The 72,089-nt window shown below is 37.8% G+C and overlaps 2 protein-coding genes across 2 annotated transcripts; both read right to left on the reverse strand.

Annotated features, from left to right (window-relative positions):
* Window positions 1-1,808: 1,808 nt before the first annotated feature.
* LOC131229521 (cytochrome P450 85A-like) lies at window positions 1,809-26,727 on the reverse strand. The gene is made up of 8 exons (XM_058225508.1): window positions 26,546-26,727; window positions 24,375-24,696; window positions 23,339-23,728; window positions 23,076-23,162; window positions 19,942-20,020; window positions 19,436-19,542; window positions 17,300-17,424; window positions 1,809-1,896 (listed from the first exon to the last, which is right to left on the reverse strand). Exons 1-8 carry the CDS (start codon window positions 26,719-26,721, stop codon window positions 1,809-1,811), a joined length of 1,374 nt encoding a protein of 457 aa, XP_058081491.1. The 5' UTR covers window positions 26,722-26,727.
* A 14,785-nt stretch (window positions 26,728-41,512) lies between these two features.
* LOC131229530 (PI-PLC X domain-containing protein At5g67130) lies at window positions 41,513-55,776 on the reverse strand. The gene is made up of 8 exons (XM_058225519.1): window positions 55,558-55,776; window positions 55,232-55,354; window positions 51,641-51,778; window positions 51,085-51,183; window positions 46,480-46,783; window positions 43,588-43,811; window positions 43,179-43,265; window positions 41,513-41,586 (listed from the first exon to the last, which is right to left on the reverse strand). The coding sequence occupies exons 1-8, from the start codon at window positions 55,654-55,656 to the stop codon at window positions 41,551-41,553; spliced, it is 1,110 nt and encodes a 369-aa protein (XP_058081502.1). The 5' UTR covers window positions 55,657-55,776; the 3' UTR covers window positions 41,513-41,550.
* Between the last annotated feature and the right edge of the window lie 16,313 nt (window positions 55,777-72,089).

The following is a 72,089-nucleotide window of genomic DNA, read 5'->3' on the forward strand; positions in this document are numbered from 1 at the left end:
ATTGCATAGTCGAAGGAAGACTCATAATAAGTGTTCTTAACTCTCTGCATGGCTGTAAGATCATACCACCAAATCATCAATGTAGAATTCAACATGTTTATGCATCATATCGTGAAAGATATTTTGCATTGATCTCTGGTATGTTACCCCAACATTCTTGAGTTTGAATGGCATGACCTTATAACAGTATATTCCTAAAGTAGTTTTGAATGTTGTAGCCTCCTCATCTTCTGGCACCATACTATTTGATTGAATCCAGGATAACCATTCATAAAGGACATGTCTGTATTTTTTATCATATTGTCGATCAATAATTCTGTTATAGGTAGTGGGAAGTCATATTTTGGACATGCTTCATTCAAATCTCTGAAGTTAACACACACTTATTTTCTCAGTCTTTTTCTTGACATGCACTATATTAGATATCCACTTGGGATACTTCTTTAATAAAGTCGATTTTGATTAGCTTATTTACTTCTTCCTCTATTAGAGGGGCCAAATCTGGGTGAATGCACTGTTGTGCTTCCTTAATTGACTTTTTCTCCTTTGAGATGTTAAGTCGGTGTATTGCCATCGTCGACTCTAGACTAGGAATTTCTGTGTATGTCTAGGTGAACACATCTTTTTTCTTTCAATAATTTGACGTGTTGATTTATTTCTTTGTTTGGCAGGCTGGCACTTATGCACGTGTTCTGAGGCTCATCACTTGTCCTTAGATTTATTTCTTATAATTCATCAACAGTGGGTTGCCCCCCATCTTCTATCTGCATCAACGCTATTTTGGGTTGATTCATCTCTTTTTCAAAGTTTTCATTTATCTCCGAATCAGACTCCTTCGTACTAATCACTTGGAACGTGTTAATCATATTCACTTGCACACACACAAGGGATGACCACAGCTTGTAAAAAAATTTCCATTACTTTTCATAAATACCAACTGGGACCTGTATGCCGCTGTCATTATTTAACTCAATTGGTTCATCACATTCAAATTCCATAGCCTTCATGATCTTTCAGATCACTAGGTTGTATCTTTTCAGATCATCTGGTTAGAGCTTTTCATTGTTCATTACCTCATTGATATACATGCAAAACATGCTTAATGGCTAGAATTCGAGCATGACCCATTGAGTTCATATCGAGGTTGGGTGCAAGCCTTTGCGTATGGTAGTTCCACCATATCGTACTGCCATACGGGAATGGGTTACCATAGTCAAATTGCACTTAGGACCCCTCGGGCACACCCTTAAAATGGCTTTAGATACCTAAACACCATTCTAAGCCAAACTAAAGTTCATGGTGTGCATTTAGGTGTGCTTTTCCAAACTCCTTTTGATTTTGCACTCAACAAAATAGGTACTTAAAAACACACTCATTAAGTACTAATAGGATTAGTTTTTGGTGAGTCAATCGACAAATGAAAAGTCCCTTTTTACAAAACCCCTTTCTCAGAGGTCGCATCGAAACATTTGGTCAAGATAGATATGATGTAGCGACCCAAAGTGGTAATCAAAAGAAATGATCACACACCATTGTTTTGTCTATAGAGAAGAGTTCATTCTCAGGATATCTAGCATTATGGCCGCTTGCACCCACCTGAATGCAAAGACAGTCCAATGATAGGGATTGTCCATCTTATCAATGTTATCATAAATGAGGAACGATGCAAAGTCATGTTTCAAAAATTATTTTGATTTATAAGTTATTGAGTTGGCTATGAGACGTTTATTGTTGTGACCTGTCCAACTTAAGTTTCTTATTGTGGTCCCTACAGAGTAGGACCAATAGCATAAATGGTGCTCATAGTTCTAGTAATTCCAAACCCTAATGTGAAATCCATTTGGTGCTTCAACTCTAGGGAATTTGACTATCTCCTCTCCCCCAACTTCTTCCCATCTGCAAAATAAATAATAAATTAATCAATTACACGGAAAGTAATATAAGCCTATGCATATGCATGTGCACACATGTAATATAAGGGAATGTGTGAAAATGCTCAACGTGGATCCATGTCTTTTTTCATTTGATGGGCCTCATTCCGGTCATACTTTAAAAGTCCCCTCAATCATATAACCTAGCCATACAATCAATGGACTTCTTGTTCCATTCATGATAAATCATTAATTAAGCTATACATTTGCAAATCATGGATTCGATGCTTAAGATCATCTAGTGAAGAAGGATTTCATGGCATAACCCATATGTAAAGAACCCACCAAATGAATGATCTAGATCACTTTAAGAAGGGTGAGAAGTGCCATTTTGCTCCATAAATTATCATATTTTACCATTGTGGCATAAGCACACTATGCTTGAAATATTGTTTATGTATATGTTACAAGTATGATGGAAGGAGATAATTGCTTTCAAGCTATAACTAATGTTTTTAAAATTTGATGATGGAGGATAGATTGTGGACAACTTAATGGAGTGTTAGGATCATATGAATATAGGGTGGTTGATTGGGAAAAAATGGCCTAACACGTGCTATAATTTCCAACAATTACAACCTTGTGATTGCTTATCGGAATTACTCATATAATATGTTGTTGGAAAGATATCAACAAGATCTACAATTTGGCCAATGGCTTCATAAGATTCCATCCTTTTGAGGATCCAATGTCATGTCGAAGTTATAAAAATAAAAATAAAAATAAAATAAAAACCTTATTATATTATGTGAGTTAAGATTTGATTATTTTAAGGTTTATAGCCTAAAATATTTTGTTTAGTTATCTAAGAGTTGTTTACGAGTTTGGATAGATTTAAATGACCTTTACTATCTTTAGTAAAATAATATGGATATATTTAAATGAACCTTAGTACATTTAGTAAATTTATTATTTGGAGATATTTTTTGGAGTGATTTAAGAATTCTAGGTTTATTTAAACATATCAAGTGTACTGCAAAAGAACAATTCATTCAATAATATTAGTTGTATTCTTGTTTTTAATACTTGTCTATTCATAGTAGGCTCAAGGTTTTATGTGGGAAGACGACAATGATCTTCTCTTCCCTTTCTCCACGTACACACTGGGTTAACTAGCAATCAAACTAGTTTAGTTTAAATAAAAAGGCTATGCAATTATAACAATACTGGTTAGAGTCGGTGAAATAAGTTTGAACATCTATTTTTTATTGTGTTGTCTAAAATTGAGCGACAATAGATAAGTTGTCATTATCATTTTTTTTTTAATCCTTTTCAACTATTACAGTTAATGGTAGCCGGTATTTGTATATTACTAGATAGTAAATATGTCTATTTTTTATTTTTTAGAAGATGTTTTTTTTTTCTATTTCTTATATCTCTATTTTTAGATCTACCTTTATTTGGTTATGTTATAAATATGTGATGTAGAGTAAGCTGTAGAAATATTCTTGACACAGCTGAACTGAAAGAAGCCCAAATGGAAATGGATATAATCTATCAAATTCAAGCTGTAACGACCCTAATTTTTCGAGCCACATGAGAACTGGACTAACCATATTAATAATTTAATTTTGTGATTATTAATAAAACCAAACACATAGCCTAGTTGGAAGGGGTACTCTTGGTGGAAGGATAGGTCATTGGATCAATTCCCAATGTTGCAATATTTATAATCTTCTAAATATCTAGATCTAACTAATGAATGTGGTGGATGGTAGTGTACGTTATTTGTCAATCACATGTGTCTGTGTGTCAAAGAGTCGGTTGAGCCCTTAGAAGTTGAAGACCGAATACATATGAAGATTAAAGTATCAAGGAAGTGAAGAACAGGTATATGAGGTGCCTTGGTAACCCTTTCCTTAACCAGCAGACTCATTTGTCAGGCCCATGTCCTAGTGTCCGTTCCATTCCGTGGGATCCCACGGTCCTCCCAGTCAAATTTCAGTGACTCACGACCTTTTGATTTCAATTGCGCGCGACCCTCAGTCACATCCTGTAATCCTGAGTCGGATCGACCCGAGACCTATGCTATTGCGACCGCACCATCGCCACAATTCCGACGCCGCGTCTCATGAACCAATCCGACGTCTAGATCATGAGATGTGAACCACACATGATCATGCTGTGGACCACATGTTGCGGGACCCACCTAACCCATGGCACATTTTCTTAGGTCATTATGAGGATGACCTCACCTACCTACCCTAGCCACCATAGCTACCCTAGCTATCCTAGCCACCCTAGCCTATCTCTTATAATTCATGATTATTTTTCTTCCCCATGCTCTTACAAGTCATCATACCTACCTGTGAGAGAGAGAGCCTAACCTATCTATCTCTCTCTCTCTTATCTCTCTCCCTCTCCTTTGCTTCTCATTTCTCCATTGCTAGCAACCTCCAACCCTCCATGAGAGATCCAAAATTCCAACCCCTTTCACCCATCCTTCTCATCAATCCAACCCTCAAAAATCAATCCTAACCATTCAATCTCACCCCGTCGAGCATTAGAAGACATTGGTGGAAGAAGGATAAGAAGATTTGAAGGTGGGTGCATCTTAGGTATAGTTTCTTTCATTTTCTCCATGGATCTTTATTCTGTTCTTGCTTGAGGGCATATAGGACCCACCAATCAATGGTGGAGATCCTATTTTACCCCCTAGGTGCAGCCAATGGCCCTTGGTCGCATGCACAAGCCATGATGGGGCCATCCTCCATGAACCCCATCATGATGTATTATTTGATTTAGTTCATTGATGGGTTATCTAGACCCTTGAATTGCATGGTGGGGATGGCAACCCCACCTCAGATTTTCCATTATAGGGTCCATGCATGCATGGGACCCTTATGATGATCATGATGTATGGTTTGGATCTTTTGAGGGGCCCATAGTGGCAGGGTCCCCTCCCTTTGGCCAGTCTTTCTTCTTCTTCTTCTTCTTCTTCTTCTTCTCCTTCTTCTTCTTCTTTTTCTCTCTCTCTTTTATTTTTGGTGATGATGTATGATGGCCCATCTGTGATAATGTGTGTGTGTGGCCCACCATGATGTATTATATCTATGCTGTCCATATGTTGGACCCACCCTTGCTAGACTGTCCAGCGGACAGGCTCCAGATGAAGAGAAAACATAAATATCAGCTTGGTATGAAGCTTCTAATGGGTCCCACACGTGCCCCCGCAAGTGCATGTGATCTATCTGGGCCGTCCATCTACTGGACAGCCAACAGCTGAAGCTGCTGTATTGACGCAGCAAGTTCTATGGATCCATCACGAGGTATGTGTTATCTCCATACCGTCCATCCATGCAGCGTATGGGGCCCACCCCACATGTGCTGCACGTGTAGGATGGGACCCACCTTACTGTACATATTCTATATCCACCGTCCATCTGCCAGGGATGGTGGACCCCATCTCTGATGAATGTGTTTTATACAGACCGTCCGTCCAGGATGTGGCCCACCCCACATGTGGGGGTGGGACTCACCTTGATGCATTTATTTTACATCCACACCGTCCATCCAGGACGTGGCCCACCCCACACGTATGGGTGGGACCCACCTTGGTGTATTTATTCTATATCCACAGCGTCCATTTGTCCTGGACGATGATGTGGACCCCACTGTAATGTATGTGTTCATACACACCGTTCATCCATTTTAGCCCATGTGGGGCTCACCCCACACGTGCTGCACGTGTGGGATGGGATCCACCTTGATGCATGTATTGTATACCTATGTTGTCCATTTGAGCGGCCCACTGTGATGTATGTATTGTATATCTACGTTGTCCATTTGTACGGCCTGCCGTGATGTATGTATTATATACCTATGCTGTCCATTTTTGCGACCCGTCGTGATGCATGTATTGTATATCTATGTTGTCCGTTTGAGCGGCCCGCCGTAATGTATGTATTGTATATCTATGCCATCCATTTGTGCGGCCCGCCGTAATGAATGATTTAGGCTGCCCATCCATTTTTCCTAGATTATGGGCTGCCCCATTGAGCCCATTCTGGTGGTACAACAAGCCCACCTTGAAGTAAGCATTATAGGCAATTTGTCCACCTAATTTTCTAGACTATATGGGCTACTTCATTAGGCCCACTATGATGTATGTGATGCACTCACCACCCATCCTTTGTGCATAACCCATGGGCCCTTATGTGAGGCCCAAAATGATGCATTTGTGGCACTTATGTGAGGCCCAATGTGATGTACTTATGGTCCATTGATGAAGCCCAATGAGATGTATATGAGGCCCGTATAATGAGGCCCCAGTGATGTATATGGGGCCCATGAGTGAGGCCAATGTGATGCACAGTAAACCCTTGAGAGAGGCCCATTTTGATGTATATCAAGCCCTTGTGTGAGTCTCATTATGTTGTGCATGAGGCCCTTGTGTGAGGCCATGGGCCCACTAAATGTTTGGCTCCATGTGGGCCATTTCTAGGGAGCAATGTTGGTTAAATGTCTACATTGTGACCTTCCCTTAGGCCTTGTTAGGCCCATTCTCATCATTCTCTTGTGTGTTAACCCAAATCGATGGGCCCCATTGATATTGCATGACCGATCTATTCTTTTAAGCTAACCTAAAATGTTGGGCCTCCATTGGTTGCTTGTAGGATTGTAGGTAGGCCACCTAAGTCCAACCTTAATATGAGAAGAGTTCATCCTCGCCGTAGACGAAGGAATCCGTGCTATTAGAATTGGTATATCCACAGTCGAGGAATGACTCTCCTCATGTTATGAATCTACTGTCCATTATGGACCCCGCCTTGTACATATAAGCCGATTATCGATGCCGATTATTAGTGTCAATTATCGATGCCAATTATGAGCAAGTGATAATATAGCATCATGATACATGCCCATATGCACCATCTGCATGCTTGTTATGAGATATGATTGACCATTGCATATGCCATTGGGTAGGTTGTCTATGGGACTTCCTAATAGGCAGAGTCATCCCACATGAGCACACGATATGTGCAAGATTAATACATGATTGGACTGTATGACTCATGCATCTTGCATTATATTTTATGATTGTTGAATACCCCAGCGACATCAGGGTCATAGCCTCCACAAACATATAGTGGATGATAGGTTTGGACACCGAAAATCTTCTCTTTACATGGGGCGCGAAAGATGTCCCTGGGTGAAAGTCCATAAACCTAACGGTACTGGAAGATGCTCCAATGCCTAGACTGAGTGAATGCATGAGCGCATGAGGGCCGAATACCAGAATGCTACATCTCCCACTGTGTCGTGGTCAGTTGGAAGGGGGCGTGGCCTTACCCACTTGAGGGAAAAGGGCAATTGCTAGGCTAAGTATGACCAGCTTGTAAATGGGTCCGACGTGCCGGATAGATATTGGCTCACTATTGGCTAGTGGATAGTGATGTCTCTTTCGCTTACATGGTTGTGCGTCTAGTGTAGGGCAGCAATGTGGTGTATAGTGTATTAGACCCCAGTGATTAATCAGAGAGAACTGTATAGATATATGATGCTTCAGAGATGAGTTGGAATGATATGTGGATTGTTATGCTTGATCTGCATTTTGCACATGACATTGGCTATGTAGACCTTGCATCGTATGGCCTTGATGTGGCCGATAGCATTCATACCTTGCATCGTATAGCCTTGATGTGACCGATAGCATTCATGCCTTACATCTCATAGCCTTGGTACGGCTGATAGCAGTCATGGACTTACCAATATTTTCCGCATTACTCTAATGTTGTATTCTAAGCACGCTTATATTGCGCACACACCCTCACTACTCTCTAAGCTTTCTATAAGCTTATGCACGATTGATACGTGCAGGTGACGTTAGGACGCAGTTGTAGCTTAGGAAGAGCAGGAGCGTGCAATCGAGCTTTTGGAGATTTGTTATTACTACCATTATATTTTCCCTTTATGCACATTATACTTTAAAGTTTTTTATCATAGTGGATTTTATGACGGAGTTCTGGTTATTGTTCGTATGTTATGCCTTTGGTTATGCTTATTACGAGACAAATGTACATTAAAAATCCTCCTTATAGGATCCCAGGATCGGAACCTAGTGTATGGGCACCGGAAGCTGAGAATAGGGTACTACGAAGGCTATCGGCATCGGATTCGGCGATCAGGAATTTTGTGAGCCCGGTTTCTAAGTTTAGGGCGTGACACATTGGTGATCTCGAGTAAAGCTCGATCGATCGAGTCAATTAACCAAACTTGGTTAAAATTGTTCTGCAAACTTTGTAAACAAATCTCTTGGAGTTTGAGTGCTCGAGGCACAAGCTCAATTGATTGAGAAATCTCTGATTTCTCTCAAGGGATCGGGCTCGATTGATCAAACGTGTCCAAAATAGTCCAGTGAGTTCACTGGACCATTTTTGACTTAGCTTAATCGATCAAGAGCCTAGCTTAATCGATTGAGCCTAACTGTTAGAGATCTGTTGGAGACTTTATATATATATATATATATATATTGCATTAAAATCTTTGAGAAAATTATAAATTTTGGCATTTTAAAGACTATAGTGCATCTCAAGCTTTACCAAACCTCATAGGCTCTATCCCAATGAAATTCATGCTCTCTTCTTAGTAATTATTCACTCTAATCAGCATTCCAAGATCTTATACAAGAAGATTATGATCTCAAGACTTCTCTAGAGTTTAGACACCGTTTCTATTGGCAAATCCTAGTTTCTATTAACCTTTAGAGCCCCTAGGACTTCAACTTTTCATTAGTTATATGAGATTCTACCCAACTCCCATCACCTTGGTTTCCTTAATAAAGCATTACTTGCAAGGTGTTTGATCTTCTAGTTGAAGTATTGACAAAGCAGCAGCATCAAGGATCGGGAGAGCAAAAGGAAAGTTGATTAAAGCATGGGAGAGCATCAATCAAGTAACCCAAGAAAGCATATCAAAGGGGCTCAATTTAATAAGTGTCATATATAAGTCCATACTCTCTTTCCTTATGTTGGATTCGGGGTATGAGTTTATGACCTAAGCTCAATAAGTTTTTTGGTTGGGCTTAGGCTCTTGTATAGGAGATATATTCACCGGACACAAGTGTATATATGTTATTCTCCATGAGAGCCCCCTTTAGGACTAAACCTGGGTCCTTAGACTAAGACTGAGGTTATTAATTAGTTGATAGGAAATCAAATTAAGTCTCTTATGGGAGTCTTCAACGGGAGTGGATGTTAAGCCCTTATATAGGGCTGTAAAGGTTAGAGGTGAACCTGATTTAAAACTTTCGATAGTGAATACCGATATACTCAGGGAGAGAGCATTCACCGGGAGTAGAGTACGAAAACTGAACCACTATACATGCTTATGTTTAGGATTGTTATTTGAACACTTTTTAATTATACTTATATGATTGATTAGTGAATTATACATATGCATGATTAGATAAATAATAAGATTTGAATAGTTAGCACATCCTACACACATGTAAACTATCGTTTATATACTAGTTGATTGAGTGGCATATCTCTTGTAGTTTATGTGATTGACCCTCTATTTGCTTAGAAGTCTCATAGTTAATTACCTAGCTTATTTTAATTGACATATTACTTTAACTAAGCAACTATGTGTATTAAAATGCATAAAATTTATTTGGTCATAATCACCCCCTTTAAGACATAGCCACCATTTTATAGCTCCGTCAGCTTTTGCATGTAGCCATGTTATCCTATTCCATGTAAAATTTTATTTGGTATTAGAGAGGGTGACTCTTTAAGGGCTTAACTGCCTTTAATTGATCCAAGGAGCTTAAGAATGATGTCTACCCAAGAGGGATGTGTCATCACACGACCACTATATCTCTACGTATATTGGAATGCTAGGATGAGAGTCTTTTTAAGATCACTTGACCACATGATTTAGAAATTTGTTGGACAAGGATGGGCTATGCCCATAGAACAAGTCATGCTTGATGGTAGAACTATTAGCGCTCTTAAAGATAAATCCAAATTGAGTGTCGATGAGAGAGCACAATATACCGATGATGCCAAAGCTCTCAATATTACTTATTGTGTGGTTTCCCCTGGTAGATTTAAACATATTTTCATATGTGAAATGGGTAAGAAACTGTGGGACATATTGAAAGTCACTTATAAGGGAACTAGCATAGTAAAAAAATTGAAACTTTGTCTCTTAAAAAGTCAATTTGAAAACATAAAAATGAAAGAGTCTGAAACTTTCATAGAATTTTATTTTAAACTTAATGATATTTGAAACTCCATGTGGGGTTTAGGAGAGAAGATCCCAAATGGCCGTATATATAAGAAAATCCTTAAATCTCTTCCGAATAAGTTTACTCCCAAGATAATGTCAATAGAATGATGTATGAATATAGACGAGATAAGTGTCGAAGAACTCTTAGGCTCCATACAAACTTATGAACCACACTTTAAGGCCCCCTCTATTATGAAGGAACTAGCCATCGTTAAAACATCTTATAACCATTCACATTGGCATAAGATTGTTGAATCTAATAGTAATAGTGATGATAAGGATGAGAATGAAGATTTTGAAAGATGATGAGGATTTTAAAAGAAAATTCAAGAAACTTCTCAAATTGAATAGAGTAAAGAGTTGTAACAAGAGGGACAAGACGGTTGAAAATTGTAAAGGTAAATCTATTAAACAACCTAAGAAAGTCCAATGTTATAAATATGAGGGTTATGAACATATTTCTATCGATTACCCTATTAAAGTAAGATACAAAGGCATGACTATGGTGGTAATATGGGATGATACAGAGGATTCTGAATTCAGTTTAGGAGACTTCTCTAATATTGAAGACCTTAGCCATTTACGTGTCTTAAGGTCCTCCACCATCGGTTCCCTCCCAAGAGAATTGGGAGACCATAACACCTTAGATAGGTGACCTTAGAAGGTCCCTATGATATTTATGGTAAAATTAGAGGATTTAGCCTCATCTTGTGATGTAGGTATATTCGAGGATTAAGCTCCATTCATCTTAATAATTTAAGCTTTTAAACTGCTTACTCTTAGTACCAAGTGTTTCTAGCTTAGACTATCTTTGGTCATTTCTATTTCGATTGGTATATCTTTTGAATGACCACAATATGTATGTTTCTTGTATTTAAAGATTATATACACCCTATTCCCTTGTTAGTATGTTCTTATAACAACATGTATGACCTATAAATTTTATTTCCATTTTATGTTTTTATTGATATATTCATGGAACTAATTCTTTGTCAAATACTAAAAAAATGAGGGAGAAAGATTAGGTATCAACAAAATAAGTTTAATTCTGTTTTGCATGACTGGTTTGTTGTTGGAAGAATTGATGAAGATAGGGGAAGCAATTATAGGAGAGCAATGCATGCTACATATCTTGTTGTATCGAGTTGTAAAATCTTTTATTTGACATGCAATATTTATAGTTGTTTTTGTATGTCATCAGTATGGACCATGATATTGTCTAGGTTAGGTTTTTGTCACGTAATTAACAAAATGGAAGATTATTAATGCACTTATTTGTGCATCTTATTTATCAATAACATGCATTTATATGTCGGGGAGTCAGTTGAGCCCTTAGAAGTTGAAGAGCAAGGACACATAAAGAATAGAGCACCAAGGAAAACAAGAATAAGAGTATGAGGTACCTTGGTGACCCTATCTTTAACCCAAAACAACCCTTGAACCTCTAAATGATCCTTACCTTAATAGAAAAACCTTATTTGATAATCTCTTAGCCGTAAGAGCCTAATTAGAATATAATAATATATCATATATAGAGGTCTTGAGCTGCTGGAAAACAAACTACCCAAACCAGTAGACTCATTGGTTTGCTCAAGCAAAGCTCGATCGATAGAGTCGATCGACCGAACCTGGTCAAAACCCAACAAGCTTTCTAGACAGATCTTTAAGAGTTCGAGCGCTCAAGGTACGATCTCAATCGATTAAGGAATTCTTAATTTCTCTCAAGTGATTGGGCTCAGTCGATCGAACATGGACAAAACATTCCATCGAGTTCACTAAACCATTTTTAACCTATCTCGATCGATCGAGGGCCATGCTCGATCGATCGAGCCTAGCTATTAAAAATCTATTCGAGCTTTATTATTATATACTACATTTGAATTTTTGAGCAAATTATCAATTTTGGTATTTTAGAGACCCTAGTGCATTTCAAGCTTTATTAAACCTCCTAGGCTCTTTCTTAATGAGACTAATGCTTTCTTAGTGATTATTCACTCTAATGAGTATTCCAAGCTCTTATACGAAAAGATCATAATCTCAAGCCTTTTCTAGAGTTTAGACACCATTTCTATTAGTAAATCTTAGTATCTATTAACCTCCAAAGTGTTTATTAAGGAGAATCCCCGAGTTGTTCAACTTTTCATTATTTGTAGGAGATTCTACCCAACTCCCATAAACTTATCCACCTCAACGGAACATTACATACAAGGTGTGATCTTGTAGCTGAAGCATTAGTAAAGCATCGGCAGCAAGAATCGAGGGAGCAAAAGGGAACTTGATTAAAGTACAAGAGGACATCAATTAAGCAACCCAATAAGGTGCATCAAAGGGGCTCAATTCGACAAGTAAGTGTCATGTACGAGTTCATACTCTCTTTGCTTATGTAGGATTAAAGGGAAGAGTTTATGACCCAACTCGATAGGTTCTTGTGTAATACCTAGGATCTTGTGTAGGATTAAATTCACTAAACACAAGTGTGTACTTATTAGTCTCCGTGGGAGCCTCTAACAGGAGTAAACGTATGTCCTTGGACTAGAACCGATGTTATTAGTTAGTGAATAGAAAACTAACTAAAGTCTCTTTTGGGAGCCTTCAATGAGATTGTACGCTAGGTCTTTGTATATGGTTGTAAAGGTCAGAGGTGAACATGATTTAAAACTTTCAATAGTGAATACTAGTACACTCAAGGAGCGTGCATCTGTCAAAAGTAGAGTAGGAAAACCAAACCACTATACATGTTTATGTTTAGGATTGTCATTTGAGTACTTTTCTAGTTATGTTTATATGATTGATTAATAAATTATATGTATGCATGATTAAATGAATGCTATGATCTGAATAGTTAACACATCCCACACACATGTACACTATTGTTTATAGATTAGTTGCTTGAGTGGCATATCTATTATAGTCTATGTGATTAAACCCTCTATTAGCTTGGAAGCTTAGAGTTAATTGTCTTAGTTTGTTTAAATTAGCATATTAGTTTAAGTAAGAATTGATTTTTATTTGGTCATAATCAACCCCCTAAGACAACCATAATTTTATAGCTCCGCCATGCTTCCGCGCATAGTCATGGTATCTTATTCCGCGTATAGCCGTGGTATCTTATTCCACGCAATTTCAATGGATTAACCATACATTTATCTCTTTTTTTTATCTCTAGAGAAGTTTTGAAGAAAAGAGAACGACTTTTGCATGAGATTTTATATTTTAGGATATCGACATTGAGAAATCTAACCATATCAATTTAGGAAGATTCAAATTAAGGGTCTTTTAAGCCAAATTGTGCCATAACCTCAAATCCCAGGGTGATTCGACAAAGGGATTTCTCACAAAGGTCTACGAATAGTGTAGATGATGTTGAACGATGCCGAAAACAATTTTTAACCAATGATGGAAGATTCCGGATATTTTTAATCTGAGTAATCATTTGGTTATTCTAAATTTAACAATGAGAAAACCATTGGATGGGTTGGACCCAATCTAAGAATTGATTTAAGTAACAAAATTAAGAGTTAAAGGAGAAATCCTAAGATTTTTGAAAAATTGGATTCTTTAACATAACCTAGTTGACTTCGATCGATTGGTCAAAGCTGATGTTCGATCGATCGATCAAAGCTAATGTTCGATCGATCGAACGTGTTACTTTTTGTCCAGCAAACTAAGTCGAAAAATTGTATAATGGTCCGATTGATTGAAGTCCAAGTTCAATCAATCAAGGGTTTCCTCGAGTGGTCTCGATTGATCATGGGTACCGATCGAGAATGACCAAATCTATCTAGCAACTAAATTGAATTAAAGCCGACCCATTTCGATCAAACTCGATCAAAGGTGGCTAAATTTTTTCAGAAACTTGAGATGTTAAATTCCAAATTTCATCAATCTTTAGTCGATTGATCGGAAGATTGATCAAGGGCCATCGAGCTAGCTCGATTGATCTACTACATCGATCGACGGTTCCCTTCTTGGTTTTCAAATCTTGTTTAAAAGAGTAATGGTAGGTCATCTTAATTTGATCAAAGGTGGGCCTCATTTGATGGGATAACTTAATTGAATTAATGAATTGTTAAATTACCTTAATAGGGATTCGAATTCTGGATTCCAAAGCAATCACCTGCTCGACGGATTCAACTCTTATACGAATAGATGAATGAATCCTAACATTTCCCATACCTATACGATTAAAATAAATTATATGATTGTTATGTTTGTCATGATTGTGATAATTGTCATGACTGATGTAATTGATTATAATTCCTTTTTCTATGATTTACGTTTTGAATACTTCATATGAATTACGTGACATGCAAATCATTGATGACATGAATCATTGATTTTCTCTCAGTGATATGTATATGTTGATCACCTATGACAAATCATAGACATGAGTATGCACTACATGCATCTATAGCATTCCTACGCTGATTCCTAGAGGCATGCTCTAGATGACTACATGTATACCTCATGCCTGGGTTCCTGGGAGATCTCTCTAGATGGTTCTCCTGGTAGATTCGTTGCCAGATGCCCACATTAGTATAAGCCTACTCATGTTGTAGATGTATAAATTGCCCATGCCTACCTAGGTGGATATCTTAAGGGTATAAATTGCTCATACCTACCTATTGTGAATGTTTGAAGGGTACAAGTTTGGGTTAACAGATATCCAACCCGAGAAAGTGGACAATCATCCTACTTGACATGCATCTCATGACATCTCAACATCCATATTGATGCTTGCATACATACTATTTCATTTTTGTTGTGCTATCTTATATTATGCTATGTATGAACCATGTTGGATTCACTCAATAGCTTAGCCAGCTAACATGTGTATTGACAACTATACGAAGATGAATGAGACAAGTAAACCGCATCAAGTGTCAGAGAATGAGGCTAGATTAGTAGATGAAACTTGGGGCCAATAGCCATATCTGGCAGAAGATGAACTTGCTGCACTGGATGGATGATCTATTTATGTAGCTGGTTCATAGAAATTTCATTTCCATTCATTTTAATTATTGATGATTAGGTTAAATCTGGATTGTTTATAATTATGCTTTTATTGAATAGTATATGATATTCTAGTTAAATAAAATCCCAAATGGGTGGATGTAGTTTGATTCTTCTAAGCTTTATTTTGTCGTTGTGGATGTGATAGAATAAGTGAGATGTATATGTTGATCACCTATATCATTGAAAGACGTACAATTGTGTAGATGCATGAATGTTAATGTGTGAAAACATAAAATGTATCAAATTATGCCTTCAATTAACTATATGATAAGTAGATTTATGTACACTTGGTGTATGAGTCATGGACTGTAACTTGGGTATGAGGGTGCACACTTTGTATCTGATTTTTAGGGCGTGACACCGGCCCAATCCTATGTAAGGCATGACATAACAAGGCCCCAGGCGTGTCCAGATCGTAGAAATTCATTCCAAATAAGGAGAAATTGTCGCTCAAAGTGTGAACTGTAAATTGGCCATAACTTTTTTTTTATCCAAGTATCGTTATGGGACGCACGACCTATGAGTCTTTAGTGTAATAGGTCAACCAACCATGTAATAGGTCTTATAAGTCCATTTTACGAGAAAACACTTCCTTTCAATTCAAAATCACGGTTTTATGAATAACTTACTATTTTTAGTAAGTTTTGATTTGGACATATCTCCTTCATTTTAATTTAGAGTTTTAGCATATGCAATCTTGTTAGGAATTGCTTCTAATTATATTAGGAATCATCCCGTACGATTAAATTAGAACTTCCTATTTCTAGTAATTTTTACTATTTTAGGTAAATTCTAGCTTAGTTGAATTAGATTTCCTAATTAGGGTTTTTGTTTTTTATTTATAAGTGATGTAATTGGAAAGTTTGAGCATTATTGAATAATAAATTTTTAAAATTTTCTTTTTTATCTTATAGATTCAAGAATAACCTTGTGAATTCAAGGTTTTGACAAGAAACTTCTCCAAACTGCCTCGACAAATGCCTACGGCAAGATTTGATCTTTGATCATATGCAAGGAGAACGGATGCACCACTAACTAAGCTACTGAACTTGTTCAAAACAAAATTTAAAACTTAGTGTAATTGAGAAAACTTCTTGTGAAAAATCCTTTCTTTTACCTTGTAACCCATGTTTAATGACTTCTCATGCACAGGACAACTAAAAATAATAGAACTCTTAGGGCACTTTTGGTTACCATAAAATTCCTATTTAGATAAGCTATTTTGGATACATCTCTATCCAACTAAGGCTTCTTTGAATGGGATTGATTAATAGGCCACACCACACCTTAGAATAAGGATGGTGGACAAGAACACACGTAGCTCTTAGGATATTGGTACATCAAAACATGGGAGTATTGCGTGCAAATTGATAGTATCACATGTTGGTTACTTGAAAATATCAGCACAATTGAAGCACTTGAATATGTATGGTGAAATATGTGGTGTATGTACACACATGCACATTGGCATATATAATAAATGTTGGGCTTTCTAATGTCGAGTGCAGTGCATGTGAGATTCCTAAGGATGGACAGCCTCACTTGTGGCACCTATGCATGCTTGCAAAATAAGTATTATATGCACTTAATTGGATGATTGACTTAAAACAACTTGTCCACGTAGCTTATGCAAGTTAAAAACCTTACTGTCCATGTAGTTCTATCATCAATTTTGTTAGAATTACACTTTAATAGTCCTTCAATCCCAATATGTATATTCAAATCAAACATTGATCAAAACATAATGGGCCCTTAGAGAAAGGCCAAGGTGATCCAAGCAATGATACTCAGATGCACATGTACCAATCATAGACTCGTGCAAGAACACGCCCAATCATCAGCTAGGGCCTGTCATAATCATGCCTTTATCTAAATAAGGTTGTTGTGATTACCAAGTGGCATGTACTTATGTGGGAAATTAAAACAGTTAAAATGGAAGATAATGTAGATCTTCAATATATATAGGCATGTTGCTGAAGTTTTTAGTGGATAATCCTAATTTCTGGACTAAAGAAGGTTCACAACGAGCCCTACCTAATGTTTGGAAGGTCCTCTTGATCAAACTCTAATTTCATATTGAAACTTAGAAAGGGTAATATGAGAATCATGTAGCTGACCTGTATTTAGTCACAAAGTAATGAAGGAATGTACAAATCTCTACTATAGCCAATTCCTTGCCAAGGCATAGCCTGCAACCTCCTCCAAATATCAGGAAATGCTGATGAGATTCCAAGCTATTGTCCTGCATTCAATGATCATTTGCATCTCATCCATGAAAAAAAAAAAAACATACATAAATAAATAAATGAAACAAAGAAAGAAAGAAAGAAAGAAAGGGCATCAAATAATGCTAAGACCGACCGGATGTCAGATGTGTGTGCTCGAGTCAACTCAACTCAATGCGGTTTTGAATCAAGTCAACTCACTCTTACCACCTCCTAAATTAAGATGACTCATCCAATCAACCGTGGGTTGACTCAGTCGACTCGACACAACCTGAACTGAATAATTCAGTTAAATGAATACCTGGCCAACTCTTTATGTTGACAAAACAACTGGAAAGCATCGACCCACCATTTTTTTTTCCTTCATATTTTAGCTATTTGAAATATTTATGGCTATCTTAAAGTACTTATAACTATTAAGAAATTTTTTATTTCATTATAAATAAAAGACATCAAACCAAGGTTTTAAAACTTGAATATTTTACTCAACTTGTATCCACCTAGGTCGAGTTGACTCAGAATCGATATTTAATAATTAAACTAGGAATATACTATAATAATAGGCTCTTAAAATAGTATGAATATAAAAATTTACAATTTTTAATACAAACCACTACTTCACCATTTGGTAAACGTTGTTGACTGGCTTGCTTAAGGTCATGAGTTTCGAGTGACTTGTGTTTTTGGAACTATCAAACCTAATGCATCCATCCATTGGACAGAATAAGTATACACAGCTCTAACTTTGATACTCTCACAGTTTGGTGCACCAAGAAATTGTACACATGGTGTGCATGCCACTTAGATTGAACTGTCCACACTGCAGTAAGGATATATATTTTCATACGAAATCCCTTCTCTTTTATTTTTAAAATTGCATGAAGCTTAGTTTTTCAGTAGGTTTGGGATTAAAAGGTTCTCTTGTGTGTGTTATATATAAAATGAGAAACACGTGTAGAGATAAAATTCTCTTGTGGTGTGTTATTTATAAAAGGAGAAACACATACAAAAATAACTGGAATTCATTTATAAGAGACATTTAAAGAATGCAAAGAAGTGAGCCTTCTCTTGTTTTAGAGAGGAATAAGCTATGTGTTGTTGTCACGTGGATATAGAAAATTACAGAATGATGTAGAACGAATAAAGGTTGATTCAATGGAGGGACAGGATCGCACATATTTGGGTTGAAATGAGCTTTGATTGGGCAAGTTTAGGCCTCCTTTCCTTAAATAAGGTTAGTGGATAGGCTATAGCCAACATTTTTCATTTAAAATATTAAATTTGTTTTCCTTTGTTAGTGATTTTCTCTTTCCTTATAGAATCATCGATTATTGAGAAGATTAAGATGGCATTCTCTTTTGTTTCTCTAAGCAGCTGCTATGTTACCAATCATGTAAGTCTTTATACCTCTTCTTAATAATTATTCTTCAGCTTTTTTCTTTTGTGATTATACTTTACTTGCATCTACTGTAACATAATTAAGATGAATATATATATATATATATATTACTCAATTGTCCAAATTCAAAAAATTCAACAAATAAAGACGAAAAAAAAATTTACTCAATTGTCTGAATTCAACAAATAAATGTCCATTAACCTTATGTTGGGCGGATTAAACCAATTTGACTTTAGGGTTAATGCTTTATGTAAAGTAATTCAAGATGTTGATGGTCTAGTTTGGGTTAAATGTAGGCTTTTGTCCCAGCCCAGCTCGTGAGCTTAATATCTAGACTCGGGCCTATTTGGCCCCACTAGATACATGTCTAGGTCCAAACCCATGCTCACACTTTTAAGTAAATCGGGCTTTGCCCGGCTGCCATCTCAAAACCTTATGCATTTCCAAACCCAGACCAAGACCAATTAGTTACTGAGAATTAAAATTCATGCCCGATTAGAGCCGATGGGCCTTTATCATCAACCCAATTACAGCCCGAACAGGGCTGGACATTGGATGGGCCAGGGCCAGCACGGCCCACTTTCACATGTATAAATCGGGCTTGAAAATAGGAGAGTGAAAGGACTGACCAGCCATCTCCATGGATTAAAGGTCAGTGGTTCTGGATATAGTGATGGGTCATAGTTTATCTCCCTTGTGTAGACATAGATTTTCCAATCTTTTGGGATTACATAACCTGTAAAAGAAACTTTTAAGTGAGAACTAAGAACTCAAATTCACACTTAAAGGAAAGTATGTTTGATGATCGAGACCGTTGATTTCGTAGGTCACCACATGGATGGGCCACATCGTAGAAATTGTCACAGTTCAATTTCTTCTTGCGTTACCTTTTATGGCCATTCATCAGATGGCTGCTATATTCCGATCTGACCATCCAATTGTTTGGTGATTTGTATATTGAATTCAGACTCTTGATCTTCTCGTGTGTGTGTGTGCGTGTGTGTTAATCATCCCCTTTTAAGGCCACTGATCGGATGGCAACTAGTCTTCTCCCTTTGTCTTTTGGGCTATGGCCCATCCAGGAGGTGGTCCGCTAAATCAACAGTCCTGATCACCAAACAGATGCGTAACCCACCATTCATTTCCATATCTTGGGTTGTTTTCCTCATCACACCATTAGTGATTGTGGCCAATCTAATAGTCTCAAAGATCACCTGCAACCAAGAACAACAAACACTTAGTTTATATAGGTTTCCCGAGTCTCCAGCCAGCACATATGTGTGGGAACAAGCCATCCATCAGGTGGGCCCAACATATGGATATGCTGGCCCAAAATTTGACTTGTCAATGATGTAGAATGAGGATTAAGCATGTTCCTAACACATATGAACCGAAATAAGACCAAGGAGAAAGGAGAAATTGACAAATCTAATCGACATGTTAAAATTTCACCAGAAATTTCATATTGGTAGCCGGACAATTTCTACTAGTTTAAACAGGTCTATAGATCTTGTTGACAGGTTGAAATTCACAAAATTTTTAGTCTTGGTATTTGGATGTTTTTTACCCGTTTGACTAATCGACTCGATTGGTCAATGATAGGTCGACATACGGCGAAAATTTGTATAATTTTTAAAATCTATTTCCTTATTTGATTAGGACTCTTTTGATTACCATTTAGTGTTTGTTTAGGGTATTATTTAAGGATGTTAAATTTATTTTTTCAAAATCGATCAATTAATCTATTTACCAAGCTATCAATGAAATTTCTAGAAAATTTTTGTTTCTCTCGTGGATTCGAGAGAATTCTCTTGTGGATTCAAGAAGGTCATGTGGATTCGAGGTGTATATCAATCGAGGAAGACAGTGATCGATCTCATCACGTCCTTCCCTACGTCAGTTTGGTATTAGAGTGAGAATTCTCCCCAATAGGCGACTTCTATCGACGGGGTCGGGTGACAATCCCATGGACGGTGCTTTAAGTAATTATCCTTTAACAGTAGCAATTTTGGAAGCGGTGTAGCGAGAAGATCAACAAGTCATGCAAAGGCTGGAAGCTACCATAAACTGCATGACGGAGGCTCTAAGGCAACTCCACGTTCGTGGCAATGATCCACCTCCAATAGGCACTAGAATTCGCAATCGTGTTGATCGCAAAACAATGTCGGCAATGAATCACAAAATTACACCTGAGGATATGGGATCCAGCAATGAGGATATCAATGACATGATCCTCCAACATCCTAAATGAGGTAATGATCGGATAGATTAGGCAGATCGAAAATTTAAAATGAAAGTCAATCTTCTCACCTTCAATGGCCAATTTCACATTAATGATTTTCTCGATTGACTTTCTAAAATTGAGCGATTCTTCGACTATATGGAGATTCCTGAGGAAAAAAAGGTCAAACTTGTGGCTTACAAGTTAAAGGGTAGAGCTTCAACTTTGTGAGAACAATTTCAGCTCACACGAATGAGACAAATAAAAGTGTCAATCCACACATGGCCACGGATAAAACAGTTGTTGTGCATGCGATTCCTCCCTAGAGGTTACTATCATGTATTGTTCCAACAATACCAAAATTATTGTCGGGATAGCCGATCGGTGATGGGTTATGTAGAGAAGTCTCATTGTTTGTCGACGAGAGGCAACTTGGTCAAGACGGAGTCGTAATAGGCCACCGGATTCATTAGTAGCGTATGTGTGGTTCTTGTAGAAATGGGGAACCAACCCAAAACTTCTAAAGTGGAGGGACAATCTCTCATAACCAAAAAAGATTTCATCAAACAATCTAAAGAAATGGGGGATGTAGATGCATTAGTTGAAAAGAAAAAATGTGGAGCCCATGAACATCCTAGAAGATTTGACACCAGTGTTATAAGAGTTCAAGGTAATTGTACCCAATGAACTTCCTAAGGAGTTACCTCTTGTGTGAGATAAACAAAACTACATTGATCTTGTCTCGGGGACAAGTTTGCCTAATTTCCCACCTTATCAGAAAGAATGTGAGATCTTGCAGGCATAAGCAGAGAAATTGATCCATAACGATCAAGTCAAAGAGAGCATAAGTACATGTTATGTGCTAACTCAAGAGTGTAACATCAAGTACAAGGAAGAGAGTAATAAAACATTGGTGCCAGAAGGTATTTCACGTGGATGATAACGTGTTAGTCCACTTGCGCAAGGAAAAATTTCTGACTATGGCATATAACAAGTTGGTGAATAAAATGATAGGCCATGTTCTGATTCTTAAGAAAATCAATGATAATGCATTTGTTCTTAATCTTCTACAGGACATGGAGATTTGAAAAACTTTCAATGTAACAGACCAGTATACGTATTGTGAACCAAGTTAGTTGAAAATTTTGAGAAAGTTGAACACATATCGTGAACCACATACGATGACTGAGTTTTTTCAAGTGGAGGGGTTTGATGTAGGACGAGGATCAATCACGTTGTTCCTAACACATATGGCCTCAAAGAAGCTCAATAAGAAATCGAAAAAATTCCGTATAATTCAACTGGTCGACAAATCTAGTCGATAGGTCAAAATTTCACCAAGAATTCAGATTGGTTACTAGACAATTTTTGCCAATTTAGATAGGTCGATAGTTCTTGTCTACAGGTTGAAGGTTTGTTCAAAAGGTCGACCAATTGGGTCGACATATCGAAATTCAAAGAATTTTTAGTTTTAGTCTCTGGACATTTTTGAGCCCGTTCGACCAATCGACTCAACCCGTCGACGACATGTCGATAGACGGCAAAAATTTTCACATTTTTCATAATTTATTTTCTTATTTGATTAGGACTCTTTTGATTATGTTTTAGGATTTATTTAAGGTTATTTAAGGATGTTAAATTCATTTTTTTAAAGAATCAATTAATCAATCAGTCTATCTATCTATCAAGCTATCAATAAAAATTTTAGAAAACTTTCGTTTCTCTTGTGGGTTTGAGAAATTTTTCGTGTGAATTAAATAGGGCCTTGTGAATTCAAGGTATTTATCATCTTACTCAGACGGTGATCAACCTCATTAGATCCTGCATCAATCAACACATCAGGTATGCAACAATGTACAAAACAAAAGGACACCCAAGAAACATATCATCCAACGGTCCGCGTTGCACGCACACAGTTGCCCAACCTGATGAACAGACTGGCCTGATTCGTGTGTCAGGACATCACCCAACAGACGGCTCGGATCAATGTAATCATGTTCATGTATTTTAAATTCAGATCAATGTAACAGAACACTTCGATCGCTTACCCCACGAGTGAATTCCATGGATTTGTAGTCGTCCCAGTCGATCGCATCGTCGGGTCCCTTCCCCTTTCGGATTCTGAAATGCTCCTTCTATAGGTGGAAAATTTTCATTAGTATCATCAACATCAAAAAAGAGTGAAAAACTAACTACATTGGTATCCAAATGCATTTGGATGCACAACTAGACTGAATTACAATAATTCCCGTTTAATCAATTGTAATTCAGTTATTAGTGCATCCAAACACATTCTTAATTAAATTCTCACCCGTAGTTCTTCGAGCACTCTTGGGTGGTCATGTAGATACTTGACGGCCATCATCACAGTCGGCGAAATGGCTTCGAAACCCGAATGGAGCACAGTGATGACCTGGTCCATGATCTGCTCATCAGTGAGATCAAATCTCGACCGTTCGTTCATTAGAGAATTGAGTAAATCGTTTCGATGACTTAGGGTAGCTCTTCTTTCTTCCATAATCCTTCTCAGTATGCTTAAGATCCTCTCCCTAGCGCGGAGTCCACACCAATAGTTCGTGCCGGGAAGATCAATGGGCAGCGATATTGTTCCTAGTACTAGTTTGTAGAACTCAGGCTTGAATGCGTCAGCTACTGGGCCTGATTCGATACCGAACTGCCTCAGCGATGCGAGCAGCGCGACCTAATTAAGGGGAAGAGTAGAACCGATCAGCGCCATTGAAAATGCATTATATGATGACTTTCTTTTGGTAAACACAGTGATGGAAATCTAAACTGTCCATGTAGTGGGACCTATTGTTTTATGCTCCTCATTTGATGGGAAGTAGGAGGGTAATGACGGTTGGTTAGGATAGTCTGATGGAATAGATTTCTCTTATCTTTGATTGGGGCCCGCCGGACAAACAGTTTAGATCGGTTGGCTTGTATTGTACTGTCTGTTTAGTAGAGGCAATTGCTCCACCGAACAGTGTATATTCCACAGGGAGGATTGTGATTTTAGGGTCATTTGCTTTGGAGCATAGGAGATAAATTTTAAATATTGAAAGAGAAATGCAACTGGTACTTGCTAAGGGCCATTGCATCAGGGGGGCCTGACCATTTGCTGTGATCCAAAAAAGTATTCTGTTAGGTCATCAGGTGGCCAGAAGTGAATGAGAAATGGACAGATAAAGAAAAGCCACATAAATGGTGGACCCACCTGATGAATGGTCCAGAAGACACAAATACAAGTGCCAGATTTTAGATTCTAATTTCAAAATGTTTGTGGGTTTTTTATTTATTATTATATTATTAACATGATTGAGATCGATGGTCCTTGTGACACTAACCTCTTTGGTCTTGTCTTGGATGTTGATGATTGAGTCATTCCAATCACTGAGGTGGGATCTCATGAACTCATCAATCTTTGATAGGAGTTGGTCCTTGATCATGGTGGGCCCAACGAGGGAAATCATGGCCCCTCTCAAGGTTTTGTGAAAGACACCGTGCACAGATCCAACATTGAATTTTCCTAAGATATGGACCATGGATTTAGGGTAGCTGGCAACAATGCCTTTCCCTTCACTAAGAAGAATGAATCTGTTGAGCTCTGGATCCATGCAAATGACTGTAGGACAGCCCAAGATGTGGGTCCTAAACAAATTCCCATATCTGTTTAAAAATAAAAAAATAAAATAAAAATAAAAATAAAAAAAGAGGAAAATTATTAACCATTGTCCAAAAAATCATTTTAGAACCAAAATAAAAATAAACATGTATATATAAAAATATCTGTATTTTGGATAATATGAACTTAATTTCATGGGTGTGAAATGATTCCATGTAAATCGTTTCACCAAACATTTTGTGTGGGGCCCACCCTGATGCATGTGCGACATCCAATCCATCCATTAGAAGCATCCCGGATCATTTAGCCAGTGTTCCAAAATTCAGGTGGGCCATATGAAAGGAAACAGCCAAAGAAGGATGTCCACACTGGTGAAAATAGGGTCTTGCTGCTTCCTACATGGCATCCAATCCATACAGATGATACATCTGGGTCAGATGTATCATGTTCATGGATTGGATGGGATATACAAAACAAGGTGGGCCCTGTAAAATTGTTTTTCTCAAATAATCTCAATAAAGTAGACTCCCAATGCTTTCATACTTTCTTTATATGCATTCCTAATGATAACTTAAGAACTCAAAACTCTACTCAACTAAAAGATTTACAACGTTTGTAGACCAAGCTTATTATAATATAACACAGTATGTGGGGCCCACAATGATTCATGGCCAAAATCCAGTCCATCCATTAGATGTGCGCTCTTAACCTTACCACTTATATCAAAAAATTACCCCAACCCAGAACAATGGTGGGTCACATCAGGAACAGTTGGGATGGGATGTCCAGAATCAAAACCTTTAACCCGATTGTGGGCCACCATGCTTTGAATATCCCAATCCAATTCATTCATGAGATGTCCCCCCACTGTGATTTCAAAGGTTTTAGGCATGATGTGGCCTATCTGAGTTTTGGATGGTCCTAAATTTTAGGCTGGGGGAAGAATTTGAGGTAGAACACGAGATCGATTGGATGTCATCAAACATCACGGCGGGCTCTACAAACATTGCAATTACATACGTACATATATATGTGGAGCCCAGGTTTGGTGATCCAAACCATTGAAATGATGGGCCTCACCACTAGGGGTGCACATGGAAACGGTAGAACAGTAAACCGGACTGGAACCGACCAAAACGTACAGTTTAGTCCGTTTTAAAGTGCAACAGTTCCAGTTTCAGTTTCGAAAATCAAAGAACCATTTAGTTCGCTTCGGTTCTCAATTTGGAGTTTTGTAAAACAAAACTGTGGAACCAAATTGTGAAACCAATCTTGAAACCGGACCATATATTAAAAAATAAAAAATTAAATTAAATTAAAAAACCCCAACTCTTCGTTCTCTTTAGGCCACCCCTATTGTAGTGTTGCCCCCATTCCATTCCATTCCCCTCTCTCTCTCTCTCTCTCTCTCTCTCTCTGTGGATTATAAAAAGCTCAAAACCGTAGAACCGAACCGACTTTTACGGTCCGGTTCGGGTCCGGTTCTAGGGTGCAAACAGTCCGGTTCTGGTTCCGATTTTCCTAGAACAGTTGGGAACGGTTCAGGTCGGTTTCACCTCAAAATCAGACCGAAGAGACCCGTGTGCACCCCTACTCACCACAATGTACTGAAAAAAAATATTTGGGTACATTTGATATAAAAGAGAGTTATGGCACCTGGCCCATCTATAATAGTCGATTTGGATTCTGAACAATGGCCCCACTTGTTGAAACTAAAAGCCATTGTATAATATCTCACACCATCATTTAAAAACTCACGCTCAACTAGATTACATTTCATTAAGAATCAAAAGAGAAAATCCTCTCCATTCAAGACTCGAAGAAAACTCAACTGAGTTACTAGATTTGACTCGGACTGGGTACTGAGTCAGGTCAAGTAACTCACGAACTCACCTGGCTCTTTGCTTCTTCATGAAGCTGGGACCTTGCTTCAAAAACTGAGCAGTCTCACCAAAGAGTGGCAATCCCATGGTACCTGGAGGTACACCTTTTTTGGTGTACCTCAGTTCATTCCATTTCAAAATAGCTGTACACACGCAGACCACCAGAACCAGCACCAAAACCACCATCTTTCCCCCCACCAAAGCTCAGAGACCACCTTCTCATTTTAATAAGATAGCCATATGCATGCATGATCTATGCATAGAGAGAGAAATATTCGGGAGATTTTTAAGATGAAAGCGGATTCGGTGCGGCCCTTTCTGTGGGCCCACCTTGATGCATATATTTGATATCCATGCCGTCTATCCTTTTTTTCAGATTATAAGGCATGACCCCAAAAATGAAGCAGATGGAAATCTCAGGTGGACCAAACTATTGGAAACAGTGGTGGTTGAACGTACCACCATTAAAAACTTCTTAGGGCACACCATAATGTTTATTTTCCATCCAACCTGTTGATAAGGTCATAAAAAATTTGATTAAGGTTAAAATAAATATCAGATTAATCTAATACTTTTGTAACCCACAAAGGGTTTGTAATATTCAATCACCACTGTTCCTTATGCTATGATATATCTGAGATTTGGAACTGCTTTCTATTTTAGATCACGCAGTAAAATGATCTGGAAAAACGGATGGACGGCGTGGATATAGAATACATACATTAAGGTGGGCCCCATAGTAAGGGCCACACCTAATCTGCCCTCTTATGAGATATGGCGATACGGAAATTCCATTTAAAAGATATTAATGTGAAAATATCGTGGTATTTTGAAAATCTCGGTAGTTTGTAGCCTTTTTTTTTTTTCTGTTTTTTTTTTTTTTTAATAGCTGGTTAGTACACCCCACTGGCAGTTCACACTTCACTGTTAGCCACCCCCCCTAGGATCGATACCAAGACCACTTTTATTATCTTTTATCACAAATAAACAAATACACACACACACGAAAAATGCTCACACACAGCAGGTTGGACAGTGCATTTTCGTCCAATTAGCCATGCATTTAATGAAAGCAACTCATCTTAATTAATGAAAGTAAATGCTTCCACCGCATACTAATTTCATGAAAAGGTGCCACGGCTTGGGTGGGGCCATCATTGTGTTAATGTAAAATCAACCCCGACCATCAAGTATGTCACCCCATATTAGGTGAAGATGTCAAATTTCATCCCCATCCTTAGTTCAGGTCAACCACGCGATTGGAAACATTGTACATGGAAAGGTTCACCCATTAAACTATTTCCTTTGGTGTGGCTCACATGAATCATGTATTGACCTGATTTTTGGAACCCAGGCTTAGTTTTGCTGTGAAATCTAATGGATGGAATAGATTTCACAGTTTCGTCATGATGGGCCCTTTAAAAATCGAGGGTGGACGTCTCCCTCATCCATTGGTGTGGCCCATCTGAATCACGGGCTAGCCTAATTTCTTGGCTCTATATCTATAACTGGATTATACATATAATGGTTGGACTTGATCTCGCATACATGTCAGAGTGGGCCCATAGAAAATCAGATGTGGGAGTCCTTGTGGTACCTGTTCCCAACACACTACCGCTTGGCGTAATTTAAGATGATAATTGATGCTCATGACGCTTCGCAGATAGCGTTATTTTGGTAATTAATCGTCATGCCGGTAGAAAAGTGATTTAAACTGACTTTTGAAAAGAGTAGCCCGTTCGGGTCAGCACACCATGGTGTTAATTTTAAATCTACCCCGAACATCAGATGGGAAATCTCACCTTACACCTTAGATTCAAAAATCAGTTCCATCCTTGTTTCAGGTCGACCACGCAGCTGGAAATAGTTGACAAAGAAAAGCTCACTCTCCAAACTATTTACGTTTGTGTGGCTTACTTGAAAGATAGATGGACTTGAATTTTGGTCCATAGGCCTAAGTTTTAGTGTGGCATCTAATGAGTGGAGTGGGTTTGATATAATCTCTATGGTGGGCCCTGTAAAAACCAAGGGTGGACGTCTCTATTCCAACTATTTTCCTCGGTATGGTCCACCTGAATCACAGGTGAGCTTGATTTTTAGGTTCTGTACCCGACGTAATATTACACCTCTCTAATGGTTAGAGTGGATCACACATACACATCAAGGTGAGCCCGGGGTTAAAAAGAATTTGATGATCTTACGATCAATCATGTCAAATACTTACGAAAAGTGTTGGTTGTTAATAAAACGGTCCAACGATCCAGATTTAGCATGCGTGCCTACTTTCACCTCTACTTTCCTTACAAGTGTAGTTTCTTAGTTTTTGGTACATAATTTCTCTTTAACAAGTCTTAATTGATGAATGGCCTGGGTCTTTGACATGTGTGTCACTTTACATCATTACTACAGGCACTCTAAAATCCCTCGATGTAAGCACATGTATTATATAAAGGACGAAATTCTCTTATTAAATGCATACCTAATTGGACGAAAATGCAATGTCCACCAAGTTGTGTGTGAGCATTACTATATTATATATTTTATACACACACACCCCACACACTCACACGCTAGTGGAATTTCCCACCTATGGGTACTCGAACCCTTGACCGGGTGTTGAAACTCCCGAGAGTCTACCACCCGAGCAAGAGCAAGGACCCTACACACACACACACCTATCATGATTTTATTGAAATAAGTATTTAAAAGTCCAAACTAATTCACTTTACGTAAATTTTTAAATTGGAATTTTTATTGCAAAATGCCTCGCCTCTATGTGGTTTAGATTTTACCAGATAGTGTATCCCCGATCCATAATCCCCAGGCAGTGCTTTTTTAAAAGAAAACTTACACCATTACCTTTATTTTTATTTTTATTTTTATTTTTATTCCTTTACAAGCAGGAGAATCCTGAATTGTTGAGCCCACGTATCATGTATCTAATATCCAACCCGTCCTCCAATCATGAGGTGGGCCAATTCATTAATATATATATATATGGGAAAAGGTACCATGCGCTTGAGCTGATGGGACCGTCCCATGAGGTTGAGTTGTGTCTGCCCCACTGTGATGCGTTTCGAACATCTACCCCATCAGTTAGTGCACCATTCCATCATGGGCCTAGGTGTCAAAAATCAAGTCAATCCGTGACTTGTGTGGGCCACACCACATACAGAAGTGGGGAGGGGTCGTGCACCATTAAAACATTCATAATCATTTTTTGGGCCCACCGAGATGTGGTTTGCAAATCCAGCCCATCCATTATGTGTGTCCCACTTGGAGGAGGGTTCAGACCAAGTTTCAGCAGCATTCAAAACTCAAGTGGGCCCCACCAAGTGCTTTTATATGTTTTTGGCATGTCTTCACATGATTTTAGATGGTATGGCCCACCTGAGTTCTGTATACGGCTGATTTTTGGGATATCCCATAATTTAGAGGGTACCCATCAAATGCATGGTGTTGATGGTCGACACGCATCACGGTGGGGCCCACACAGCTCAACCTCACGGGAGCTTATCGTGAGGTCGAGCGCATAGTACCTTTTCCCTATATATATATATATATATAATGCCATGCAAAACATCCAAATTCAAGTGTAGGCCATTTGATGATTTGATTGCCCTAGTTTTCTATTCATGCCCGGTAGGAACACCAGTTGAACTGAAAGAAGTCTTCTGTGCATTAGAATTAAAGGCACTCGATCAATAATATTTATTGTGGTTTTAATCATCTAGATTCATTATTCTAATTTGGTATTACTATATCTACTTTTCTTCATAGTAGCACCATCATTGTCATTTCTCGTGCACACTCCATCTCCATTCCCTTCTTTATCAAGTCCAGAGAAGTTGAGCAAAACTTAAACTTTTCTATAGGAACCACCATTGTAAGCATGTTTGTTGGATTATCACTGGTATAAATCTTCTTAAGAGTGACATTTCATTCCTCTAACATTTGCCGGATAAAGTGATAACGAACATCAATGTATTTATTCCGGGAGTGATACATCGAGTTCTTCGCTAAATTGATTGCTCTCTCGTTGTTACAATGCACAGACATGGCTTCCTGTTGAAGCCCTAAATCATTCATCACCTCTTTCAACCAAACAGCTTCCTTTATTTCTTTCGTCACTATCATGTATTCAATTTTAGTTGTTGAAATGGCAACCACATACTGAAGTTTCGACATCCAACTAATAGCTCTACAAGCTAATACAAATGAGTAATCGAAAATTGACATTTTATTGCCCACATTCCCTGCATAATTTGTATTCACATAGCCTATGAATTTCTCCTTAGAATTTTTGAAAACCAATACATATTCTGTTGTACCTCATATGTAACTAAGTAACCATTTCATTGCTTCCCAATGTTGTTTCCTAGGTTTTGACATATATATGCTCATAGCACCAACCGTATGTGAAATATTTGGTCTTGTATAAACCATGACATACATAAGACTGTTAACCGCGCTCGAGTGGGGCACATGAAATATATACAGCTTTTTTTCATCTGACATAAGATATAACTCTTGATTAAGCCCAAAGTGAACAGCGTGGGGAGTGCTAACCAATTTTACCTTTTTCAGTCTAAACTTGACTAAAACCTTCTCAAGATATTCCTTATGAGATAATCGTAGCCTGTTGCTTTCCCTATCTCTATGTATATTGATGCCGAAAATCTTCTTTGCAACCTTCAGATCTTTCATCTCAAATGTCATAAATAATTGATCCTTTAATATGTAGATTTTGAACATGTTATAGCTGGCGATAAGCATATCATCAATATAGAATACTAGAATAATGAATTCCTTATCACTCAATGATCTAAAATATACACAATGATCGAATTCGCTTTTGATAAACAACTGACTTAACGTGAAAGAAATAAATTTCTTATATCATTGCATAGACGACCGCTTCAATCCATACAACTACCTCTTTAACCTACAAACTATATTTTCATTTCCTTTCACCTCAAACCCTTCAGGTTTCTTCATGTAGATTCACTCTTCTAGCTTTCTATGTAGAAACATAGTTTTCATATCTAACTATTTTAATTTCAAATTATATTGAGCAACCAACGCCAATACAAATCTGATAGATAACTTTTTTAGAACTAGCGCGAATATTTTACCAAAGTCGACACCCTCCTTCTGAGCATGATCCTTCTCTACTAATCTGGCCTCGTACCTATCCAGTTTCTTCTGATAAATCCACTTTCAACTGTTCACTTTACACCAATGGGAAGCTCCACCAACTCCCGTGTTATTTTTATATAGAGAGTCTATCTCATCATGCATCGGTTTTATCCACTTCTCTGCATCTATGTCTTCTATAGCTTCTTAAAAGTAGATATATCCCCCTCATTTGCAATGAGAATGATCGAACCTAAGGATTGACAACCCCAAGTATAAAGCCGCGATATAGTAATAACTCAGTAAAACCGAGGTCGATCCACAGGAAATTTGGTGATAATATACTTAAGAACTTAAATTAATAAAAAAAATGGTCTAGGTTGTTAATCCAGCAGAATAGAAGGGTTGTAAAATAATTATAAAAAAGACTAAGAATCCAAGAACCCATAATCAATAGATTTTGAATTTAATTCGTCTTCTCGAGTTGATAATTCAACTAGAATCGGATTCTAATTTATTATAATCGAAAGATAACACAGTAATATCAATCATAAACATCCAACATATATAAGAATCACGATAGTATTGATCTCTCGTAAAGATATAAGTAATCGCATCGCAGAGAATTGAAAGCATCTAATGTACTCGGAAGCAAAATTAGATCAAACAACTTTATAGATTGACTCATTCCCCAATCTAAGAATTTAATCATATCCAATCACAATTCAACATAAAAACCTTAAATTTTATTAAAAATGAATTAACTATTAAATATCCATAAAAAGGTTCATCTCTTAGCCTTATTTAAGAGATTAGCCAAGCATGACTAGCATCTCAAACAAATATATTTAATAAGTAAATAAATAAAACATTAGAAGCAAAAGATTAAGAAGGAAGGATGATTCCGAAGAATCTCCACTACTCTTAAGTCTCTCTCACAAGCCCTAATTCGTATTTAGATAATCTTAAAACACCCATTTAAATAGAAAAATTTGCACCAACTTAGAATCGACTTTAAATTTACGCATTTTTGTTACACGCACTGAAGTCGCACTGAGTCCAACCGAAGATGCCTTTAGCTGCAACCGAATTTTAAAAAATAATAATAATAATAATAATATAAAAAATCATAAAGTCTTTGTTTCCCTTAGGTCACACTGAACTCTCCTTAGGGGGCATAAAACATAATTTCAATCGGACTTGAGTGTTAAGTTGAATTAACTCTAAAAATTACTATTTCTTACTAGAGTGTTTTATGCACGTTCGGTCAGACTAAACCCAGCTCAAATAGACCGAACAATTTGTTATTTTTATTATTATGTTGTATGATTTTTCATTCTTTCTTTCATCCTTTATACTTGGTTTCCTTAGATCTTTGACATATAAATTCTTCGTTAATGACTCTAAACATTTAAGTTTTCTCTTAATTATTTTTTAAAGCTTTAATCTTATTTCTTAAGCATGATTTTGTCTGTCTCTACAGTTGGCTAGACCCTACTAAAACGTTAGGGTAGGAATCCGAAGATTTTCTGCCCTAAGATAACTCTTTAGTTATGCGATTAGAGGTTTTAAATAAGGGACCACAGTTATAGAGAGGAAAGGTGTTAGGCACCCACTCTATCCGTACAAATGTACAGTATATAATTCACAGGGTCTTACTATTCGTAAGGGTTGGGATTCAGTTCTTTTGTATGAATGAATAGAAATGCTTATGACAAAATGTGAAATAATTGGCAGGTTTTCTGTTGGCCAAGATTAGACTAAATAGGTAAGCCTCATAATATACTTCTGAGATGATTTGGTGCAAAGTGTTTTAGATAATAGATGAATATTGCACTATGCAAATGTTATGGCTAAATAAAGCTCAATTGAGGATTGAATGGTTGGATGGATAGTAGTGTCGTAAAGGTTGAAATAAGAGGGTTAGATCGAGACCTAGATGGCTCAGGTGTGTTTAGATTTGGTTGAACTTAACTAGACCTGGGTTGATCTCTTTCCTATAGCTCTTTTCCTCCTTATTGGAGGAGATGGAGTAGCTAGGCTAAGGCTTAAAAGGACTACTTATGAATTTGTAAATGAGAGGGGATGCTTCCTATATGCTTAAAATGTAAAGGGAAGTGGGGTATTTATAGCCCTCCAGTCCGATTTTCTGGTAATTCTTGCAAAGCTTGAGGTTAATAAGGGTTTGGATAGTTAAGAATAGAGATTGCATGGTAAGATCTCATGTGTTGGTTTGTATAGCATAAGGTGTAATTTTAGCTCAAGAGAGGGGCATCGAAGTATTTTCTAGATTTTGCATATACATGAAATAGGCGAGGACAACAGCACATGAGTGAGCAGCTAGCCGAAGTATGTCCAGTGCCACGTGGCGAGTGACACCCTATGCGACGCTCGCCATTCCTTTTTTGCTTTAGCTTCGGAGGGAGGCTCCCCTTATATATGTGGACAAGTTTGGTCCTCCAAAGTTTTCTTGTTGTCTCCCTTTTTTTTTTCAAATTGCGCTTTGGAATGGGCTCTGGCCAAAATGGGTTTATGGACTTGGTTTGACAATGTGAGTTGACTGGGTAGGCTATGTGGGCTGACTAGGTGAATTAACTTAGTGAGTTGACTCGAGGATTGACTCTTATATTATAATATATATTCAAGTCGAGCCGCACTCGAGCTCAAGCTCAAGCTTTGAGTTGAGCCGAGTTCGAGTCGAGTCGAGTCAAGATCCACTATGATCGTACTCAGCTTGTTTTCAAAATAAGCTAGGTCATATGAAGCTTGGCTCACCTCGAGTCATCGTTTGAGCCAATTCAAGCCGAACTAGATCGAGCTAAGCCAAGTGAGCTTTTCGAGCTAGCTTGGCTCATGTACAGCCATAATTACGAGTACAATGAATGCTTTGATTTAACAATTGTTTAGCTTAAATTAGAGAATGATTCAATATATATAATTGATTGATCTATTGTCGCCAAAGAGTACTTTAGATACTTTTTTATTCCCTGCGAGTGCTTTATGAGAGAATCGTTCAATTAAAATCATATTCTTATTAGTGTTGATGATTGGGTTAACATAATTATCTTCCAATTGAATAGTATGAGACTTTTATTCCAATTGAGTTATATATTGAATCAATGAATGAGATATTATGATTGTTATGAGTGGATTAAAAACCTTTTTCTACTTCGTTGGATTAAAAATTCAAAAAAACCGTTAGCTTTATATTAGTTCAAAGTCGTGTTCCCCATTCCTTGAGAATTCGACATCCGTCTCATCATGTTATTACTGCATTACAACCCTACACTTGGGGTTGTTAACCCTTAGGTTCGATCAGTATGGAATGGGGTTTGGATCAAGGTTATGGGTGTGTATCGAAGTTTCTATTCAATCAAGCTTATCGGCCCAAGGTGGGATGCTGTTAGAGGATCATATCATCGATCTCCTCATCGCTAGATCCCACCTCCTCAGGTGTGATTCTGCGATTCACCACCAGCATTGCCCTGCAATCAACATGATTGCAAATTCTAATGCCTACTAGATGTGGATCATCACCACAAACACGAAGTTGCCCTAAGTCCTTCGTCATACAATCAATGGAAACCTGCAGCTCTTGCATGACTCGCCTATTCTCCTACTGAGCCGCTTTGAAAGTCGTTATTGTTAAAGGATAATCCCCTGGAACACTATCCATAGGATTGTTGCCTAACCTGTCATTAGAGGTCATCGATATGAGGAAAAACCTAGATTTAATAACAAACTGACGTAGGGAAGAATGTGATGAGGACGATCATCATCTTCCTCGATCGATAAATGTCTTGAATCCACAAGGCACTCTTGAATCCACAAGAGAATTTTCTCGAATCCACGAGGGAAATAATATAAATCTGAGAATTTTAATTAATAGATTCTGGAAAAAAAAAGTGTTAAACATGCTTAAATAATCATAAACAAACTCTAAAATGCAATTAAAAGATTCTTAATCAAATAAGGAAACAAATTCTAAAAAAATGTGCAAATTTCCACGTCCATCGACCCTTCGTCAAACAGTTGAGTTGATCGATCAAATGGGCTCAAAAACATCCAGAGATTAAAACTAAAAATTATGTGAATTTCAACCTGTCGACCCAATTAGTCAACCTATCAAATAAGGCCTTCAAAATGTCTACCATATCTGTCAATCTGTCAAAACTATCAAAAATTGTCCAGCAATCAATCCGGAATTTCTTGTGGAATTTTGACCTGTCAACTTAATCGGTCAATCGATCAAACTATGGTTAATTTTATCGATTTTCATCGACTTCTTTCGATCCATGTGTGTTAGGAACATGCTTGATCCTTGTCCTACATCAGTCCGGGCATCGATTGACCTAGCTTAATTGAGCTTAGGTTAGATCTTAAGTTGGGGCAGGCCACAAGTAAACCTAGCTTGATAATGGGTTGGGCTCGAGTTAACCCTTAACTAGACCCACCGCCCAAGTTGCACCTCTAAGTATCATATGTATAATTTTCCATGTATGGTACAAGTTAATAATATCTGATGGGCCTTCCTACTATGTCCACCAAAAAAAATCCTAATTTGAGAACAATTACTTTTCTAACATTTCACATTAACAATGCAATGTATTGAATTACCATTATGCATACTTAATAGAAAAATGCAATATACACATTCTATACAAATTAGTTAGTTGTAAGAGACTCCAAGATAATGATCATTTCCATTGGTTGATATCATAGTACATTCGTTAAGTGAACAAGCAAGTCTTGTTTTTTATAAGCTTGTTCTATATCATTAATTTAATCACACTCTATCAAGCACATTTAACTCTGCATCTATACATGCACATAATCTCAATGCTTTGGTCATAATGTACACATATCTATTTTTTGGAATGAACCGTTTAAGCTTTTATCTTAAAAAACGGGGGTTTTCTTTTCTATTTTTCCAAACATGATTAACTAAATTATATAAAGATTTTTAGGGTGGAATGGTTCATGACTATTCTTGAATTCTTCCAGAACAGTTTTCAACCATTCCTAATCAGCGATTTTGGTGTGATATCAGTACCTTAGATAAGTTTCTTACACATTATTATACATTAATGGTATCATGTGATTAGCTTTGGTCTTCCTTTGAACCATCTTCATGGCTTAACCTTGGTTGCATTCCCAACATACTTATAATCTAGTCAAAGTCATACACATATTCTTGAGAATGCATATCTTTATCTTATTACTACTGCCTATGAGTATCATGTAAGAATTCTATAAGGTGGGCCTTATTGATCAATAGTCTGGATTGTGATTGGGTATACCAGTGGGCCCCACTAAATTGTGATACATTCAGAAATTCGTGTAAGGGGTGGAGTGTTACAACTGTGATACACACACACAGTTTTTTAAAGGAATAAGGATTGTCAAATTCATGTGGATCCATAGGGAGAGGAGTTTTGATGGGTTTCAAACTCCTCTGCCCTCTACATTATAAAACAGGGTTGGGTCCCCAATCCAACACAACCAACAGAAGTTTCAACCCTATCACAGCTTCTTTAAGGGTATAAGGAGAGGAAGACTTCGGCATCCTATTTACAGCAACGGCGTCTCAATCAGGTACGCCATGTATTCAATATTCTTGATCTCCATATCCGATGCATAGCACGGTCCTTATTATTCCGCATAGAGACTTACATATCATTGTTGTGAAGCAATAAGGACACATGAGTCACACCCATCATACCTTGGTAATAATGTAGAGTGCATGGGCCCTAGATACATTCCTAACTCAACTGAAACTAAAAAAACCTGCGCGGAAGTGGAAGTAGTCGGTCAAATTAGAGCCCAATTTTATGTAGGGCATGATGTAACTGCACCTCAGGTGTGTTCAGTTTGAACAAATTCATTCTGGATAGAGATAAATTGACGTGTGAAGTTTGAATTATAAATCACCCGTAACTTTTGATTCAGGTGTTCACTCCCCAAGTATAGAGTTGTGATGTAGTAATAAACTAGGTAAGACCGATGTCGAATCCCAAGGGACTGAAACCTGTACGTCATCTGAAAATAACTAGAACTAGACTAAGATGAAATCTAAATCAATTGTAATTTGATGAATAATGGTGAAATACTGATCTAAAACTTTGAAGAATTCAAAGGTAGGAAACTAGGGATTCAGAGGATCCACTTGTAGAGATCAGGGAGATCTTATGCCTGTTTCAAGAACTCAACTGGACTTAGAGTCTCATCTTCATCCAGTGAAGGGTGTAACCATGAAAATCAACTGAACTTCCTTTGATATAGTTTTCAAAAGATGAAAGGTATATGAATTAAAATGGATTCTATCACCAAACCATGCCCAGGAGACAAAGTAAACAACAGAATTAAACTAATTAAAACCAATCAACAAGATATGAGGGTTAGGAAAGGTTCCGTCATTCGACCATGCCCAGGAGACGATGGTGAACAACAGGGCTTCCTGACGTCATAAACATAAAAAAGGATAGGGAATATGCTCAAAGCTATCGCAGACCCATTGTAATTTTAGTCACAACAGACCATTAAAAACTGAAAATATTTCCTTAATTAAACTCGTATCAAGTTCAATTCAATCTAAATAAAAGGCATAAACAACAAGTCTTCCCATCATGCTACAAGCTTCACCTCTTAGCCTAGCTAAGAGGTTTAGCTCATCATGATGGAGCTAGATCTCTCAAAAATAGAAAAATAAAAACATAATCAAAGAAATTTCTAACAAATACTTCTCTATTTCTCTTCCTCTCTCCCTGACGTCCCAGCTAACTGCTTGCCTCCACCGCAGATTGAATAGAAATTCCCTCACTCCTCTTCTCTCTCTCTTTTCCTTTTAACGTTATTGGCCCATAAAGTCCAGGCGCTGTTCGGACGCATGGCCTGCGCAAAGGCTTCCGCTGTGTTGATGGTGGAGCCCATTATTGATTTTAACAGGAGAATCCAAGCTGTCCATTGCGTTCCTCTCAAAAAACCAGTTGGAAAGGGGTATTTATATACATCTTTTGATGCGGCCTATTGAATCTTTGCTTCCATCGTTCATCCTGCATTTTAACAGTTAAAAACCGATCATTGTTGTTCTCTGGAATTACGTCATCTAGGTTAGGATGATGGGGAGCGTGGGCTTCTTATGGACGGTCCAGATCCGACCGATGAAGCACGGTGGTGGCCCACAAGATTCCTCTGCAGGCTCTGTTCTTACGTAAACAGAGAAAAAACAGATTTCTTCCGCTGTACTGCTGGTGGGGCCCATGATTAAATTCAGTTGGAAAATCCACACCGTCCATTGAAATACTGGCGAAAATCCAGTGAGGAATGAGTAGTTTTGATAGGTTCTTGTGTGGCCCACTGTACTAATTCAATTCGCTGTTCATCTTATGTTTTCTGACGATTCACATGTGTACATGTGCATGGGCCAAAAAGGAAAGCTAGGTGATGGTCACGCCCCCCTTCTGGGCACGTTAAACGGTCCAAATCATCAAAATATGATATAGGTGGGACCCACTAACCAAAAATGGACGAACAGCATCCGTCCGTTGTCCCTGCTTAAGAAGAAGACGGGTCAGCCCGTCTTTAACCAGGTTGACCATCTGGTGCACGGCCAGTGCGTGTACACTATGTACACGCACTGTACATGTAGGGTCCACTGTGATGTTCGTGAGACATCTGCTCCATCCATTTGATGTGTCACTCTATTTAAGGAGTTAAGAACAAAATTGAAGCATTTTCAGATACCAGGCGGGCCCCAAATCACTGATTTATGGGCTGATCTGTCCGTTGGGCCACTTCCAAAGGGATCCAATGGCTGAAATTTGACGTGTACGGTTAGTTTTTGGTCCTCGAGACATGTATAAAGTTTCAAACCGAATAGATGATGGAAACCCAGTGATCTTGCATGATGGCTGACTTTCAGGCCGCTTGAGCTTCAGTTTCTCGATTTTCGCGGATCTCTGGCATGTAATTTCGTCGATCATGGTCCCCTGGAGTCCGTCCCTTGCCTTTAGTATCATCAGAGCGTTAAATTCATGCTTTAAGCTTCCTTTTCAGTCCATACTCGTAAATACACTATGCATCACAAGCATGATAAAGCGGGCCATTAAACGGTATTATGTTCGTAAATCCAAGCAATAACTGGGGTCTAATATGCAATATTTGACCCTCAACATCAGGCATCATCATGAAATACATGACCTATCAATCTTTATTTAGCGGGCCATCCAAGGGTCATATATGTCCGTTTTGTGAGAAATTGCATCCTTCCGGTTCAAAATTGTGATTTTAAGAAAAAAAATACTATTTTTAGTAATTTCTTTTTTTTTTTTATCATATCTCCTTTTTTTAGAGTTTTAGATTTATTTGTCATTTTAGAAATTGTTTGTAATCATGCTAAGAATCATTTAATAAAGTTTGACTTGACTTTTTATTTTTAACAAACTAAGCTTTGAAAAAGTTTTACTATTTTAAATATTTTTTTAATTAAGGGATGTAATTGGAAAGTCTTGGTATCATATCTCAATCCAATTTTGAATTTCTTTATTTTATCTCTTGGATTCAAGAATTACCTTGCGAATTCAAGGTTTTACTCATTTGACGGTAATTTTCTTCTCATTATTCCATGCCCTTCTCTATGGGATTGGACACTAACCGGCCACCTGGGATAATGATGGACCTGAACTCGATAGTGACCCCTCCAGTACCCACCTCAGTGTTGGTCAGAAAAGCTCTATAGGCCCCACAATGATATATGTTTTTCATCCATGCCATCCGTTAATGTTGGTATGAGTCAAAAATGAGGCAGATCCAAAGCTCAAGTGGACCACACCAAAGGAAGTAGTGTGGATAGCGGTTACCATTGAAGCCTTCCTAAGGCCCCCCACAATGTTTATTTGTCATCCAACCTGTTCATAAAGTCACATAAACTTGGATGAAAGGAAATCATAAAAATCAGCTGGATCCAAAACTTCTCTGACCCATAAGAAGTTTTTAATGATGGGCATTCAATCCCCATTATTTCTTGTGGTGTGGTCTACTTGAGATTTGGATCAAACTCATTTTTCAAATGATGCCCTAAAATGAGATGTCAAAATGGTTGAATGGCATGGATAAAACATATACATTATGGTGGGGCCTATAGAGCTTTGATCTACTCGGTATTAAAGGTGTCACTGCGAAATCCGGACTACATATGTGGTTCAATTTATAAATTGTGATTGATCAAGCGATCGTTGTACTACTGATCATTCATAAGGGATCCACCTAATCACCCAACAATTTGTCCTATTACTTTATATAAGCTTACATGATCTGACTACAAGCAGAACTGATTACACAAATATCTGTTATCTCATTCTGATCATCTCATGAATTATCGTTGCAAGTATATCTCATGTATGCATATATCTCATCATGCACTACTTCTATGGTAGATACCCAACGGCCCAATCGTCTATGCTGTTGAAAAGCAGACCAAACCTCATGATGTCAACACACCAGAGAATAAAATATTGTATACATCTATCACTAATATATGTGCATGAATATCACCACAACCACGCATACATCAGATATTCATCTAATGTTTCCATAAGTATATATATATGTCTCAGTGTACATTCGATGGACCACATAATCCAACAGAATCAAAATGCCAAGGATTTCAGCATGTCCATTTTATGAGAAGAAAAGCTAAAAAATGAGATAAAGAGTCATAATGTTGTAAGACATGGCCCATTACAATAGAGGGCTGTGAGATGTCTTTGTAATAAATGATTTTATATATATATATATATATATATATATATATATATATATATATATATTGTAGCCGTTGATATTATTTATTTTTTTGTTGTCATATCCTCTTCTTTCTACTTATGGAGGAGTGCATGCTCCTGAGGTAGATCCAGGCTGCATTGAAAACACATGAAAACAAACCCTGTTAGAATTTTCTCTTTCGTTTCTGTTGTAGGGCCGGACTACTGTGCTAGTTTTGCACCGTTACAAATGATGGTGATTAGCTTTATACCATTATAAAAATGACAGTGACTCATTCTCCTCACATGTGGCACTCTTGTATAGCTGTCTAGACCATCTATATTGTGGTCCCCTTGTAGATGATAGACCATATATCTAAACACACTAATCGAATAATCCTAACCATCCAATTCATGGCTATCAAATGGATGGTCAAAGTAAAATAGTGAGTGGTCCAAATTTGAAGGAAAAGAATAATTAGATGGTTGATCTTGTTTTCTCAGCATAATCTTTCAGTTTTGCTCCATCCACATTTACATTTGGGTCAGCGATTTGGACAGTCTGGATTGCTTTATAACTATGCCATATGTATGTTTGAAGAGTCGATCACCACAAGATTTTATAGTGGTACAAACCAACATGGATTCAAGCTCTCAAGGTCCCGTTCAAATTAATAAATGTTCCCATACATCGTGGCAAGTGAAGTTTGATATACGACGCTGTATTTCATAACAATCTATCCCTTGTGGTTCCTACCATGATGTATGTGTTATATCCACACCGTCTATCCATTTTTTGAGATCATTTTATGGAATTAGATAAAAATGAGGCAGGATATTAAATCTCAAGTGGACCACACGACAGAAAGCAGTGGGAATTGAACACCTACCATTGAAAACTTCTTTGGGCCACGGAAGTTTTGGATCAAGATAATATTTGTGTTTTAACTTCACCCGCGTTTGTGTGACCTTATGAAAATGTTGGGTGGCAAATAAACATCATGGTGGGCCTTAAGAAGGTTTGAACGGTTGGTATCACTGTCTTCATCGCTTTATGTGGTGTGGGCTACATGAGTTTTGGATCCCCATATTCTTTTTGTCCCATAAACTGATCTCCCAAAATGGATGGACGGTGTGGATATAACACATACATCATGGTGGGGGCCACAAAACTTGATGACGACGACACATCACGGAGGTGGGTGGTGTGTACGTGGCACACCACGCAATCCGCTTCCGTAGTTTGGAAGGTGGATCTGGACCGTCCACCATGTTGACCGTATCATGGATGGATCATGGTTTGAAAACCCACTTTATATTCGATCCAAACCATCTGATTGGTGGTCTACAGCAGACAGTACAAAACAAAAGGAGCAGAAAGTTGCATTCGGCCAGAAACACCGAAGAAAAGCAATGGCTCAGATCATCTGATCGGTACGATTTTTGACAAATGGTCCATTCATGGTGTGGCGCACATGTTAGACGATCTGATCAGTCACACGTGCTCCATGAGACCCATGTTCCTCCGTGTGGATGGGCAGGGCTACAACACGTGTGGAATCAGCAAACCTTGTAACGTATACACTCAAAAGTACGTTTTAAGTGTACACCATCGTGGCCGTTGGATCACCCAGGGTGGGCCACCCCAGCCATATCTACACCTCTAGCAAGCAAGTAAACCACACATCACGATCATCTGACCGTGAGTTTGGTGTGTATGGTAGAAACCCAATGTGAAAATCTTACAACACATGCATGGACGTCATCGCAGCCGCACAAAAGCTTCCCATTAAGCGTGTCCACTGCTTGAAATGATCCTCCTCCCTCGCTCCTCTGCATTCAAAACGAAAAGACCTCAATACCCCTGAAATCCTCCATAATTACCAAAATACCCTCTCCATCCCTTCAATCCTCAGGAAGTCCAAGCCCAACAGCATAGCTCATAATGAACATTTTTCACTAGCACGTGAGAGGAGTACGCATGATCGTGCACCCTCGATCTGATCTGTTTCAGCCCATCCCATCATTCACCATCTGGGCCCATAAGACCCATAAACGGCCCACAAACCTAGGCCCACCTACACCCCGTAATGAACATCATCCACATATTGCATACATTGTAATTGTAATATTCGACGGCCCACATATCGCGTACCTTGTAGTAATCAACGGCGACAAAATTGGCCCAACGATTGGCGGCCGCACCATAGCACGTGTGGAGCATGTTGATGAGGTCCGCCGAATTATGTCCACATGCGAGTTGCTTGATTGGTATAGATTGAAAGTAATTCACTAAAACAAGAGATTTACTTGTATCGGTGAGAGGCGCCGATTCGGCCCGGTTCGGGCAACTTCCAGCATTCATTCCACCATTTCCATCTGTGAAAATTGAGTATTTTTAGTTGAACTTGTACCATTATTGTATTTTTGTTCTTAATTGTTTATATGTGGGACACAAATCAAGCGGTTAAGATTGTCCTCTAGAGAAGACTTTGGAGGCATGGATTATCCACGATGGGACGTGACAAACAAATGATCACTAAAACATGGGCCCCACCTGATGCCTGAGTCCATTGATCTGATTAATGAGTCATTTCTAGCATTTCTAACATGGGCTTACATAAGCCATGATGGGGCTGGACTTAGGTTTATGCCATGCTTGGCCCACCGAGATGTTCTGGTTTGGACCTTTAAAGAAAGCTTTTGATGAGTTATTGGGTCTTAAAAGGCTTCTCTAGGCCCAACCCATGTGGGCTTTTACCCTTAGCTCAAACATACCGGGTCTTGGCATGAACGGTCCACTTTTACCCATGCATCTGGGATGTTCCGTGGCGTTGGAATTGCATCTGGAGTCTCCAACTCAAGGACTATTATTTTGGGGGAATCAACGGTCCAGGTGACCCAAATCATTGGTAGGGCTGTACACGAGCAAAGTTAGCTCGGTTAGCTCGCTCGACTTGACTCGAAAAAGCTCGAGTCAACTCGGTTTGAAATTGAGTTCGACCTGAGTCGAGCTGATTTTTTGAGCTTGAAAAATTTTCAAACCAAGTTCAAGCTTGCCAGAGCTCAACTTGACTCGGATCGAACCCAACTCAAATCAAACTCGGATCAAACCAGTTCGATGACTTGGTTACTTTGATATTGATGTTGCTCATCAAGTGTTTGATGAAATGACTCAATGAAATGTGGCTGGTGGCAAGGAAGGTAAGTATGTGAAATGACGGAGAAGGTGAGCCTGAGAAATGCAAGGTAACTTCTGGCCAGAGGAATTTGTTGTATGCAAGGTAACTAACAATTCACGCCCTCATTTCAACCATTAAAGTTTTTCTTCCCATGGATCCGGATCCGTACAAATACCCTTTAAAAAGAAAAAAAAAAAAACTTGATTTTTATGTTGCTTACAAGGTGTTTGAAGAAATACCTGTAAAACCACTGCTACTGTTTTACACACTGTGAGATTTTAAAGGTGCAATCCAGGTGTTTGTGAAAAATGCTCCACAGGCGAACTCAACTCTATCTTGGCTCAAACTCTGCTCGGACTGGCCCGAGCTGCTGACCGAACCGAGCCGAGCTGAGTTCAAGTCGGGGTCAGCAAGTGGCCGAGCCGAGTCGAGATGTGCCAAGCTCGACTCGATTCAACTCGTGTACACCTTTATATGCAGGGGAACACCAGACCCTTAAAAGGGGTCGAGTGGTACCAGTGTAGGGGTGTACATCGAGTCGAACCAAGTCGAGTTGGCCTCAGCTCGAACTCAGCTCGGTTCGGTCCTCAAGCTTGACTGGCCAGCTCGGCTCGGCTCAGTCCTCGAGCCTAACTAGCCAGCTCGGCTTGGTTTGGTCAACGACTTGGGCTAGTTTGAGCCGAGTTCGCCCATGCAGCATTTTCAGCATTTTCACAAACACCTGGACTGCACCTTCAAAATCTTACTGTATTTAAGACAGCAGCAATGGTTTTACAGGTATTTTAACACCTTCTAAGCAACATAAAAATCAAGAAAAAAATGGTATTAGTTTCATATACATACCATTCTTGCCACCAACCACACTTTGTTCGGTCATCTCATCAAACACTTGGCGAGCAACATCAATATCAAAGTAACGGAGTCATCGAACTAGTTCGATTCGAGTTCAATTCGAGTTGGGTTCGATCCGAGTCCAGTTGAGCTGGGCCAACTCGAATTTGGCTCGCACTCATTTTGGAACTCAAAAAATCAGCTCGACTCTGCTCAAACTCAGCTTTGATCCGAGTCGAATCCAGCTAGCTCGGTTCGTGCACACTTAACCGGTGTAAAAGAGGACCACCATAAGCTTACGGTGGTACTAAAAAGATGTGGGGCCCGTGTGATTTATAAAGGTCATCCAATCCATCCATTCGATGAATAATATATATAGAATTTCCTGTTATTGAAAATTCATCCTGATAAATCATTCAAGTGGACCACACACCGAAAATTGTGAGAAGGAACATTCACCCTTTATTTACAACAGAGGCCCATATGAATTTCAAAACCGCCGGATTTTCAGATTGAACCTTCATCCAGGTCAGATTAAGTGTCTTAATTGATTGGATTTTATATGTACGATACTGTGGGCCCTAAATGTAAATCAAAGGTGAATGCTCTCTCCCAAATTTTTTCCTGTATTGTGGCCCACCGTATTCACATATAATCCTGATTTTTGGGTCCTAAGTGTAAAATGTGATGGCTCATATAAAGGAAGGGTTGGATTTTATTCATTCATCAAATGGGCCCCACATCTCCCCGGTAGCACAGTAGCTTACGGCGATTAACGAATAGAATTGGTGTGCGTTTGCTGCCATTTACTGTACAGTGGCAACTCATCCACATTGACGAGGCATGTATATAAACCAATCCAGACCGTCCAAACTCTAGGCACTGTACTGGATCGAGTATATCACATAATTCAAGATGATCAGATAACCTTAACGACTAGTCCAAATAGCGCATGATCTGGACGGTTAGCATTGATGTATCGCATGCACATTCATCAATCCAAACGGTTGAAAGAAAAGAAATCGACCACTTACATTGATTTTCGACCATATAATTCCACTGATAAGCGATTCCTTCAGTTTGTTCCTTGGATTTGATAGAAGTAAACACAAGCAGCCGTTGATTTTTAGCGACCATGTCACTAACCAGAGGCCAATCCTGACCGTTCAGCGGCATGTTGGACATGGGAAACCAGTATTTAGACAAACCCGAATCGTTGAAAACTTTGGTCAGTCCATTGGGAGCTTGTACATAGTCTTCTAAGATCAATGTAACGATTTCCGTTGGATTCGCTGATAGAAACGCTTCTATTTCTTTCAATGTATCCAAAGCTGGTTCCTATTCATTTCAATATGAACGGTCAGGATCACTTACAAGAAAATCGGTCCAATCAACAATTCTATCGATCTATTTGATGGGGCCCACCATAGATTGCTTATGATTTTAAAGAGTCACTTGTTATGCCACTGTAACGTCTTGAATTTTTTTACTATTTTAAATTTTCAAAAATCTTTGAAAACTTTCAATATAACTAGCCTACGTTATCGCTTATTGGTTCTTGATGCTCGAAGTAAACCTATAACACGAATGGTGCCAGTAAAGAACCGCACAAATTCGATTAATCAACTATAAGAAGTCAACGAATCCGGCCGATCACTTAAATACCAAGTTTAGCCATGTGATTTGTTCACATAGGGCCCAAATCTAGTCAACTTACCACTGACTAATCAAGACGACCACAACTAAATAAAAAAATTATCTAAAGTCGAGACAATTACGAGTCAAATCTTAATTAATGAACCAAATTGACGCAATTACTCGACCAGCATAAGAACCGATGGTTTAGGGTGATTATCAATGAATTTCCACTAGTTGCGAATTGGTCACACTATGAACTTAGCTAATCCAAACCTTAATCATCACACAAAAAAAATCTCGATACCCAATTCATTCCAGAAATGCTCTAATTATCCAAATAAGCTCTAAACCACTCATTAGTGGGCCACTAAACCCGATGTTATAGAAATATGTTTATCGTATTGGGATTGGCGTCCATCGCAGGACATTAAGCCGATATCGCGTCTCGAATTGTTCAACTTGAACTCACAAAGGGAGTACTTGAGTTGTGTGAATATATTAGATAAAAATCTGAAACTTAAGTGAAACTAACCCCTTTATTCTTTTGCGAAGTTGTAACTTTCGAATTGTCGGTTCATGGCCAAATTTGAGGTACCGACTAAAGATATCTCTCCACACATATCCGTATAGTCACGGCCCCGATTGATCATCGATGACCGTCGATCTAAGTTAGGGCCTTCCCGGTTAATCGACAAGCCCGATCATCAAATGGTTGTGTCCAAATATAGATTACCTATTGGGACACTTATCATGTCTTGGATTGACTCTTACACCTCTCAGTGAGTCTCATTGGTTGGAAATAACCCCCTCTAGGGTTAGTATAATGAATAAATGGTCATTGGGGCCATTTGTGCAACATCTGACACTATATAAAGCCCTCATTTGGGCACCCCCTCTCCCCCATACGAATTTGCATTTGTCAAATGAGAGAAAAAGAGAAAGAGAAAGAGAAAGAAGAAGAGAAGAGTGAGAGGAGTAAGGAGGCTTTAGTGCTTCTCTTCATCGGTTTCCTCTAATCAAAGCCCTAGCCTCAATCATTTTCCTCCGCCGAATCCACCTCATTCGCGATTGGGAGGTAAGAAACAAACCTACTTCCCAAACTATAATTTTTTTTAGGATGAATTGCATGAATCTCACATAGTTATTGGTGTTTGTATAAAAATTTATGATTTTTCCTAAATCCCTAATCCTATGAGCGCTTTGAGTCGGGCGAATCATTGCAAAGGTGCGGACCATTATTTCTAGGTTGCTTTTTATTGACCCTTGAGGGTCTCAATTAATGATGTCTTGTGGTAAACGGTTTGTAAATAGCTAGCATGTCTATATTTCGAGTTTGATTGCAATATGTGTCATTGATTGTTTATAAATGCTTACATGTTTGATAAAATGCTCAGGTGATTAAATGTGTTATTCTAATGATGCTCACATATTTAGTTGAATGCTTGATTAGATGTATTAATTTGTTGATACTTACATGTTTGATTAAATGCTCTAGTGCATGTATTATTCCAAAGAGACTCGTATGTTTAATAAAATGCTTAGGTGATTAGATGGGCGTTCTATACATGATCTCATGTTTAATAAAATGTCTATGTGGTTGTGTCATTGAATCTATGTTGACGGCATGGCGAATTGCTAAGTTCGTAGTGATGCTTAGTTGCTTACAATGTTGGGTCAGTCGGTAAATTATCTAAACCAAGTAATGGCCCTAGTTAGGTCGACCACCCTAGGCTTGTTTAATCAACCCAGATGAACACGAACGACCGACAGTAGCTGGACTACAAGGGATGCTTACACCTAATGCCGGTTGCGTCAGGGTTCTCCAAGGTCAATCAAATTAGTCTACTAGCCGACTAATCATATATATTCACAATGTATGACACGACTAAATTGAATTTAGGATACCATGTTCCCAATGGATGATCTATTCATAACCGTTGGTGCAATATGATCCCCCTAATACTCATGAGTCGGGCATGGTGGTATGTGACACCGTGTCCGAGCTGTTGGCCTACGGTGAGGTGACGAGCCTCCCCATAGTGACCAGTGAGCACTAATAGAGGTAATAGGTCATTGTTCGAATAGCCCTGTTAAATTACCAGATTGATGGTTCCGTGCCAAAGAACCGTTCGAACAACCCAAGTGTGAATGGAATTAAGTGACGAACCCTTTCTTTTATATATTTTTAGTTTTATGTAACAAGCCCGCACCTCAGAACTGAGTGATTATACTTGGTGTTTGGGTGATGACCCATACCGGGTTGATCCTCATACCTTTGGATATCATGGCATACCTTTGAAATTGTTAATTGGTGAGATAAACGGGCGATACCTAAAGTTGGATCAAGGGATACTGGTAAGGAACCGCTATATGCGGCAATGAGTTACGTAATTTGGATAAGGACTCGTGATATAACGTCGGTATCCTAGCTTCGTCAATATACTGCATAAATGGAACTTCATAATTACTCGGCTAACATACGTATCAATTGCATTGCATTAGATATGATGTAGCGATTTGGCGTTGGAGTCATTGATGAGGGAGTGCTGGGATTTGCGAAATAAGCGTTGAAGTCGCCTGTGAAATTAAAAGGTGCATGCATCATTTCATAATCTCATTCATATACTTAACAAGAGTATTTGAGAAATGCTTAATGTCTTCTTTATCATTAACTGCGCTAATTGAGTCGATAACACGTGTAACTTAAAATTAATGGAACCACTAAGTTAGATATCCACTCCCAACTAGGATGGTGTTTTAAAACACTAATCAGGCAATATTATTGATGCAAATACTAGCGAGGGCTCCGGCGGATAGGCTTGAATCGGCTTACACTTTCTTCGTGATACCTCAAGAGCATTGAACGAAACTGGAAGTTCTTTCGTTTACTTAATTTTGTGCATGTATATGTTAAAGTCGTGCTTTATGTATACGTTTTATTATATGTTCATTGTGACTTATATAATCCCCATTTTATGCGATCACCAATATCAGAATTTTATTTTTGACCATTAACTCTATATTTATGAATTCTTGTTATCTCCGTCTCGCTTCTGAATTGCGCAATTCTAATTATCTATGTGTGAAATAAATTTGAATCTTAATGAGAACATATGTGCATTTTATTAAATTAACTCCTGGGAACTCGGGACCGGAATCTACGTACTCGGGTGTCGATTTTTGGCGCGTTACAGCCATCCTTACCAATCCATCCATGGCTTGGAAAAAGGATGGCTAAAAAAATAAGGACAAATAATGGATGGATTAGATCATCCTAATCAGTTTAATATTTACTCAAACCATAAAATGTGTTCTGGACTGAATAGACGGTTTAGATCGATCGATCAGCCGGTCGAATTGACCAAATGCAACTAGGAGCACGGGCAACGAAAAATGTTCTCCTAGCTGTGGAACTCTGAGAACCCAATCGACTAATCTGAACCGTCTGTTAGGTCCAAATTGCATGTCATGGGCTACCATGTAAAAATAACACTGATCGGAAAATTACAACCATTCAATAGATTTCTTATAAATGGACGGTTAAGTGTGTGTGTGTGTGTGTGTGTGTGTAGACGTAATCGACTCTGTATTGGTTGAAAGCCAATGACAGATTGCTTATGGTTCTGAATGATCATTTTTGTAAGAGAAAGCATCTCATCCATTGGTTGGAAAATGAACGGCTTTCAAAAAAAGGGACAGCTGATAGATGGATCGGATCATCCAATCGGTGTGATATTCACACGGTGGGCCACAACATGCAAAATGAACCTAGTAGTCTGGATTGATCGATTGATATGGACGCTAGTGAGCAGTGCATACACACAAAAATCGCGTGTTCAATGCACATGGACGGTCTCTAATCAATATCAGAAAAAGGTCCACAGTGGGCAACGCTACCTGCCTGATCCGATCCACTAATTTTCTAAAGTGGGCCTAGGACACCATCTTATAACAATCAGACGTCTGTGATGCATGGATGTTTATTGGGAAAATATACTTACGAATGCAGTATAAGAATGGCATTCTCCACCGTTGGAATGGCATAGCCATACATCATCTTCGAAATCGTATGTATCCAGCATCAGTGCCCGAACCCCGTTCTGAAATCAAAAGGAAATAGCTCACACGTGTCACGAATAGTTCATCACACCTACACATGTATGGACCACTCAGGAAACCAAATGCACGGCTCAAAATATCCCACACGTATCCTGACTTTAGGTCAGATCATTTCCGCCGTGGGGACACCAGATGCACGGCTCAAATATCCCACATGTATTCTGGCTAATTCAACACTCGTGTAGAGTCATGTCACGCACATACAGACACACGTGTCTATATGTAACACGTGTGGCAGATCGGAGTTGACCCACTTGAGGTGTAAAATGGGCTGATTTTCTTATGAAAGACCTAAACAGTGCGGCCCATCTGAGGAAAGGATCAGATCTCACACATGTGTTCCACAATGCCACGTGCGTCAGTGTGGATAGACAGGGCTCCGACACGGATGTAGAATCAACTCCCTTCACTTAACACGTGCTTAAATCATAACCTTACATTTAGTTGCTGGGTAACAGTGTCCTCTTGATTGGTGAATGTAACTCGAGGAACTCCCGTATGTGATGGCTCACCGTCGATCGCATAAGCATTGTGTGTGGTCAGGAATGCATATTTGTTGAACGGCAGTGAATTATTCTGTTGCAATAAAAAATAAATAAATAAATAAAATAAAAATAAAATCATGGCTTTGTTAGTAGTTTATATAAAATAAAGGGTTATGTTAATCACCCATTTATTTGATGGTCAGGATTGTCTAATTGCTTTGCTTTTCTTGGCCTATGAACAATTCATGGTTTTCCTTGATAAATGAACGGTTCAGATCATGAGACACACATGTCTCACGTGTGGTATAGAACTTGAAGGACAAAAGGTGGACTGGATGGGATGTGTGAATTCCATCTACCTTATTAGGCCTTTTCTAATACAATAAAGATGGACCATCAATTTTTGATCCATTGATCAAACATTTAGCATCATCATATGAGAGATTTTTTGAAAGAGATGAGTAATCAAATTTCAGAGTTCCCATGAGAACGGTTTTCCTTTGGTTACAGTTGTAACCCACTGGATAGATGGCTTAGATCTCCCACACATGTTTTAAAACAAATTTTAAACTTTCCCAAGATTTTCCCAATGCTATTTAAACAAATTTCCTGAGACTTCCCATGAGAAGTCTGAAATTTATGCAATATCAATGCATCATGCATCATGTGACCCACTTGATGAATGCCTTAGATTTCCACACATGTTTAAAAACAAAATTTAAACTTTCCCAAGACTTCACCAGGCTAATTAAATAAATTTCAGACTTCTAATAGGAATTTCCATAGGCTTAACCAAATAAAATTTTGATATTTCCAGAGAATATTTACAAAGATAAAAAAACATAAATAAAAAATCAATGGAACAAAATTCCTCAACAACCCAACAAGCCCTTAACCAATGCAAGGCAATTGCAAATCAATGTTTTAAAATGTAGACTGGTTTTTGATGGTAGTTTGGTCCAACAACCTATTTTTGTCTAAGACTTCAGTTAATTTTAATTAATTAAAATAAAAATAAATACCTAATAACACGAATCTTACATGGTGGTAGGGCCTTGATTTTACAAGTAGAGGTTGTGGGTTTTTTTTTTTTTTTTTTTTCAATATATATACTTAGAAATTTATTGACCACCGTTTGCGCTTGGTTTTCGAACATTATTCATTCCAATAAGATATGTTGGGTTTCTAGCCATTGCAGGAAGAGGTTTCCTAGAATACATGCCAACATGTTACATTGCGACTCTACCTAATGGACGTCCTTTCTAATGATTTGAGCCATTTATATGAAGAGCCTTATTATTGGAGGAGATATGAATAGTATTTCAACCCTTCAATTATTCAGTCTTTTTAGATTTAGTGGAAAAGGAACAGTTGAATATTGTAATCTAAGAATTTTTATTGCCTAGTTGTCCACCATTTAAAGTGATACATATCCTCTAAATGGTTTGGCCCATTAAAAATGATCCCATATGCAAGGGCTAAAATCCTGTCAGTGCTTCAAAATGTATTGTAGCAAACCTTAGTGATATAATTAATAAAACCCATAGAATAGTCCCCACATGATTTTATAGGAATTTGATGTTATTGGCATACAAGGCCGGCCATGTGGACCAAACAATTGGCTAATCCGATTGTGGCCCACTTTTGGCAGCATCACTTTGTAGACAATATCGCTAAGTTCTATCACAGAGCTTTTTCAGGACATGGTTCACCAATGGTGGGATGTGCGTATTTATGGATATCGAATGTTAGGGTGTGTTTAAATATACTGAATTCATGCGAAAATGGAAATTAATTTTCACTTACAAGAGGATTAGGCTGCTTGGATACATGGATGTTAAAAAGTAATCATTACGCTTATCAACTGTCATAATTCTTTAGCATAAGAAACAAGATTATTTATTGTTTAATTAATTAAAATTTAACATTTTTTTTAATTATACAAATGTAAACCTACTTTTGAAATTCAAATTTCTGCAATAAAAAGGCAAATTATTATTGGATGATCATTGCATTCTCAATAATAATAATAATAATAATAATAATAACAACAACAATAATAACCCATGGATTCCAATGTATCCAAACACGCCCCTAATTTTAAACTTGGGCAATCTTTTTGGTAACTAATTATTTGAATTGCAATTCTTCATCATCATATTAGCCTTTCTTATGTTACACATCACCCAAAAATAAAGAACTCACCAACAACCAAGGTCCTGCATGCAATATCAAAGAAGATTGCTAAGCATAGCAAATGGATCCCATTGAATATAAGGAAAAAAAATTAATCATGTTTGTCAAACCACCAAGATGAGCATGAGAAGAGTCCATCCCTTATTTTAGTGAATTTTGGATTAGGTCATGAAATTTTAACAGTAACTCATACGTAATTTGAGACTTCTCGAATCCACGAGAAAAAATAGAAATTAGAAATAATTTTAGAAAGTTGAAATAAATTTGTTAAATATTAATAGATAAAATAAATGAGTCTACAATCCTTTAAATAGGGATACCAAGATTTGGAATAAGTTTAGGAATTAAATTATAACTAAAATTTCATAAATTTTATAACTTGCTATAAATAGTAAATTTTATATCTATAGTGAGTGTCCTATGTGGCTTAACTACATTATTCTCCTAATTTTTTTAAACATTTTTCTTGTTGTGCCTAACTCCTAAATTAAAACAGATGAAGAGTTATAATCAAACTAAAACTTACTATTTGTAGTAAAAATGGATGCATAGATAAAGATAAGATATCACCATCTTCTTTTCAAGAGTGACCTTTAGATCCACAAGAAAAGAGAAAACTCCAAAATAAAGGAGAAATAAAGTTGATATTATTAATTATAGATACATGGTAAAGAGAAGATATCATCATCTTCTTCTCAAGAATAGCCCTTACATTCGCAAGGAGAGAAACATTTATAAAACGAGAGATAAAGCTGATATTATTAATAAAAATACTTATTATAACTTATTTGATGTACTTGTATTCTTATTTGACTTGGAATTCTAAAAATAAAAAAGTTTGATTCCATTAAAACTTATGAATAACCCTTAGATGATTAAAATAAAGACTTTGGATGACAATCAGATTTTTAAAACCTTAAAATAACAAAATAATAATAATAATAATAATAATAATAATAATAATAATACTTACTAAAAATAGTAAATTTTTACTTAAAATTTTAATTTGACACCTAAAATTATTGAATTTTATGACATTATTTTGAGACCGTTTAACTTTGTGTCATTAACCAAGGTGTAGAGCTCATCGACAACAATGTATATCATATGTGCCAAACGGATAACCGGATGTAAAGTTATGGCTGTAATAGCTATAATTCACGTTTAAGCTGTTTTTGCCCTAATTCAAGCCTTTGGGCCTGATTTATTTGGATAGTGGCCATCATAAAGTCATTCCCCCACATATTCTACGTCATCTCCTCTTGTATATTTTCAGTTTATTCTCGATAGAAAATACACAAGATTTCCATAGTGTAGTCTAAATCTATCAAATACAGAAGATAATTACCACTAGCTTGAATTGGTCTGTGACCGTCGATCGCACACATCTGTTGCCGGAAAATCCTTGTAGGCAGGAGAAGCAATACAATCCAGCTGCGCAATCAGTATCCGACGAGCATTCATCCAAAAGCTACAAATCGATGGACTTGAATAAAAATTCGGATAATTAAATTCAAAAAAATGTAAAATGTATTAGAGATACAAAGAAAAAAAAGGAGGAACAATCACACCCAACTTGATTGATTTGCATACAGCTAATGGTCCACTTGTAAATCAGTTTTGAGTGGCTGTAAACTTCAATTCTCCCTAAGAAGAGGTATTTGGAAGACTAACCTTGCATTCTCCGTTGGAACATGCATCAGCAACAAGGAAAATTGCTGAAATGATTATGAAAAACATGCTTCTCGAAAAACCCATTTGAGAAAATTGCATTTTCTTTAGTAATTACGAGAGAGAGAGAGAGAGAGAGAGAGAGAGGTGGTTTTCTTGAAATAGAAGTAGAAATGGTTTGGAAGGAAGAAAGAACAAAAACGAATCGGGCTTTTACGGTCTATGACTGAGAAATCTAGAGCAAAAACAGGAGACAGAGGGATATCCTCTGCATTTGGTAGTCCGTGGACTACTGTAAGCGATTGAGAGGCGATGATTTTGAGAGCCTGCGCAACAAAACTTTTGTGGGGCCCACCGTGATTTTCTGTGAAATCGAATCCGTTAAAAAGTTCCTCCAGATCATTTTGTAATTGGGGCACCAAAATTAGGCATATTTAAAATATAAGTGGGCCACAAAGAAGAAAAACGTGGAGATGTGATACCCACCATCAAAACCTTCCTGGGGCCTACCTAACTTATAGATCAGGATGGTATTTGGCTTTTCCCTATATCCTGGAGGGAGAAACCTTATGAACGGGTTAGATGACATGTTTACATCACGGTGGGCCCTGAGAAGGTCTGAATGGTGAGTGTCCTATCCACCTTTGCCTGTGATGTGGCCCACTTGAGTTTTTGATCTGTCTGAATTTTGGGTTCACATCCTAACACGAGCTGTAGTAACTAATGGATGGAGTAGATGTTACACAGACATTACAGTGGAGGAAGTAGACGTTACCCGGGTAAGAGGTTAGTGGTTGTTACATTAACCGTGTGGGGTCCACCTTGATGTATTTTGAGAAGCATGTTCAACGGTTAAAATCTCTCTTGACAACTCATACGTTTTCCATGTTTTATCAATGACATTACCTACCACTTGAACGGTTTCGATCATCCATCCATCCGCATGGCCTAACTAGAGGAGACTTAACTCCCTCCAGGCCTATTGGATAAAAGGTGAAACCATAGGAACATGTCGGCTAATATACACGTGGCATACATCCAAACTGCTTGAAGATTTCAATTGATCAACCATGGGACATCTAATGGATGCAAAATGAAAGATATTCAACGGTCGAAATTCAACAAATAGTTGTCCAATCAATCAATATTTGAGTTCATATCCCGTTCATAGTGAATCATACCATTTGGACGGTTTAGATTTAAGTAGGTGTGTACAACATATGCAAAAGCTGAGTGCATGTGTATGAATCTCCATACTCATCCAGTGCATCAAATAATTACTCCTATCAGCTCGGTTTCTGCTGTCTGATTACTGATAGGAAGGAAATCGCTCGAGAACGTGAAATAAAGATATTTTAGAGGGAAATGGAGAAAAGATCTGATAAAGTCGTCTCTATCCGAATATGATACATCTCCCCTTCAACTATTCAAAGGAATGAGGGATGATTCATTGGAGCCGTTCATAACAGTGGACCATAACAAAGATATCCTTTTATGTAAGATTCATACAAATGGATGATCACAGACATACGATTGGTAGTGTCTTCAAATTGACGGTGAAAAACAAAGGTTTGAGATTCGGTAAGCAAAAGTAAAGCGATGATTGTCCAATTTGTGTGATTTTCAATCAATTTCTGTCCATGGCAGAGCCCACATGGTGGACCGTCCAATAGGCCATCTCTCCATGTGTAAGGTTGAAAAAGAGCTCTAGCATTCTACGACGGGGACGTATCTATCGTATCCTTTTCTTCCCAGGGGATGTACCATGGAGCGAAACATCTGCGTACCCGCGGCGTGAATGTATTAATTTGGGGGCAGGGATTAGGTGAGTAACTGAACGTGGGACCCACCTTGATTTATGTATTATATATCCATTCCGTCCATCAGTTTTTCCCACTCATTTTAGGAACCGGTGAGAAAAATGAAGCAGACATAGGTCTCAATTGGACCACACCACAGGAAATAGTGGTCATTGAACTCTCACCATTAAAAAATTCCTATGGTCCACTTTAATGTTTTCTCCCCATCCAACCTGTTGATAAGATCATACATAACTGGATTATGGGAAAAAAATAAATATCAGCTTGATCCAAAACTGTTATGGCACACGAGACATTTTTAATGGTTAATGACCACTGTCTCCTGTGGTGTGGTCCATTTGAAATTTGGATCTGCTTCATATTTTGGAAAATGTATTAAGATGATCTGGAAATACTGATGAACGGAGTGGATATACAAAAGCATACATAAAGGTGGGTCCCACGGTCAGGGACTCACCCGCTAAGCGGTTACACGGGACTCACCGACTCCGCGCCCATAAAAATCATGACTGGCTTGTGTCTTAAAAATCACAGCTATTTAGATGGGAGCGGATTAGGTGCGACCCCGGCCTAAAAATATCGGTGGGGGACTTACCGTGGGGCCCAACTTAATGCATATATCCTATATCCATGCCGTCCATCCGTTTTTTCATATCATTTTAAGCATGATCCCAAAAATTAACTAGATTCAAATCTCAAGTGAACCATAACCATAACATAGGAAACAGTGCTGACTAACCATTAAAAACTTATTTTGGTCCACAAAAGTTTGAATCAAGCTGATATTTGTTTTATTTCCCTTCATCTAGATTTGTGTGACCTTATCAACTGGTTGGATGGAGAATAAACATCACCGAAATATTACAGTGGGCCTTACGAAGTTTTTAATGGTCAAGCGTTCAATCACCACTGTTTCCTACGGTATAGTCCACCTGAGATTTTGATCTGCTTCATTTTTTATCTCATTACCTAGAGTGATATGGTAAAACAGATGGACGGCATAGACATAGAATACATGCATGAAGGTGGTCCCATGGTAATGGCAGAACTGTCTTCGGTGTTGACGGGTCGGACCTAATCCACTTACATGGAATACATGCATGAAGGTGGCCCCATGGTAGAAGTAGAGAGCGTCATGAGCTGTAACCGCGTCATCTTCACACTTTAACTGCTCGAGCGACGCTTCAAAGAAGAACCAACAAATATGGTATTGTGTGTTTACCACACGTAATAGTCACAGCAACTCATATAACACCAATCAAACCATTGTTTAATCAGACTTTTATCTCTTGCTTTAACTAAGAATTATCAGCTCAAAAATTCAATATTAAATAAATTACAAACTCAGCGGCTACCACACACATGGCCGTTTTGGAGGTCGGCCGATTCGCCGCATATGTCAAAACCTCCATGTAAAGGTAGCAACTACGGTGAAAACGCTCAGAGCCATTCTTATCCCATCGTTAGAATTGGAGAAGGGCCACATACATAATGTAGTTCCAACCATCCAAGCCACCCCAATCCATTCAATCCGAATATCCTTGGCTACACAAACAGACCATTAATTGATTGGATTTAGTCATGTCTAGCTCGCAAACATCTGCCCCACCACAAACTCAAAAATTCTGCTTACCTATATGTATGCTTCAAATATGCAATTATTCACATTAAAAGTGTCAATCCACTATCGCCTCTTAAATAAACTGTAATCACGAACATGCACCCCAAACACCAATGGATTTGCAGCAGTTGCTATTGAAGTTTATGAGGAGAAGGGGATTTATCTTTTCTCTTGCCTGTCACGACTGAAGTTTTGTCACCAAGAAGTTGAGATGCAAGAAGTTGATCAAATGCAGTCAAGAAGTTCTGCATATCATTCTCTGCAACGATGGTACCACAATCAATTGTTTAGATGGACAAAGTGATTAGGCCATTTAAATTAGCATCCAAACTGATAGGAATTTCATCCGGACCATCTATTTTCTGCCTGTTTATACAAAGTCAAGTCCTCAATTCCTCACTGCTACATTCTCCTTCCATGGGAATGTGTCATGATCCTTTCTGTGATTCTTGGATGACCGTGGAATATGAGGGCGGCTATTTGAAGTTTCAAATCACCGTAAACCAGATTTGATGGCGCTCTTTCCACTTAAGAAAAAAGATGTTGCCTAAGAGTTCGAAAATGTGATATGTTATGGCAGTGTCTTAGGACTTTATGCTAAGCTTGGAATAAGTGGGCCATGACTTTCATGATGTAAGTACAGCCTTGCATTTTGTTGACCATGTCCCACAATCTTCATCACTGGGGTTGTTGTTTATTGTCCTGTTCGTTTTCTAGCATCTTCTGTATAAAAAATAAAAAATAAAAAAATAAACCCACACTAGTCCTTGGGCCAAGTTTAGGGGCTAAATCCTAGATGTATGACCCATTGCCGACCTTAGCACACCGATCAACATGCCTGTCACTTCACTCCATAGTCAAGACATTTTGTTTTTCCTTTGTTTCTTTATCCAAAAACCTACATAGCAATGATATCTTGCATTTGCATTAGCCTTGTAACTATGGATATTCATCTCTTGAAATTTAACCAACTGAAGGTTCGATAAATCTAAAAAAAATATATGATTTTTATTTCTTTGGGTTAGCATTTGAATGATTCTGACTTTACTCTATTTTGTAATTTTTTACTTTTGTAGGTAGTGAAATGGATGATAACGCTTTTGAAAGTCAATCATTTTTCAAACATATCGGAGGTTAGAATTTGATGTTGAAATATATAATCAAGAAGCAAGCAAGCAAATAGAGGATGAAGAAGCAAGCCAACAAATAGAAGATCAAGAAGCAGAACAAGATGTACTAGTCAATGCATATGAAAAGTTTGATGAATAACCAAAAGTCGGAATGAAGTTCACTTCTGACGAGAGTGCATATGAGTATTACAATAGTTATGCTAGAAAGATAGGATTCAGTGTTTGAAAAGATTGGGTAAGAAAATCAGATGGGGTTATACTTCAAAGAAGATTTTGTTGTTCTAAAGAAGGTCGAAAATATGAAAAGAAACAAATCAATCAACCGAAGTTTAATCGTCCAATTACAAGAACTGAATGTCAAGCAAGCATGAGTTTGAAGCTTCAAGCAAATGGAAAATATTGTGTAACCGGTTTTGTGGCGGAGCATAACTATGAGGTTGTTTCACCATCAAAGGTACTTATTGTAATATCACAAAGGGGCTTGACTGATGTTCAAAAAGCTGAAGCGGATATGGTGGATGATTCAGGAATAACACCTAAAGCAACCGTAGATTATCTAAGTAAGCAATATGGTGGTCGGGAAAATCTGGGTTTTCTACCCATTGATTATAAAAATTACTTACAGAAGAAGCGAATGAAAACAATAGAAAAGGGTGATGTAGGAGCTATTATAGAATACTTTCAGAAAATGCAAGTAGAGGATCCATATTTCTTTTACGCAATTCAAGTAGATGAAGATGATCAGATTACGAATATGTTCTGGATAGATGCAAAGTCAATAATGGACTATGGCATTTTTGGAGATGTGGTTTGCTTTGATACCACATATAGAGTAAATATGGGCGGCCATTTACCCCATTTATTAGGGTAAATCATCATAAGCAAACTATAATATTTGGTGTGGCCTTACTATACGATGAAACGATTGAATCTTTCAAATGGTTGTTTCAAACATTTTTAAGTGCGATGTCTGGAAAACAACCAATAACAATTCTAATAGATCAAGATGCTGCAATGGCTAATGCGATAGCTTCAGTGATGTCAGAATCATATCATCGTTTGTTTATATGGTATATTTACCAAAATACTGCCAAGCACCTTAACTATTTATTTAGAGGTTCAAAAGGTTTTGAAATTGATTTTAGTAAGTGTGTATATGATTGTGAGAGGGATGAAGATTTTATAACTGCATGGAATGCTATGCTTGAGAAGTATGATTTAGTGCAAAATAAGTGGCCACATGATTTGTTTAAAGTAAGAAAAAAATGGGCTTTGGTTTATGGACGAAATACATTTTGTGCTAATATGAAGAGCACTCAACGAAGTAAGAACATAAATAATTTATTAAAAAAATATTTGAAATCTAAACACAATTTCTTGTGTTTCTTTACTCAATACGAATGGGTGGTGGTTGATCAACGATACTAGAAATCCATGACTGATTTTAGAATGAGGCAAAGTACCCTTGTAATGTTTGTTGATGCAAATATGTTAAAGGAAGCGGCAAAAGTGTACACTACAGAAGTATTTGAGATATTTCAAAATGAGTATAAGAAAATTCTTAATGTTGCAATTTATAAATGTGATGAGTTTGAAATAGTTGCAGAGTTTCAAGTTATTTATAACAACAAAGATGAAGGACGGACTGTTAGATTTGATTCATTAGACAGTTTAGTGACATGTAGTTGTAAGAAGTTTGAGTTCGTAGGAATCTTATGTATTCATGCATTGAAAGTTTTAGATTATTATAATATAAAGGTGCTTTATTCCCGTTATGTTTTGAAGAGATGACAAAGAGATGCAAAGGTAGGTGTTGCTAGAGTTCATAATGATTCAAGAATACAAGTCGAGTCCAATGTTACTTTAGGCAAGCGGTACCAATATTTATCTCGCAAGCTTCTTAAAATTGCGGCAATGGTTGGGGAACATGATGAGGTTTTCAAAGTGGCTAATAGATACGCAGATAAATTTCATGATGTAGTGATAGAATATATGAAAGGGATCAAGAAACCTCCGCTAAGGTTGTCTCAATTTATTGATGAAAGTGTAGATACTGAATGTGCATACCTTCAACCGACTGAATCTCTACATAAAAAGCAAGCATGCCATAAGCCGATGGACAAAGAGATTACTTTTGTTGATAGTTTGAGTTCACAAACCGTAAGTGGAATTAAAGTAAAGCCTAGAGTTGTGGGCAACTCTCGTGTGTATAACAATCTGCTAGATAAATTTTTTTAAAAAGATCCCGACATGAATCTATGCAACTACAAGAAAATCGAGAGAGACGAGAAATGACCCAAGCACCAAACATCATGCACCATTTTTCGTTCCGACCTTCATATTATACATTTACAATCCCCCAATTGCATCATTTCAATCAGGTATTATAGAAAACATATTTACTAAAGCTTGTTATATCATATGTTATTGTTGTTTAAATTTCTTATTCTTTTTTTTCTTTATTAGGGATCACATGTTACGGTGGTGAGTCCTTTTGAATTACCAAGTGGATCCCATGCAAGACATGGTCATAATACGGTGGTAGGCTACACTCAATGTGGGTACCAACCACCTCATGTTAGCATGTTTCAACATAACCCTTTAACAATTGGAAATCAGGTAAACATGAGTTTTAATGTAGTTGACTTGCTATATTACATTTAACATTCGCATCACTTATGCTTATTGGAACTTCCATTATTATGTTTTTACTTTGCTAGAGTTCGAATGTTACCAGACTCAAAATACCTGAGAGTGGCCCTAGTGGATTCATGAATGTTCCTTTGGTTACTTCTGGCTACCAACCAAACATCAACTTATACCAACAAATTCACTCAAGCAACTCGCAATTATTACATTTATGTCAAGACTCATCTCAAGGAAACATCGTGGTTAGCCAGGTAAAATTGAAAAATTCTAACTCCCATGATATTGAATAAACTTTATCAATTTAAATATTGCAAAATATCTTATTCATTTAAGTGTGAATTTTGTTATATAGGACAATGACATTCATTCATGAGCAATATATATGGAACTTTCGTTGCCCCAGTTTTTTTATTGGCGCCCATCGAAACCGTTAGATGGATGACTCTTTTTGTACAGTTTTTTTATTTTTATTTTTTTGAATATATATAATAGGTGTGACTCTTTTTTTTATTATTTTTAAAAACCTGAATAATTGGATTGATGGTTCATTTTGGGTAATTTCTTCAATTATATTATTTGGTGGCTCCACATGCTAAAATGGCATGAACAAACAAGTATCCATAAGCCCATGTGGCAGTTACTTGCACGTGGATTTCTCTCTAGTCATTAGGCAGGTGGAAAGATTGTCCAATCTAGTGCTTTGAAAAATGTGGACAATCAAATCAGCCATCCAGACAGTATTAAAATCACTTTTGCATGGGCCATCATGAAAAATACACTACTAGAAGACTCTAGAGAAGGTGTGATCTTAAAATACTGAATCGCTTCTCTAGAGCTCTCAAAATGCGCTGAAACTTCAATTTCTCATTTTTCATTAGGTCACTTATTTGCTACACAAACTGTGGATGCATGCGTACAAGATGTGGGGCATTGAATAAGTTGGATGGACAATGAGTGTTCCTTTGTCCAAAAAGGTTTGACAGCTTAACTAAGTGGACCACCCATTCAAGTTGACAAACACTGCACACCCACTCAAAAGATAGACAATTTCATAATACGCGCTTTATATAATATTCAGTTCAAGGAATACCCAACTCCGACACATGAAACAAACAATTGAATTTGAGCACATTAATGTTAAAATATAGCCTATGGCCAATGTCTAGCTAATCAGTTCTTAGCAATAAATTCAACCTAGCGGCAATATGTTAATAGTCATTGGTAGCAATAAAAGTTGAGCGCACAATTAAGTTTTTTCTTATATAGGCCTTGTCTATGCCTTGTCATATGTTGGGTATCACGGTCCTAAAAAAAAATATGGACATTCTTGATTATTCGGGCCAATAAAACCAGAGTCATCCCAGTATCATTTACTTGACGAGAATAGCTTGAATGGGACAATTTCACTTGCAACAGACCATTGGTGTGAATTCAATCCACTCCCTTGTAGAATAAGCTTAAAAAACTTTGATAAACTAATGGAGTACGATGATCCATACTCCTGCATGTAGAAATTCTTATCACAAGTCACATAAGTAGCTCATCAAAATCCATCTAATTAGTGGGTCCCACAATAGATGGGCCATGACCCAAATCGAATACTAAATAAAGGATTCTTACTAGATCGTTGGTGTGAATTTCGTTGGTGTGAATTTAAAAGACAATTGAAAAACAAAAGTAATCAATTTTCCATATGTAAAATGGGTCCACAATCTGGGGTCTAATTTCAAAAACAGGTATGGCACGTGCACCATGTCTCATTGTTTATCAGAAAAAAAAAAAAAAAAAAAAAACCATCGCATGGGTCATCCGGTCACTCTCCTATCATAAATTGGGTAAATGTGGGGCCGACACTTTTTCTCTGGACCATTGATCAAAAGTTTCGGATATTTCAATCATGAAGATTTTCAAACCAGAGACCATCAGTTGTGTATCTACTTAGATCAACGGTCCAGATTGCCGATCACAAAGCCATATCAAACTAACATATTTCATCCGTCCGCAGATTGGAGCATATCCCAGCCGTTAAAGGCGGAAAGATTTAGATGGGCCCCACATCTAAGAAAGCAAACCAAATTGAGTCAGACCACAAGTTTGAAAATGCCCACCAAAATTCTCTCTGGCCGTTGAAATTAAACACATCACCTGTTAACGGTGGAAACAGAGGCTAACGGAAGTGACGCACAGGAGCATTCATTACGGGAACAGCCTCTTGGTATTCCACCAACGAGAATTTGCCACGTCACTTCAGTAGTTCAGTATCCAATCCGCTCCCAGAGTACGGATCGAACCTAATCCACTCCTTATTTGGACAATCCGCTCCGCACTTCTCTGGCACTTCACACGCCAAATATCGACCATTGAACGTATTCATCTTCTGCCGTAGCTTCCAAGGCCACTGATCAGAGAGTCAGGATCATTCTACCAACGTGGTTGTTTGAACCTTTCAATGAACTGGTGGATATGGCACGTGCAACAACGTCAGGAGAGATACGGTGGTTTGCAAGACGTGGGAGTGGTTTTAAAAGAAAGATATACTGGGCCACCTTTACATATGGCATACATCAGCTCAATCAAACCACTAAAGTTGTGAAAATCACATTAGACAAGTTATTTTTAAATTTGATATTCATTTAATGTTTGAAAAAAAATAATACTGCCTTATTGTTATAAAGTTTACATATACCACCTTATTAATTTAAGTAATTATCATTTAATTATATTTCTTTAAATTTCTTTTCTCACTGGAAATTTGGGTTGCCTTTGTGAGCAAAGTGCTCAGCAGTGCGGTAGGCTGACCGTGATGACATTTACATAAAAAATTAAGAGTGGCATCCCTCGAGAAGACTTTATTTTTTGAATTATAGATTAGGATTCGGTTCCATACCATTCTTTTTCATTAGTTTTAACATTGCTATTAAAAATCAAGCATTAGAAAATTGTTATTTCATGAAATAAAAATGTTTTATAATTTTTTAGAGAATTCTTACCGCCAATTCAATCAAACACAAAGCCACACATGTGAACAAATGCCTTTATTCAGTTTTCATGTGTGATTATGATGCACGGGCGTGCCAGAGTCTACTTGACTCAAGGTTTGATTAAACTATTGGTGTTTCTTGTATTAAGTCCGACTGATTAGAGACAGGATGCAGTGATCCAGCTATTCTCTCAACCACCAATTATGCTTAACATTCGAGCAATCTGTGAAAGAATAGGAGTTACCCATTTCGAATGGATTCTTTTTGTTTTGTGACAATAGATTTGCGTCTATAGACTAAAGGAATTGTTCTTTTGCTAGTACTTTAGCTTAATATTTTTTAAATAAATAAAAGAAATGTAAACAATGTCGATTTTATTAATATTTAAATATATGGCTCATTATAATCAACAATGTTTCTAACAATATAAAATAAATGAGAGACAAATACCTGATTTGTCTATTGGAACAGACGATCAAGGCGACTGGTCAGCAAGATGTGACCGGATTGGTATGATCAACTAAATCAGAACTTAGTTGATTATGATCTAATAACTTAAGGTTACAGATATTTAATATACTCTTAAGGAACTATAGTAGAAGTTGCTAGGTAGTAGCGATCTATACTAAAACTAGGATAGGTTATGCTAAAATAAATTGGAAAGATAAATGTAAAGTAAATTAAAAAGTAGATAGATGTGCTTGGCGTAGGGCATCAAGCTCTTCTTTGTGTGCTCCTTTTATAACTTATCGAGGTGGCAAAACTCTAGATAGGTTTTCGTGTTGATCTTAGATCATTTGCATATGTATGATGTTTTTTGAATAAGAAAGTCTTGTTTACAACCCTAAGTGTATGGTCAAGATGTAGTAATAATCTCGGTAAGACCGAGGTCGAATCCACAGGGACTGATCTTGTGCATTTCTGAAATTAACTAGAAGTAGAACTAGAAAAATATGTAAAACTAATTCTGAAGTGATTAAGAGAGTAATTGTGAAATAAGGAATTAAAACTTAGAATTTAAAGGTGAGAATTAAGGTGTCAAGGATCCACTTGTAGTGATTAGGGAGCTCTCTTGCTTAATTTAAGTAACACAATTAGAATTGAAGTCATATCCTATCCAATTGGAAAATATATCAATAAAACTAAATCTGAACTTCCATTAACCTAATTCTCAATGAAGGAGAACTATGATAATTGGTAGAGATTCCATCAACAAACTATGCCTAGGAGACAATGGCAAACAACAGGATTTACCAATCCCATAATCTCAAAGCAGGACTAAGGCGTGAGTATATGGGGGTATGTGTGCATATGTAAAAAAAATTAAAAAAATTGTGAAGATTATGAAGGATTCTATCACCCTACAATGCCCAAGGGACAATGGTGAACAATAGAACTTACTAATTTCACAATCTCAAATCATGAAAAGAAGATACTCAAAGCTATAACAGATTTATTGTAATTTGAGTTACAATAAACCATTAAAAACTGAAAGTATTCCTTAAATATCAAATTAAAATTCATGGAATTCAACATAAACATGAATCAAAGCAATAGAAACATTCCATCATGCCCTAGCTAAGAGGTTTAGCCAACCATAGACATGATTGGACCAAAGTCTCTTAAGAAAAACATGAAAACAACTAAGGAATAAGAAGAAAAACTTTTGGCGACAACTTCTTCATCCTTTTACTCCATTCCTTAAACCCTAGAAGTACCTAAGACCTAGGGAGTCCTATTTATAGTTGTGGAACTCCAACTTTCACACCTAGTTGGAAAACTTCAGAAACTTCCTCAATTTTACGCAGTTTGTTAAAATAGACTTCACTCTATGTAATTTTTCAAAATAGATTTCACTTTGCGCAATTTCACAAAATGATCCAGAGTTTCAGAATATGCTTTTTCAGGACGATTTCAGGATTCCTTTTCTTTACTTCAAATTTTTTATTCTCTTCATTCCTCACTTAGTTTTCTTGGATCTTTGACATGTGAATTCTTCAATCTTCGTTTCAAAATATCCATCCCTTGCCTTAGTGATTCTTGAGCATCAAATCCATGCTTTTAACACTATTTTCAATCCAAGCTCTTAAATTCACCTTGCAACACAAGCATGAGTAAAATAGAACATTAAACATTTTCATGTTCATAAAACCAAGATATAGATGGGGGATAATATGCAATATTTGACCCTTAACAAGTCACTAGATATATCTGAAATTGTTGGCTTCTCGGATCTTCTTCCTATAATTGATCATACTACAGAGATCTTTGTGGCCCACTAATCAGATTTGGGATCAGTCCCGGGTATGTCAAGATCCCTCTGGTGAAGACAATCAGGCCAAGATCAGGGAAATCAAGGCTAATTATATACTTAAAATCGATCATGGCCACTCATCTAATGGCCCACCTCCTGCACTTCCAATCGAGATGTTAGACCATCCAGATAGAACCACCTCCTTCATTTAACCATCCTCCCTAATGGTTTGGAATGCTTGAGGGAAGATCTCCCATTTTGGAAGGACTGTGAGAAATGACTTTGTTGAGTGTATCATAACCAGATATGTGATAAGATCTGCTCTCTTGGCGGGTCTCTTATAAATGTGTAGGGCACATTGCCTCATTAATTAACACAAAAAATGTGGCCACGTGACATCCGTCGATTCATTCTCCTAAAGACGGGCATAAGGGTTTGTTCCTTCGCATTAAAAACGGAATACGTAACATCGAAGGAAGATCAAATGAAGATACTCTTGGGCGAGAGTAGGATTTCTGTAAATACTAGCCTCGTAGTGTCGATTCATGGCAACCTTTCATTGGTCCCATGTCAAGACACCAAAAATGGGTGTAAAAAAACGCCCCCACGTCCCTTCATATTGAGATATGCGATGAGACATTTAACGTTTGGGTTTCGGTTCTTGTTTTGACATGTGTGTGTGGTAGCATGGGGTTTGCATTTGATTATTGTGCAAATTAATACGAGCGTCAGAGTTTACTTGGCATGATCGACAACTTTTAATGTGGATGCAAATTGTGATGTTTCATTTTGCTTTTATACGATTATGTTTCCATCACAATCATTCCCTCTACTAATCTTCAATCAGATTCATTCTTTTCTTCTAGTCTCCTTGACTCATGGCTTCTTCCTCTAGAGAATCCTAGCCTAAGTCTAAATCTACTGTCGTGGATGATCCAACCCTTGAATCGATCAAATTTACTATCGAGCGCTAGGCCAACTTCGTTCTTTTATACACCTTCACCTGTTATGAAGACGACCAACCAGATCAATACCTGCTTAGTCCAGTTTTTTCTCCTACCTAGGCAGAAGATTTTTCTTCTCTCCTCCATTTCTTTCCATTATTCTCCAGGAGAAGATTCTTCTATGAGCTCCCTCTTTGAACCAATCTCAATCGATGCAATCCTACCAATTCACGCTATCAATTATGGCCTCGTCCTACTCCAGACTGGATTGTCTGCTTGAACCGTGTTGATTATGTGTTCAGGGATAACTAGAAAACCATTGGGATCTTTAGTTGTATTCAGCTTTATCGGATTGAGATAGCTTTGCAACCTGCCCTAGTAGCAGTGACTGTCTGCTTCTAGGGTTCTTCGACCAACTACTTCCACTTCCCACAATGATTTATAAGTCGCACGATCATTAATGTTTGTGCGCTCATAAGTCTCCTTGCCTTGGGCGAATATGTCGAGCCCTCAAGCTCATGGTCCTCTTCCTCCAATAACTAGAGAACCAATGTTGTATATTCCAATTACCTATGAGAGGAAATGAGACAAGGCCATGTGCAACATTAAGAACACTGCATTTTTTTATATGATGTGGCTATGTAGTTTTGTTTTATGTGTACCAGCCGGCCAAATGACCAAGGAGTATAGCAATCTGGATAAATCACTGGCCACCAGTCGTCATTTGGCCCTTGCTCCTTTTGTTCTCTCTCATTTTCATCGTACCCTTTATAGTCTGGTGACCAGGAATCTTCACCATTTGTGGAGGGCCATTGTGGCTTCTCCAGTTATGGCTTCGTGAGTACTTCCCTCTACTCAGTTTAGTCATTCTCATAGAAATTTCTTGTAGGTCTCCTACTTACATTTTTTGTTGATTAACATACTACCAGATCAATGAGTGTTTGTTCCAAGAACACTTGCACTTTTTATTGACATGAAGAAGCTCCCAGATGAATACTTTTTCCCCTTTTTCAGGATGATTCATGGTCCGAGTTGGCTCTGGTGCATTCGGTATGGTCTTTTTAATTCCATCACCCTGGAACTATTGCACCAGTTGTGGGCCAGCTTTCTGATTTTGTGGGACCTTCCCAATAGTGGGGCATTTCCTATCCACAACCTCAATACCAAGACTGGTATTGAGTTCTAACTGGCCATCTTATGTGCACACCAATTTGGTTTCATTTAGGGCATTCCTCTTTCACCTTAATATTCCTTGATGAATGTACATCCATTATTGAGGAGGCTTCTCCACCATCGGGATGAACTCCGTTCGACTTGGGAGGGGTTTGAGGAATCAACGAGCAGATTTGTCTTTCCAGATTCTGTCTTACTCTGTCCATTCACAGTGTCAGAATTTGATACTTAGTGAAAGTCATAATGGGACTCCCAATAATTGCTTCTTCATTGATCAGACACACATCTTCCCTGCTAAGCCCCGAATTTCTTAGGTGGCAGTGGTGGTCGCTTTAGCCTGCCGAGGAACTGTCATTGGCTATAAGAGGTTATTTCTAGTTATTGGGGCCCACTAGAGGGAGTATGAGTCGATCTATATCATATAATAGTTATCCTAAGTAGTTATCTACGTAAGACTTTGATCGCCTCCCCATTCGGACATGACAGTCGACAATTATGATCAAAAGTCAACTCGATGGTCACTCGATCGGGGCTGCGACGATAGGAATATGTGTAGAGTATTAACTTAGATTAGTGCACTAATTTTGGTCGTAATCTAACAGTCCAAAAGCTATAACTTAGGCAAATATCGGATATAAACAATTAACTTAAGTTCATGACAGATTTTAAAGGTATTCACACATATCATGCACTCACCTTGCGAACCCAAGTTGAATGATTTAAGGTGCGATCATGGCCCGAGATCCCTCGGTGGACGCCAAGCTCGCCAAGGCGAACTGTAATGCCCTGAAAATCGGCACCCGAGTACAAAGATTTCGGTCTCGAGTTCCTAGGTGTTAACTTAATAAAATGCACACATGTCTTCATTCTAATTCACATTAAGTCCGTACACGAATAATCAGAATTGTGCAATTTAACTTAATGGAACCGAAGCGAGGTAGAGATAACAAAAATTAATAAATATAAGGCAAACAGTCAAAGTACAATTGAAAAGTGGTGTCTACCAAAATGAGGATTATACAAGCCACAATATACATACCCAAGATGATTAAAGTATAAATTTTCCAATTTATGCCAAATTCTCCAAAACATAACGGTGGTGGCACAAGACGATCTAAACCTACCCGTCTGAGGTCTCACTAGTACCTGTATTAATGATATGCCTGGTTAGTGTTTTAAAACACTATCCCAAGTTAGAGTGAGTAACTAACTCAGTGGTTCCAATAGTTCTAAGTTATACATGTTATCAACCCAATCAACGTAGGTAATGATAAAATAAGAAATCAAACAATTCCTAATACTCTTGTTAAATGCACGAATGAGATTATGAAATGATGCATATGCCTTACAATCCAACACTCCCTCACAAGCGACTTTAACACCTATTTCGCGAATGCCAACACTCCCTCACAAGCGACTCCAATGCCAAATCGCAAAATCCTATTGTAATGACCCGAAATTCTGAGGCCCAAGTCTTTACGTCCTAGGAATTTTAAGCGTTAATCTCGTTCACATGCCATTTAAATAGTGTGATTGAATCTACACATTCTAAGTATTCAACTACCAATTCATGAGAAGGAAATTCTTTGTATTTATCATTCCATTTAAAAATGAAAAGTTAAATGCATAATCAAACTCTCTCTCGATGGGAGCTTATTACATAATCAAGCTTGCAGTGGAAACATAAATAAAATTAAATCACGAAACTATTTTCTTGTTTATTTAGTATGGTCTTCCATAGGGAGGTGCTCCTCTAGGTCTTCAATCTGTACAACACCTGTATTATTTGTATGGTTGGAGAGGGTCAACGCCCTACTCATAGTGATGGTCATCCTTGAAGTTTACAATATTTAAAATAATTCACAAGGATATTAAAAAGGGTACCGATACATCTCATGCTTCACATATATAAGGGTATCGATATGTGCAAACATTCTACACGGTATGCATGCCTAGTAAAATA

Source organism: Magnolia sinica, chromosome 16 (genome assembly GCF_029962835.1).
Source record: "Magnolia sinica isolate HGM2019 chromosome 16, MsV1, whole genome shotgun sequence".
Taxonomy (NCBI): Eukaryota; Viridiplantae; Streptophyta; class Magnoliopsida; order Magnoliales; family Magnoliaceae; genus Magnolia; species Magnolia sinica.

Excerpts from the sequence above, each read along its gene's own strand:
- LOC131229530 (XM_058225519.1), bottom strand. The coding sequence starts at position 55,656 with ATGCAATTTTCTCAAATGGGTTTTTCGAGAAGCATGTTTTTCATAATC. Across the intron at positions 55,355-55,557 it reads GTTCCAACGGAGAATGCAAG|CTTTTGGATGAATGCTCGTC; the intron begins GTTAGTCTTCCA and ends ATCGATTTGTAG. Across the intron at positions 51,779-55,231 it reads CAGACCAATTCAAGCTAGTG|AATAATTCACTGCCGTTCAA; the intron begins GTAATTATCTTC and ends TTATTGCAACAG.
- LOC131229521 (XM_058225508.1), bottom strand. The coding sequence starts at position 26,721 with ATGGTGGTTTTGGTGCTGGTTCTGGTGGTCTGCGTGTGTACAGCTATT. Across the intron at positions 23,163-23,338 it reads GAGTGCTCGAAGAACTACGG|AAGGAGCATTTCAGAATCCG; the intron begins GTGAGAATTTAA and ends TTCCACCTATAG. Across the intron at positions 20,021-23,075 it reads CCATGGAATTCACTCGTGGG|GTGATCTTTGAGACTATTAG; the intron begins GTAAGCGATCGA and ends TCTTGGTTGCAG.